Below are 72,089 nucleotides of genomic sequence, written 5' to 3' on the forward strand. Positions count from 1 at the left end.
AGTTTTGCTTGATTTTTTATCAACCTGCAGTACATTTATTGCCAACCGCTGAAGTTAAAATCATACAATTTATACCCGGTTTCACATGCGAAATTATATTAAGTATATACATTCTCTTAATGGCATTCCCATTGATATTATTGCAATATTTTTTTTAGTTTGTCAAAAAAAATAAAATTGTAGACACTGCAATAAATGTAATGAACTCCATTCTCCCTAAAAACAATTAGCGTTTAGTCAATTGCCTCAAATTTTTAACTCATTCTAGCGCTTAAACATGAAATTTTCTACAATGCACTTTTACTATAAGTTCCAAGGATGAATATATGTACGTACAATTACACAGTTAGAAGACGAATTGCGTTTATTCAATGGAAATGATTATACATTTATCGTACGTTATCTAGTCCTGCAGTTTGTGCCGAGTCTAAAAATGAAATCTATAATAACAAGTCTTAGTTTATGTAAAATTTTCACTTATATATATAAGGAAAGCTATGATCACATTCATCAACCCGTAGGTGATTGTGTATATATGTATTTTGTGTCTGTGTGTAAAAAATGTATACACATACGCACTCTGCCTTGATAAATGTGATTTGAACTGCGAAAATTCGGAGTACATACGAGTTTCTCTGTGTTTTTGTTCGCTAGCGCTCTGTCGCGTCTTCGTTTTCATCACATATTTATGTATAATGAAAACGAAGTATATTATGTATACTACGAATTAAACGATATATATATATATATATGTGTATATATATATATATATATATATATATATATATATATATATATATATATATATATATATGTGTGTATATATATATATATATATATATATATATATATATATATATATATATATATATATAATGTATAACACTTAGCACTAGTGGACACAGACAAAAACACACAGAAACACACAAAAACGTGACTCACTATTTTTCGAATTTTCGGTGGTCGTGACCACCTTTATCAAGGAAGAGAGGGACAGAACTTCTTTGTCTGTGTGTGTTTTTGTCTGTGTCCACTAGTGCTAAGTGTTATACATTATTATTCACGTCCGTGAGACTTTCAAAAAGTGTTATATATATATATATATATATATATATGCTTTCGTAGACGTAACACAGAAGTGCCGAATAGTACAATACACAGTTACACACAATATAGAAACACAAAAAAAGAAGAACACTCACACGTTATTTCTTGATATTTCGACGGAAACAATCCGTCTTCATCTGAAGATATAGAAGTAATGCTATATATATATATATATATATATATATATATATATATATATATATATATATATATATATATATATATATATGTGTGTGTGTGTGTGTGTGTGTGTGTGTGTATACGAGTGTATACGTGTGTATATACTCGTATATACTATATATATATATATATATATATATATATATATATATATATATATATATATAAACCTTCGTGGATTTATTATGTATTTAAAAAGCTGCAGATACAAAAGAACTCCATCCAGTTTCGCTGACTTAGTATCTTCGATTAATAACAACATTCTGCTCGCCTTCACTATTTTTATCAATGCTGACAATCTTTATCTTCGGGAAAGAAAAAACAATATAAATCTCGCAGTTATCTGCTTTTTATCCAAAAATAATTCATAAAATAGTTTTTTGCTTTCACACGATAAAACAATCTGACGTCGTATCAGTCCATAATCAGAAATTAAGATAGACGAATCTCTTCATCTGAGGAAAGATTGAAACATTTTAGTCAACTCTCCCACTAAAGCCCTCGTTAACTAACTTACGAGTTAGAGACTAACGTATCTACGCGTAGATGCCGTCGAACACCCCGCAGAAGCCAATCGCGGAGACGGTCGGCAAACATGTTTGAATGTCGAGTTTACAGCGAGAAATGTACTTGAAAGACGCTCGATAGTCGATTTCTAACGGTTGAAGGTTGTGGGCGCTAATTAGGCAACCAACCACATGCCGAGAGAGCACATGAATTCAAGCGCTCATGGCATTGACGTCTGGAGGAAAATCCTAAGATTTGTTCGACGTACTCTAAGCTACGCATTGGTTACGACAGAAATTTAACGACAACGCTGAAATCTGTTTCAAGATTTTATTGATGGTATATACGTTGACGATATTCATGACCACTTGAACTTTACATTAAAAATTAGGGAACGGTCGCTGAAAAAGTAATTAGACAATTCTGTTAACCATGGAGTCAAAACTATGCGTTCACTCGTACAAAAGCGATCGTAGCGACAAAAGAAGCGCGAAAAATGTAGATGTTTATTTACATACATTCGATGTGTCCGTGGATACGACGAAAAGTACATAACACTCATAATTTAAATAGTTACTTTAATTGTTTAATATATTTTGAAAAGTAAAAGTAAAAGATATGAGTTAAAGTAATAATTTCTCAGATGTAGAATTGTAATTGAAGTTACGGCCGTAAGAAGAATTTGACATCCGTGAAAACTTATGGGATGCGGTTTCAACAACGACATTTAATACTTGATCGTGGATATCTTGCGACCAAATCGGGAATCAAACAATATGGCGGATAATTTTTTGTCATCTGACGAAGAAAATAAAGTAGTACTTCATTAATTTAATTTAAGGTATAGCAAACGGGTTTATTAGAGTGTCTACAATTAATGCACTAGACGAAAATAAGTTAAAGCGAAGCATTCCACCGATGAATACGTCGTAAGAAGAAATGATCTTGTTATCTACTTGATGACTGGTTCTCTACAAAATTATCATTTTGAACGACCTGGAGTTTAATTGCGACGCAGTATCATCAGGTCATTAACATAAAACAATTCCACCAAGTGACGCCGCATACCGTTAATTTTATCACCGATGAGTCAAATTTTAGAGTCGTCTAAGAGTCGTCCGGCAACGAACCCTCGAAGAAATCTTGGTCACGGACAGGTCTTATTTTCCAGTGGTCAAAATGGACCCCTAAAGAAGCGTTCTCGGTATCCATGGAATCAATGCGCTGACTTTGCAAAATATATGTACATCTATGGAAAGTGTATACTAAGAAGTGACAGGCTTTTCAACTTTCTGGTGTCCGTAATCTGGCAGGAAAATATGAGGTGACTTTAGAACTTAAACGCACCTCTTACACGGTCGAAAACAATTTTGAATATCTACCATTATTCCTTTACAATTGGCCCGGTGGACTGTTGTCTCAGAGACACCTCAACCCTATCACCCTATCACTCTTAATTTCTTCCGCGAGTATGGGATAATTTAATAGAAAATGCGATCTACAGAAGTCAATACTTTTAAGTGGTTGCTCCAACTTGGGTGGGTCTGACTCAGATCAGCTAAATATGTTAGCATTTTTTATCGCGTTGCTTTTTATGCGCGTGGATTCTTTGTACCGTATGGTCAATCTCCACTTGTTACCTTCAGTATTTCTTGTCTCGAAAAGATCTGTTGAATAGACATCTAATGAAAGAAATAACTGATATTCAAATAAAATTTATATACCTGGATTAAAGGTGCTGGGCAATGTCTGTGGTTCATAAAACGATCCAAGAATAACCAGAAGATGGCATCAAGAAAAGGAAGTGGTGTGCTTAAGATGTGAATAAAAATAATCAATTCTCACATCAAAGATCACTTGGATAAGTTCAAAACGTCTTTATTTTTTTAAACAGTATTTAGAATTAACACAAGGAGAAACTGAAGAAATAATTCCAAATGAACAAATCGTCGACTCTGGTTAGATTAAAAAATTGACGATTTTTAAGGGACGAGCCATTTCATATTTGTTGAAAAATAAATAGTTACTAGTGAATAAAGGTATAAAAGTGTAGTTATTTCCATTTTGAATATTATTATATTGTTTAAGGAACAGTTATTTTGTATATTTGTGATAAAATTATCATAATAATGTTCATAACAGTTAAATGGCTCTTTTAGACCCATTTAACGGCAAACGGTGTTTCTAAATTCCACGCGCCTAAAGGGTTAATTAGTTTATATTTAATCAATGCGGACACAAATTTATTTGTGTGAAAAGTTAAAAAAAATTATTTTGTTTCACGTCCAAAAATGCCGTCTTTTCCCCTTAAGATGTTTTCTAGATCCGCTACTACACCCAAGACGTTGATCGCCGGTTCGTTTATGTGTACATCTCCGGCGACTACTTGCGTGGTACGATAAACACACTGAATGAAACTGATGTGGTCCAGGATCCCTAATACTTCTTTCTACATGACATCTAGAAATAAATTTCAACTGTGAAGACGAACTGATAAAAACTCCTCGCCACGTTACGCAAAACACGCTATTTTTCTTCCAAAATCTCTTCATCTCCACGCTACGCGAGTTTTAACATGCCGCATACGCACCAGACCCAATTTCTTACCCTAAGGGCACCTCTTCTTTAAGATAAAACCTCTACTACAAAATCCTTGGATAAGGTTTTCCAATTTTTACTCCAATTTTTACAATTTTGTAAATTATTTCTTCCTTCGCCGATGCAAGAAAATTAATGGATGGGAAGAGATCATCCATTTTACGAAGGTATTAATATTTCGAAATCGTTGCCCAACATGTAGATTAGCATCACCCTTCGACGAAAATGAGTAATTCAGTCGGATTCATGACCAGAAGAAGCCATAAGATAGGGCCGACAGCTCAAATTATCTGGAATGCGAATGTCCTTTAACGTGTCTTCTATGTATATTTTTGAGTTATATATATATAGAAAATATAAAGATATATATATATATATATTTATATATATATATATATATATATATTTATATATATATATATATATATATATATATATATATATATATATATATTGATGATTTACATTCATTTTTCCTGCCTCCTTATGATTCCTCCCAACAAAACCACGCTCCACAACAAATTTTTACCAGTCGTTTCTTAACATCCTTACTCAACGTACCCGTCATCAATTCCCGACTCTTTGTGAAAGCGTCTTTGCCTAACGCAACTATTCTTCTTAGACCTTTACTAGTGTGACCATCTTGGCCAAAAATACTGCCAAGATAGATGTACTGCTTCGCTTACTCTATTTTATGACCTATTTTGATTTTTCATCTTACCTTTACTCCCTCTCGAAAACCTCACAGTCTTTAATTTGATTACATTGATTCTCATGCCTATCATTAAGGCGTTCAGCAATGATTGTAACGCCATGGCTGATTGGTTAACTAAAGTTTGAAAATTTCCTAATATAGCCGTAGATCTAGATGTAGATATAACTGAAGATCAACAAAACTGATCTAGTCATCGGTTTGAGATAATACCGATTTTAACTAAGCCAAGTTTTAGTGCCAAGAAGGTGTTTCAGTGATTTCTCAACTGGAAGTTTACCTATCAATCATAAAGCTCAATTAACTATGGCGTTTCCTTGGTCAAGGTAATGTCTTCCTCCTGCGGAAGCCTTTCCTTAAAAGGAAGATGTTTATGTTATAGTCAATGAAGGAAGTTTGCTTGAGTGTTATTTCTTTATTTCGACATTCTGTGAAACAGGATGTCACGTCTTATGGCGAGGAAAAAAATGCTGACCTTGGACTATGGCAGGTGTGATTTGAGTCCAGAACCTCGAGAGGTTTCCGGAATACCAATACTTAATATATTTTCGCGAATTCTTTAAATTTTGAATACCTCATCATTCGTCAACAGAAAGTAGTGTAGCCCACTTTAAATAGACTCTTACACATATCTCTTGTCGTCATTATTATTTTATAAAAAATCTATATCTACACCATATTCAAGCCTTCGCAAGAGTGTGTGGAGGGGGGTGTTAAGGTACCAATTATGCATGCAAAACTATTAATTCATACGCACATTTTGATGTATATTTGCTAATATGTACAAACACACTCTTACATATACATGCCTAATGTACATCATGCAATAATCGGTGTTTGAATAAATCATTACATACTAGTCGTTAATTAAATATAAGCGGTCATTGTTGTTCGATTGTTTTATGACTTTGTCGGAAGAACGAGTGCTTGAATTTGTTTGTGACGGTTTCTGTCCCACTTATTTTATCCCCCGGTGTCCCAATCTATCAATATGATTTGAAGTCATAGTCATCCCCCTAATTGTTTTAAGGAAACTCTGGTGTTCTGTACATTTTCAAAATTCTTAAAGGCTGCCAATATAATTCTTACAACATACCCGATCATGCACACCTTTCTCTTAACAAAATATTTCTTTCAAAATGCAATAATATGCGTAAATATTGTAATATAAGTCATTTTCACAACACGTTAATCTAAGTAAATGTTTTACCTTAAAATCCTAGATTTTACTGTATGCATTCAGTCATGAAGAAGACTACGCCTGATGGAAATAGAAATGTATGTCCTGAGGCCCGGCACATAATTCACGGTGCTCACGGAAACCATTAGATTTTCAAGAAAAAAATTTCAAACTAAAAAAAATCAAGCATAAATCCCGAAAACAAGCTTTGGTAAAATTGTACACAATGTAACTCCCAATGGAGACGATTTGGAATGGAATTAGCGAATCTGAGACCTGATACATTAACTGGTTTGATAATGCAACATATTAAAAAACACAATTGGCTTCCAAGTTTTCTCTGACTCAAGGAAGACATTTCGAAAATTTTTAAAGTTTCATTCAAAATATGTAGAAGAGGACAAATGTAAAGAGGGCAAATGATTTTATAAAACGATTAGGGTTATTTTATATATATTCCAGTTTTTGATTTGGGTTAAATGATAAATGGAACCATCCATTCATGCAGAAAATCGTTCTGAGGTCACCACAACACCGAGTTGAAGGTGGCCATGCGAAAGAAAGAACGAGCTTCGTAGTAGATTTCAGAAATTTAGCCGAAATGGTTTCGCCACGCTGCGCATCATCTCCCTTAAGATGGTTCCCAGATGGATCCAAGGTCTATATCGAGAATGACTCTTATGAACCCACTTGAGCCATTCGCTTTGAAAAATAAATCCAAAGTCTTTGGCCAGCTGCCTTATCATAGCGTCTATTTTTCACGCAGTTCCTGACATGGCCTCCATCATGGGTGGGTTGGAAAAATCAGTGCGGGCGAAGAATTTTTTCGCGTGCGACCACCCAGGCAGGGGGGCCTATTCTGTATGGTCTCGGAACCGCCGTTACTCGATTGTTGCGTCAAAGCATCAACAATTGTCCAATTCTTGCGCATTAAATTCGGGATTCATATTTAAGTACGTGCGAGCAATAAAATCGATTGGAAAGAGTGGATGTTGTTGGAGAAATCAGTAGAAAGCAGTAAAAGTGAACGGGAGAGATATGAGATGGATGTATCGGGTACCTGAAGACTGTGAGTGATACTATATTAGTTTCGCGTAAGGAGGGAATGGTGATGAGAAAATACTATAAGTCAAGAAAGTTGTTCGCGAGTGCTAAGTATGGAGTTCCAAGGCTCAAACAGTACGGATCTCCAACAACAGACCCTTAATATGTGAAAAACTGATGATTATTTGTCATAAATATATACTTACAATCTCTGGCATTTTGCTCCCGATTGATATACTTAGGAACATTTGGACAATACATGACGAAGTTCGCTCAATTACTGATCTAAGTTTGCTTGGAAGATATTTAGATGCAAAACACCAGCATAATGTTCCTATAGATTACACGTATCTATTATTTGGCTCTTCAATCGAACGGGATGAAAATTTTCTCATTACCTCAATCGTTTCTCACAATTCTTTTTCATTTTATTGAATAGACTGCGCAGCTAGTATAAAGCGTGGATGAGTGACGAGAAAAATATAATTTTATTTATCTGTATTCCCTACAAACTACCGCTGGGGTGGTAATTAACTCTTCAAAAATGAACAATATGATGGTGAACTCATTACGCGCTCGTGCATTAACATTCCATCTTGAGCATGCCTGTTCTCTTCTGAATTCTCGATTTCCATGTACCCGAACAACATTTTAATAAATATTTATGCTAATATTTTTAAAATATGCATATTTTAAAAATGTGTGCGATATAGTTGGGGGGTGTAAACTGTACCACTTTAAACAATTTCCTTGCATGGTAAATAACCTTAACTTGGGAAAGCAGTTAGTATGGACATCATGATGCAATTCTAGTTGGCAAAAGATACACTTATAAATATTGGGAAGTTTATAATCAGGATTAATGAGTTGAGACGCACAGAAGATTAGCTATGATTTTAAAGAAAAGCGTGGAACACCATGGTTAAGGAATATGGTCTTGGCGAAAAAGGGAATGATATATATATATATATATATATATATATATATATATATATATATATATATATATATATATATATATTAAATTGGCAGTCTTTAATAAGTGTGTGTGATGAAGTATGGCATTGATAAGCAGGACAGTGACGAAGAAATCGAAGAGTTTTCGGATGGATCAGAGGGAATGGAAGTCACTTAAGAAATTTCGAAGAAGAGGGAATACGTAGATGGCTGCTGCGCGGAGGAACGAGAAAGGGGTGGAAATATAAGGAGGAAGTGGGATAGATATGGAATATATTATGTATTTTGGACATTATATAAGAATGAACGCATTTAAAATTAATGCTCTTTAGTCGATTTCATCATGTTGCTTCTTATTTCGGACGCATGAATAAGTACATTTCCTTTGAACAGAAAGTTTCGAATGAAATAGTTTTTGATGGCAAATATTGTGTGTACTTGTGACGATACCTCAAATAAATGCGTATCTCTTGGGGTATGTTAAATACAAAAACCAAATATTTTAAGTTACACCTTAGCAATACCATTAACCTTTCAGAAAAAATGCTGCATTTGCAGATTGAAATAAAATTATTGAAATATTGTTATAAAAATGTTGACAAGGAAGTACTGGCTTCTGATCAGAGGACTCCTGATGATCAATGAAGATATTTACACATAACAATAGATGCGATAATAATACTTTTGCATTAAATAATCAATTGTTTTCCCCGAAAAACAATTGATTATATTTTTGACAATTGACATCGCACAATTTGCCAAACATTTCATTTACCAACAATGGATCCCAAACATACCATCCCACAATGTGAATCAGAGGGAATGATTCATATTAGATTACAAACTTGTAATCACATCACCCACTCCCTATAGACGCTATCTCCTTCAGGGGATTAAAAAAACTATTCTTTTCCTTCTGCCAGTGAGCGCATCCTTCGAGAAGAGGAACCTGCAGAGCCCTTACACTAAGACGAAGAGGTATACGCTGAAGCACGCCGTGTCGATGCCTCTGCCGGAAAGGCGACGCACGGAGGAGCTGCTGGTGCCAGCGGACGGCGGGACTGCATTCCCCTTCCCCAGCAAGGGGCCCATCGGTGACGGGACCGCGAGCAACAACAACGAGAAAGATGAGAGCGACAGGACGACTCCCGGGGGCAGCGCGCCGCCGCCATCATCCGTCACCGCCAAGGCCTCATCAACAGGCGTAGAGGAATGAGCGGACGAGGCTGCCGTCGTTGAGGTCATCGGCCACGACGTGCAGAAAACTAATTTTGCTATCACCTAGTCGCGCTGCTTTTGTTTCCAACTGCATTAACTTCAACGGTGCCACGGGACCCTTTCCCCACATGCGGAAATGTCAAGGTCAGCCTCGAAAGCGGCGGCACCACCACGACCACCAATAGGCAGAAGAAAAAAAAACGTATCCCAGCCGGTGCCCACTTAAAATTATTTTAATGCATTTATAGAAGAATGTTTTGTGACGTTCGCGCAGAAATTCAAACTCAGGAGACCGTTCTATCGTTTTCAGAATTTAACTTCTGAAGTATTATTAATCAATTCTCCAATCACCTCAACGCTGTGCTCCCTAGCTTGAACACAATTTCCCACAAGCCATATGACAATGCTCTTGATTACAGTATTACACTCGATTCATCATGTTTGTACATATATCATTTGTGACAGAATCCAATGTCCAGCATTCATCGGAAAGTGAGATGTCATAAATCAAGATACAAATATCCTGGTGGCTAGAAGGTGGAGTAGGTATATTTAAAATTCAAAATATTACATTTTAGCAAGTGCACTCCTCCAACTATGGCAAGATTTAGTGTACATTTGTGTGAGGTGCCAGTTCAGAATGAATGAAAATGTAGCCATCCCAAGATGATTAATGGAAATGCATTGCTTCATTGTTCATCCCTGATTATGTAAAATATGAGTCTATGCATATATTAGAACTAAAATCCTAAAGAAAAGTGAGCATCAAAGTTCTGGTGTTCAAGACAGTGATGTGCAATTTCCTTTCAATGCACACCCAATTTTAATGCGTTAGCTCCAACATTGTGGATTGCAGCATGCCTCCCTTAAAACAATACAGTTGAATGCACATGCCATTAAGTAATACTTACACAAATAATTATAAAATTGTAAATATTTTCTTGAAGTAGTTTTAGCCATATAGTGCCAATTTGATTTTTAATCATTAAATTGTTTATAGTGAAAATATTACTCATGACTTTACAAGTAAAATAATTTTGTAATGTAAAAAAATACTGAAAGTAAATATGTACATAAATCCTCAAATCCTGCAAATATATGTATTATGTAACTTCATTAAAGGAAAATGTATGTATATATTTCATGAACTAAAAGTTGCTATCATAAACATTTTCAGAATAAAAACCAATTATAAATGCCATTCAGCTTCTTAATCAAAAGATGCATAAATTAATTAAAAATAGCAAGTGGAAAATTGCTATTTTTAATTAATCATGATATTCCACCATATCACGCCTGAAATGTCTCTTTTTATCAGATGCATAGATGGAAAAAAACATTAAAATGTTTATGTTGTTATTTCCCAAAATTATTTCACTAACATAGTCATTGACTTTTGATTCAGAGCATAAAAATGGGCTTTAGTCCATATAAAGATACTTGTCCTTAGAAGAATATGTGAATTAAATTAAGAAAAATAATTTTTAGATAATTGTGAGGCTTTCCGGCTATATTATGGTGAAAGAATGAGAAGGTGGACTTCAATAATAATATTTATTGGTCCCAGAACTTTACCAAGTAAAAGATAGGACTAGTCAGATAATGAAATGTATGTCTTCAGCCAGGTTGTACGTAGGGAGCAAGACTAATGATTGAAATCTGAAGTGAGAACTGAAAATTGTGGGACAACACATGGGCAGTAGGAATTAGTAAATACATTGCATATACACATTAAACATTATGGCAACCTGGATAATCTCAAAATTTTGCCACGCTAAGCAACCAATATCTTTTCTAATATAAGATTCAATTAAGAAAAAGGTTTTATGCAGCCCTCAGTATAATGAAACTGCTATCAAGAATAATTAAGAACAGTGAAGTTAAACATGGAAATGGAGAGGCAGAAAACAGGAGTAGGAGTCATGGATGATTGTCATACGAGAGTACCAATATGCACCTCAGCTGTATCATGCAAAAAGCCTTATCCTTTTCCTTAACCACAGTTATCAACCATAAGGTTGGTTTGATAGGCGGGGATGAAGCTCAGCTAATACTGAGCCCAACTGCTCATGAAATTCAAACATTAACAGGGTAATATGGGGGACCAGTTCCTTTCCCTATAACGTCTGCAGTTTCCTAGGTAGATCTACCACCAGAAAAATCGCACATTTCAGTGAAGCTGTGCGTGACCAGAGGCATCACTGGGATCCAAACCAAGGCTATATGGTCATTATCCCAGCACTCTACCCACTAGACTACCGTCCCATCCCAACATTTTCCTTGCTGCTAGCAACATTAAAGTCCCTTCGAAAATCCAGTGTTAACCTTTCCATCATAGTATTAAAGGGCATCCGCCACAGCATGTATGTACAAACAGTGGCCCATCAGCAGTCAATAACATTTTTGCTCATAACCCATCGTCGTCATAGTATATCAACTCTTAAGACTGCCTTTTCTTTCTGATTAACTCTTTTATCCATTCTAAATGTTTCCTCACATTGACATTTGTCATTATTTGTTCCGTGCATCTCATTCCAGGTCTTTAGCTATAGCATTAATTTTCACTCTTCCTCTGAAAACTGCCTTTATCAGGCTATTGTGTCTCAATCCTAGTGGTCATTAATATCTACTGGATATTCAAAAGGTTTACCAACATCCAATTATCATTATATTTAGCGTCAATACTGTATGGATGCCATAATTAAATATATAAAAAACAACCACATTTACTCAACCCAAAGGTCCATTTCATTGGTACGGAAGGCTTTGATAGGTGATGGGGGCCCACCTAAAACTAAACCCAATGAAATGAGAAATTCACATATTAGGGTCAGTGGGTCAATTTCTTTCCCTAATGCCGCCAACAGTTTTCCTGGAAGATGTGGTTCCTGATAAATGACACCGCTTGGGTGAAGCTCTGCAGATGCCCAGAGACATGCCCGGGAATCGAACTGGGCCCTATGGTATGTAGTCCAGCACTCTACCCACAAAACTACCATGCCTAGTAACAACTCAGTATTCATAAGCTTAGGCCTATTGCCAAAACACATAAGCTAGGGGATTGGGATTGGTGCGGTGGCTATCGTACTGGCTTCCTACCCAGAGGGTTCGAATCCTGGCGGTGTTGAATATTTTTCAGTGGTATCTTGATCCCTACTAGAGGTGCTTTGTGGAGAGCACTTTGAGTGAGTACGCCGTCCGTCAGATGGGACGGTAAACTGCGGACCCCTTGGCACCTTTCGTAAAGAGTAGGCTAATGCCGACGCCGGGTTTCTCTCCACCCTTGATCCTTTCCTGTCCATTCGCTATGGTGCCAATGACCTCAGCCGTCGGTTGCCCCCCCCCCTTAATACTACTCCTACCACATAAGCTAGTAATGGGGAAAACAATCATTGGAAATGGTGATTTTAGGAAACAGTCCTTAAACTGAGGGAAACATACTTGTGCATAGAGACAGACAACTGCAGAAACTTTCTTATATCAGCTTGGCCATCTCTCACTCCAAGGGTCCAAAGTCTTATCCATCTTCATGGTATGAAAACTTTCTTTTCGAGATAGGTTCGAATCCCCCAAATCGGTTCCTTCCTGGCTTGCAGTCCACCATCATGGATTAAATCCAATTTTCCACTTTTTTCATCAGATATCTATGCTCACTTAGTAAATTATACATGGCTGAAAAATCAACAGATTTACATTTGGTATCAAATCAATCAGATTACTATGCCAAAAATGAATATCTTATGCATTTACTACAGATGAATGAAATTAAATTAATTTCTATCATTTAATCCTTCAGTAATTGGTCAATGAGATGCACTCAACAGTGGCCGTCTCTCAGGATGCAAAGAAAGAAAAGGTTACCAGGGGATTACAAGGGTTCTACACCTGTTTTGGCTTTAAATGGGGTATAGGGAGATGCAGACCATCACATTTCTTTTGCATAGAGGCATAAGAAAATTATCGGGCTGCCACAGCCGAGTAGTTATATACCATAAACCTTATGCTTAAATTGTTCCTACAGAATGACTTTTTTCCTTTAAATAAATTTGGAACTTATTGCACTAGACACATGCAAAACACCCCTTAAGTGGCTATAGTTGTCTGTTTCAGTCATAAAAGTACTTATTATTTTAAATTTTGAGTAAAAAATGTTCACAAAGGAACATGGCAATGGAAAATTGATTTGTCCCTACTCAGTACACTAGGGAAAATGTGCCCAATTAGGTTTTCCATCTTATCTTAACAGTTTTCTTCCATTTCTCTCATTCTTGTTAGATCCAATACATTAGGTATTCTATACATGCATTTGATTTACATAATTATCCAGCTACATCACATTTCCGATCTTCTCCATTCTGCTTTCTTTCTTTTTGCATTAATTATCCTAGAGAAGAATCCTCAAGATATAATTATTAGATTGTTTTCTTGCTTACTTCCAGGCTTCTACTTTATTATTAGACCAAATGCCAATCCTTTGGCATATACACAAAACAATGCCTACAAAAAGTAAAGTGTTTTTTAAAACTATTTCTTCATAAGCAGTTGCAGAACTATCAAAGTTCACGCTAACTTTAAAAGGGACGATGTGAGCTTTTTGTGAGAAGAAATATTTTTGAAAAAATTGGGTTTAATTCACCAAAATGCCCAATGGTTGGATTCTTGTTATTGTAATTAAAGAACAAGCTGAAAGAGTCCAAGAGACTCATGGACCTGACTTAGAGAGCATTTATACTAAAACTGGAGTTGTGGAACTCTTAAAAGAAAATAATAATAATGGCTTCAAAAATGAGGCTATGAAACAGCCCTCCATCCTTGTTCTCTCCTATTAACTCCTGCGCTCACCCCAAGACTGCAATCCCTTCGCCCCGCCTCTTGGAATACATTTTGATAAAAAATAACCATAGGGGGTAAAACCAGGCAGAATCTTCCTTTATCTCCAGTCAGAATGCTTCTTTTTGTTAGGATATTATTCCAAATACATAGTTCCTTCATCTTTATTTATATTTCATCTTGTTGCTTATTTCACCACTGTTGATTTTTCTTCATAAATAACAGAGGTTGTCCTTTTCTTACTTGCTTTTGTTTCTCTATTTGAATATGTGTCACCTTCTGCTCTTCAAATAATTCTTTCTTTAGTTTTTAATCATCAGACAATAGCTCTTGATCATCTTCTCTAAGTGGACATTTCATCATTAGACAGAATATAAGTACACACTGAATATTCCTCTGTTGTAAACATTTCTTCTTAGTCCATTCTTTACACATATGCATCAATCTTCTTTCATTTTAAGAAGCCCCTCCAGAATATGAAGCATTTTATTCCAGTCAGAATTTATTAACTTTTGATTTTGACCACTCCGATGAGATTTGAAAAAAATATATTGTGTATGGTTACATTACCATAGGTTAGACCTTAAATGGGCCTAAGACAAAATAGAAATACACATAATCCTGAATACAAAAATACTATCACAAATATTGCAGAAACTGTTCTCCTTTAACTCCCCAATGCCCACACCTGGCACTTCATTATGAGATATATGGAATCCTTTGGAAGAGAAGAGCCCAGGAATAACAAGAATAAAATACAGAGCTAGAGGTCACCAGTTCAATTCTCTGAAGTACCAAAAGTTTTAAACTTTGGAAAAATTGTACTCCTGGTTTAAAGAGGAACCAGGAAAAGTGACCCCTAGACCAAACATATCCCTGCACCAATGGTGAAAGGCAGCAGTTTCACCATAAGGTACTGCTGGCACAGATCAACATGATCAATCTGGGGTTAAGTACCACAGCTGTGGTCATGAGGGTAAGTCAAAGAATCAGTTGCTGTACCACAAAATGGAAGGTAATGGAAAACAACCACAATAATCACTTTAGAACGTGCAGCCCTGAATTTAGTAGAATTGAACTCTGCAGTAAACCAATCTTAGGCTTTAAATACTGATAATGGTAAAATCGTTATGGATAAACATTCAGAATTCCACTTAATACTAATGTTCTAAAGAATTCTTAAAGCCCTTCAACATCAGGGTAATTTACATTATAATTCTGGGAAATTGAAGATATTACTTCAATGCAGCTTATTCAACATAGTCAAAGGTGTGATAAACTAGAAACTTAGAAATACGAAATTATGTCGGTGAATGATTTTCACACAGGATGCCCACTAGCCATTTTTTTTAAATCACTACGTTTTCCAAATTTCATTTTGATTTTTCTACATAATTTTATGTTGAAACAACTAGTATTCAGGATCAGGTGTGGGAAGAATGGTATTATGCAGTCATAGTAGGAATTTTATAAGTAATACTAATAAATTTAAAGTCTAAAGTTCACTCACAAGTATTAAAATGCATTTACAGATAGATAATTAGTGTGCTGAGTAATGAATATAATAAAATTGTAGAACATACTACTGCTAGTAAGACTACGTAGTATACCAGTCAAGATCATTCATGATGGATCAAATGCCAACTAACTTCTGCATACTATGATTTTAAGATCTTAAACTTGGATCACAACAAACCCCTAAGCAACTCGACATACATACATACTTCCCCCCTGCCTCCCTTAAATTCATCCAGCACTCATGATAATGGCACTTTACGTCAGAAGAAAACACTTGAAGGTGTAACACTGTGTGGTCCAACAATGGCAAGATTGGAAAAAGTATGGGCCACTCCTATAGCGATACCATACCCTTGGATATAATAAACTCCAACTAAAAAAAGGTATACTTGGGGATGAATGATACACATTTGCATAATTCATCTCCAAGGATATACATTTGGGTGAATTTGAAAAATAACCCAAGTCTATGAGAGGTACACACGCTACAATATAAAGTTGTCCATATTCCAAAAACATTTTATGAACATACTACCTTGATCAAAAAGTTCCCGGAATAACCACCGTGTGGCGCTCCCATCGTTCCGATTTGAGTTCTGTTTTTTTTGTTAAATTGGTACTTCTGTTGTTGATATTCCCTTTAAATCTTAGTGTCATAACTTGACATTTGCAAAAGTTACGTAGCCAAGAGTACATCTATCTCTGTGTGTGTTGGCGATTTTTTACAATTTCAGAAATGGATTTAAATTTGCAACAACGAACTTGTATTAAATTTTGCGTAAAAAACGGATTTAGTGGCGCACGGACGTTGGAAATGTTGGAAAAGTGTTTCGGCAACGATTCTCTAAAAAAAACGGTCGTTTACCAGTGGCACGAGCGGTTCAGAAGTGGTCGTGAGTCAATCGAAGATGATGAACGCAGTGGCAGACCATCGACATCGAAAGTCGGTGAAAAAATTGATAAAGTAAAAGAAATGTTGGTCAATAACCGCAAATTAACCATCAGAGAAATAGCGGAGGACTTGAACATTGCCTATGGATCCGCCCAAGACATTGTGGTTAATGATTTGGGTTTCCGTCGTGTAGCAGTAAAGTTGGTGCCAAAAGACCTCAATTTCATGCAAAAAAGAGACCGTGTTGACGTCGCAAAAGACATGATTTGCGAGGCTGAATCCGATCCCACATTCATCAAAAGGATCATTACTGGAGACGAGACGTGGGTTTGTGAGTACGACACGCAATCCAGACATCAGGCAAGTGAATGGCGTTCACCAAATGAGCCGAGACCAAAAAAACCACGTCGTTTTCAGTCAAAAAAGAAGGCAATGCTGACGGTTTTCATGGATTACAACGGTGTAGTGCATCATGAATTTTTGCCAGAAGGCCAGACAGTAAACAAAGAGTATTATTTGGGCGTTATGACACGTTTGCGTGAAGCAATTCGCCGAAAGAGACCAGAAATGTGGGCAGAAAACTCGTGGATTTTGCACCATGATAACGCACCGTCGCACAGTGCTATCATTATTCGTAATTTTTTGACGAAAAATGCAACAAATACCATCCAACAGCCACCGAATTCACCTGCTTTGGCTCCCTGTGACTTCTTTCTGTTCAATCGAGTTAAAAAACCATTACGGGGAACGCGTTTTAGCAGCCGAGAGGAAGTAATGGAAAAATCGCAGGAAGCACTGATGGACATACCGAAAACCGAATATAAAAAATGTTTCGAGGATTGTATCAAGCGCTGGCATAAGTGTGGTGCAGTCGATGGGGATTACTTTGAAGGGGACAATATAGATTTAGATGAATAAACTTGTATTTTTAATTTTCTGAATAAATTCCGGGAAATTTTTGATCAAGGTAGTACTTTCATAAAATATGGCTTTATATGCCTAAAAACAGAATAGTTATTTGAATAAATAATTAACGAAAAATATCTCATGAAATGAAAAACTTGCTCATACAAAATGGTTAGTATGAAAAAATTAATCTCTCTTTCCATTAACCTTACAACACCACACAGCTGGCAACTTGTGTCTTTCTCGTCAGAACTAGATGATAATAAATGATTCCTCTAAAAGAGTCTACAAGTTCATGAAACCTTCCAAACCACATCTAAGGACTACACATTATTGTACTTTAAAATCAGACAAAAGCAAAGCAAAATATCCTTAAACCCCATACTGTTACAATAACTCATTCTTTAGCAATGCATATCTTTTATTTTCCCCCTTAATTCCATCCAAAATTCCTATTCTTTTCCTCCCTCTCCAACAATTCTCCCCTCTATTACAGTCTTCAGCAACCCCTTCTCTCTCAGCATCTTATGCATCCACTTGTCCTGCCTCTCAAATTTCTTCCAGCAGCCATCTCTCCTCCCCTACCATTTCTAGAACTTCATTATTTGTTTTCTTTTTCATCCATTTCATTTTTTTTTCACTCTTCACTATATCCACGTCTCAAAAGCCTTCACTTCATGCCATAAAGAGTGGGATGTTATGAAAGACCCATTGAAACTTTGAAATGAGCAAAGTTTTATAGAGCAAAGAAACATGATAATTGAAACAAGATGTTAGGCATAGATTGGTAGCTTTTAAGATATGGGTATGGAAAAGGACGGAAAAGGTGAAATGGAAGAGAAGGAAAACAAATAAGGTGAAAGACATGGCGGGTGAATAGAGAGGATTGTAAGGAGATATCCAAAGAGGCAGGATAAATAGACAGAGGACATTTTGATTCGTGATGAACTGTTTCAAGACATAAATGGGAGAATGTTGGGCAAGAAGGGAGGAAGGGGGAGAAAAAGGGCAGGGATGTTTGAAGGGATGAAGGGAGATAGAATGTGTGCACCACTGAGGAAGAGTTTATTGTATTGTGGAATGCCAGACCAGGTCCCTGGGTTATCCCGATATACATCAAAGTCTACTACTCTGTTTAAACTTACTGGCCTAATCAACCCATATAGATCCCTGATTAATATAAGGTGCATGATACTAAATTCATAAAAACCTTATGCACACATTTCTATTCCAGTTAGAAGTAAAAAATTAACCATCTGCAATTTCTAAAATGCCTATTAACATAGGCACATTAAAACATGAACAATTCCAACTAGACCCACTTAATGCCCATGAATGGTGATAAACAAAAAAATGTAAACTGAAGAATAAATAAAAACATCAACATAATCAAGATTATTTATTTACAGTAATGAACACTAAATGTTTTGTAACATATATACCCTTACTTGTTGACCTCCTGTAAGTTGACCAAGGGCACAATATTTCTACAATGACAGTGAGAAGAATCAGTTTCTCACGCAAGGATGACAACAAAAACAAGATTGTATTTGCGTGCCACCACTGCCATAAAAGATAACGTTTCTGAAAAATATCTTTCCAGGTGGCGTCACCTTCAGATTCCATTCAATTGCCCATCCAAGCAAAATAAGGGCAAATTACATTTGGCTCTACACGAAAACATCCTTCTCTAATGGCCAGCAGTTTCATCTCTCTTCTCCATGCCTGGCTGCTCTTCTGGAGTGTGAGGCCAAAAGGTGGGCCTCTTCTCAGAGTCCAAAGCCTGAAAAAAATTGGACATGATATCTTCAAACAATTCAATATTGAGTAATAATGAGCAAAAAAAACCATGCTATTCCTCTACAACTGTAGGATATGCTGCAGGAATTAGTCTCTCATCATCTTGTTCTGGACAAGAAGGATATTTAAACTAGCAGCTATAGCAGTAGTAATATGGGAAGGTAATAAACAGCCGTGATCATTTATGCATTTAGGGAAAAGTTGGTACAATTTGGCAGCGGTTGAATTTTCACGGAATGAGGGAAGAATGGGTGGAGAGAAACCCAATTTCAGCATTATTCCACTCTTAATGAAAGATGCCACGGGGTCATTCAGTTTAACATCACATCCAACAGATTAGATGCTCCACTTGAAGTGCTCTCCACATACGTAGAAACCCAAGTAGTCATCAGGATGTATCTGCAAAATTAACTAGGCTTCTCACAACTTGCAACTGATGATAACGTACAACACATCCTGTTGACCTCCTCCAATTTGAATAATTCCAACAGTGAAGATGTCTTGGGACTTCAAATAGTTGAAAGAAGACTAAGAGGGCACAGGTTCAACGCTGATAGACTTGTATAGATTGATGCTGAAATCTATCCTAAACTATTATACTTTAATGTAACAATCAATCATTCTGTAATTAGTGTTAACATTTATTTCTTATCCCAAAACTCCCGGTTTTCTAGTCCATGAACCATGATTTCCCATACCTTTCCTTAAAATATAAGCAGAAACCATCATGAACGAAATGCACCTACATACTATCACAGACATTGCTCAAATATTCAGGCTTGATATGTTTATGAAGAAGGCATGTTTGATTTCTCACAAATAATGTAGTTTTGGACAGGCTGAACAATAATATATTTTTCTTTTAAGACTAACAACATACAACTTGATACCAGACACTTACATGCAGATATCCTTCTTCAATGACACACATTTCCTTCCCCCCTTCATTCTATTCAACATTCCTATCCTTTTTTGAGAAAAGTCAAACAACTGTGGTAGATGCTGAGACAGTAACTTTAATGAAGCTGTCTTCTAATAAGCATTAAAATGTATCAATTTCAAAATCATTTAATTGACTGGGAAATCAAAGTATCCACATCTGAATCCTGATTAGGGGAAATGATATTTACACTTTGAAATCGATGCATTTTAAGGCCCATTAGCTCAAATTGACTTGCCTCTCCTTAAAAAAAAAAACCTGACATTAGGCACCACAGTAAACCGCTCCAATTCTGCACACTTCTTACTCCCCTTTATTCCATCCAACATTCATATTCTATTCCATCCCCTTCCTCGTTTGGCTAATGTTCTCCCCTCTTACAGTCTTCAATTACCCAACGCCAATGAAAATGCTCAGCATCCATCTTTATAGTCTCTTTTTGATTTCTCCCAACATTCTCCCCTTCCCTCTTACCATGCCTAGCATTTTATTTTCCTTTCTTTCAATTTTACCTTTTCCATCTCTCTCCAAACCTACATTTCAAAAGCCTCAAAATATCTATGCCTATTATCTTGTTTGAATGATTATTTTTCCCCTCTATACAAAACGATGCTCAGTGTCTAAGTTTTGCTAACTAATATTTTCTTAACATCCTTCACTTCCCTGTCATCCATTTCCTTCTCCTTGTAAAAGGTTCTTTACCTGACACAATTCTCCTCCTTACAGTCCTTCAGACTTTCTCCATTTTAGTACAAAACACTTCCAGGATAGGCAAACTTTTCTACCTGCTTTAGAATAGGACCTACAATTTTAACTTCTAGCTGCCTCCCCCTCATTCTTAAAGACCTCATAACCTTTGTTTTACTTTAACTGATTCTCATCTCCTGCCTATCACACAATGATTTTCTAAAGCACTTGGCAAACTCCTGGATAAGTAAACCTTGATCATCCAAAGATTCAACTGATTTTAAGAATTCCATGCCAACTTTCATTCCGATGACCAATTCTTTCCATGCCATTTTTAACACTTCCTTTAAATTTTTAGTAAAAAGCACATGTTGTAAAGGATACCACTGTCTTACACCTCTTACTAACACCACCTATTTGAACTCTCCATTTGCCACTCAAACCTGAACAGTCGCAGACATGTACTTGTAGCAGATATCACCTATTAGTAGAATCTATTCCTATTTCCTACATTATATTGATTGATTCCACCCAGTTTACTCCTGGAAAAAAATTGTCCTAAATTTTGTACATTTCCATTAAATATTTTATGATGCAAATTTCACCTGAGTCAGATCAGGTACAAGGCAGAGGAAGGTAAAACACATCCGATAAGTAAAGGGTAAAGGCTTGAAGGCAGGCCTCATACCTTCATCTGATAGAGCTGAAAATGAGTATCAAAAGAATTTTTTTAATTAGAGGGAAAGTGCAATATTCTTAAATTTTCATTACTGACTTATCTACACGATTATACAACATAGTATATGTTTGTCCAGTACATTAAATGAAAATCTAAAGGTTTATTTCAGCCAATTTGTTTAAACACCTTATTTAACAACCATTTAATAAGAACTTCAAAAAAGAGAGCAAAATTTCCTCCTCTCCTATTTTAAGAAGGGGTTCATATTATTACCATTCGATGGATCAACAACTAAGGTATCTTTAAAATGATAATCATTCTATTGGAATACTTCCAAGAGAAATCAATGAACACTTTGCTGTTGGTGAGAGTAAAACTTTCAGTTTTTGGCAGTTAGCATCTCTTTTATAATAATTGACCTTTTTCTTGCACACTCTTCGCCTTACAGGAAATAAGGTTATCTTTCCATACCCAATAAATGTATTTACATGAAAATGCCTAGGCGATACTTTCAAAAAAGAAAATACAATGCAAAATAAAATTACATTGAGAAGTGTTCGCGAAATATTCTGAACAAGCTAAAAATATAACTATTTTCAAAATGGCATGACACCACTACGAGTCCTTGACATTTTTAAATTCTTGAATAGAAATAGATTGAGCAACTTTTCATGTATTTTAATAGAAATAAGCAAAAGGAACCCAAATACATGACAAAAAAATTACTCAAATCAGTCATTCTTTTGCTCCACACCAGACAAGTTTTGAAGTATGTACTGTAATAGGGGATGAAAAAGATGAGCTTAGAGCAATTTCTTTCCGAGTTTTTCGTATGACTCCGATCCGACTTTCACCAATATTTCACACCCAAATAAAAATCCCCAAATCTTACAGTTTTCCAAAAACGAGGCGGCAACTCTTACAATTTAAAACTGTCATTTTTGACACCATGAACCAAAACTTTCACGATGATACTGTCACAATGTTTTGGTCAAAGAATACATAAAAATTTAGCTAATACCCAACAAAATAATCACAAAGAGGAACTGAAAAAATACATATAATGATGGCTGTTAAATCCATTTTAAATTCAAAAATCTCAAACTCACTGTTCTATTAACATGAATGGCTGAAGGTATTTTCAAAGAAAAAAAGTCTCATATTTACCATATTTCCCAACCCATAAGAGACATCATGATTGTCCAGGCAAGAATTAACGAAAAATACTCAGATGAGTATTTTTTAGGAGATTTTTCTTTCCTAGGAGATATATCCTATAAAATCTTAAATCGCCTTCCAACAAAACTCAAAAACGGCCTTTAACACACCCATTACTCTCTCCTATACTCTTTGCTAATGGCAAAGAAAAACAGGATACATTTAATAAATCAGGCATCTACAAACTTAAACGCGATAATTGCAACACACATTATGCCATCCAAACTGAGAGGAATTACAAAACGTGAGCCCAAGAACACGCCATGTGTCACAAAAATCAAAACCCCCAATTCCCTCTTTGCAAAACACCTCTTAGATTGTAAACAAAATAGTAATTTTGTCCCAAAAATACTACATATCCTCCCTTAAGGATTAAAATTGGATGCTCTGGGGCTAATCGAGATTCAAAGGCACTTGGCAATGACAATGAGCAATTATATGCCCATCCCCCACCCCCTCCTTTCCGAAAATTTGACCTTAAGGGTTAACAAATATATTGGTCCAAAGCATTCAGGTGCATCTACGCCTTGACCGGACCCTATGAAACACACCCTCGACCACAGACTTTCACTTCCAAAATTCCCCTGACCCTACACAGCTTACGGCAACCATTGGATTTGCTTAACTTCGAGGAGATGGTAAGCAAATCCAATGGTTTTAAGTAGCCGTTCATCCCCCCCCCTCCCATAAACCCAGGCTAGACCCAAGCCATATTAATAAGCAAGGCACCACCACCTCTTCTTCCTTTAACCGACGAAGCCACGACTGCCGACTGTGAAATTCCAGAACCCTCCCCCTGCCCTGACCTTCAACTTCCCCCCTCTCCTCTATCCAATGGGTATATATTAAACAGCTGTGCACGTAAATTGTATCTGATGATGCAGCAATTTTGGGAAACTCGTTGTACTGTGAAAAAAAGTCTGTGGAATATTAAACACTCATTTAATATGAGCATTAAACAATACTGCAAAGTGAAGCCAGAAAGTGTTAGGTATGAATTCACAAATTCAATTATTATTATTATTATGTAATCTACCGGTTAAGGCAGGTTTTTGGATGGACATCATTACTAATTAAATAATTTGTGACCCCTAGCAAAACACAACATCCTACTCTACATCAGGTCCCTCTTCATCTCCGAGTACTTTCTTCCTCCCTTCATCCCTTTCCAACATCCCTATCCTGTTCCTTCCCTTTCCTCATTTGCCTAACATTCTCCCCTCTATCACAGTCTTCAACATCCCACTGCCGGTCAATACCCCCTTCATCCACTTTTCCTGCCTCCATAGGATTTCTCCCAATAAACCCCTCTCTTCGCCCACCATACCAAGTACTTCCTCGTTTGTTTTCTTCTCTGTCCATTTCACCTTCTCCATTCTTCTCCACACCCACATTTCAAAAGCCTCCAATCTACGTCTATCGTCCTGCTTTAATGACCACGTTTCCGCGCCATACATAGCTACGCTCCATATCAAAGTTTTTATGACTCTTTTCAAAACATCCTTACTCTATGTCCCCGTCATCAACTCCCTCCTCCTTGTGAAAGCCTCTTTGCCTAGCGCAATTCTTCTCCTTACGTCCCTACTACTTTGACCGTGTTGCTCCAAAACACTACCGAGATACTGTGAGGTTATTATCATTTTAACTTTTTATGCAAAGCTTAGTTCCTGTTATTATTTTGATATTATTCAAATTTTCTAATAAATGCAACTATCTTCTACGCCTTTACTTTCATTCTTATACTATTAAATAAGTCTCAATGCCTTTAGGTTCAGAGTTAATCGGGAGGGATACAATGTGGGTATTTGCAGAGGCGCGACCCAATTTTGCCGTTAGCCCAATGCATATTAAGTTTTACAGCAGGATCACATGTGAGAAGAAACTAAATGCACTACATTTACAAATTATTTGGAAAACTTTTTAGGAGGCACATTCTTAAAAAAATCTCTCAATTAATACTGACTCAAAACAATGATATTATCGAAATTTTTAATAAGGCAACCCCATTTTCTATGACTGACACAGGGAAAAATACTTAAAAAGTTAACATTTTTCCCATGAATCAACAGAAGTTTATAGGTTGAAGTTACACCCGTGCAACCCCCCCCGCCCATTTGATTCAGCCTGATTTTAGAGCACACTTTGGAGTAAAAAAAATGGCCTAGGGTGGGGAGGGAAATTGGTTTCAATAAATATTTGCTTTTAATTAAAATTCATTTGGTTCAAAATAATTTCCTGAGCAGGTAGTGGGCCCAATTTTTTAGCACTATAATGAATAGTACATGTAACCATAGTATGCTTGCACACACATATTTCACAATTAATTAAAAAATTATAATCGATGACAAGATTATTGCTGGGGGCGGTTCAGTATTTCTAAACTTTTCAGTTGACAGTACAATTACACCTTTTGGACGGATTTAATAGAGGTGGAAAGTATACAAGGTTAAAGAATGATATTTTATTAAAACATTCATACAATATGGAGTTTATGCATTTTTTGTCACATTAGTTAGGGCTTAGGAGTAGTCTGTAGTAGTAACAGGGTGTATCAAAAAACTACCTTGAGTAGGTAGACTACACCTAATAATAGGTATAAATATGCTTAAATATCACACCACACCAGATAATTAATCAAATATATGAAAAAAAAAGTTTTTAAAAATGCCCTTGAACATGTAGCAAACAGTGTACTTCCTTGAGGAATGCTGCATTTTGGTGAGGTAATACGTAAAAAAGAACTAAAATTGTTGATAGGAAGATTTTGGGTTCGCACATGGACGAAGGCACAAATTTGTATACTGCGGTGTAACGGTTACCAGATTAATCTCGGAAATGTTAGTCAGGTCTTAGATGGCCCAATTCCCAAAGCAAAGCATCTGCTTGGACATGAAATCGTGAACTTGGGCTATTACCGTATCTATCAGTCTAATCTCAGGGATATTCACATGATTTTTTGTTGGTACAAACAATTTAAATGGTACATCATTTAATTATTCAAGATAACTCAATATTTTTTTAATAATTTACACAAGCTCGATAATTTTTAATAGGTCCTGTCATTTGACATATTGGCTGTCCAGTTTTAAGTATTTCTAGACCTTCTCCAAATCTCCATCATCTCTGAGACAATTTATTCAAGTATCTAACAGCATAGTACTGCCCTCATCTTTATGTACCAAATTCAACAAGTTTTCGCTACAACCAAATTTAACTGTTAATTCATTGCAATCTAAGAAACCAATTACAGAACTTCATAAAGTTCTCCAAGTTATTTATCTTTTTAAATTAAGTTAAAATATGGTTACCTTTTTTGGATAACCCTTTGAACATAATCCATTTCGTTTTTGCTCAACACTCTTAAAGAGTTTTTCTTAATGACATCTTCATTAGATTTCTATCATTACTTTTTAAACTGTTCCTAAAATGTGGGTGAATTTTACTTTGTCTCCTTAATGCAGCTCTGACATATCTATTGTACCATCATGGTTCCTTATTGTTACATTACAATTTGCGTGGAATTAAGTTCCCTATCCCATCATCTAAAATAGCTCCTCTAATTAAAAATTCTGAAACACAAGAGCGCTTTCCAACAGTTCTAGTCGCATTCATAACGAATACAATTGAGTTTTAAGTTTACTGCGATGAACATTCCTCCACCTAAACTATTAGGCCAGTCTTATTTACAGGTAATGAAACATTTCGGAAATACTCCAGTCTGCATTATCCTCTGTGAGCCAACTTTCAGTATTCATGAAGTCAGTACCTTCAAGTATATTATTTATCTGATCTTTAATTTTTTTATACTTCGGCAATTTAATGCGATAACATTTATATTGTTTAACAATGCACGCATTCGGAGCGGGGCTGAAATCACACGTCTCACAAATATCATTATTACCTTTCCGAAAGCACAGTTCTGATAAAACATTAACTTGGGAAATCTTTGAGGCTTTTAAAATATCCTGATAAATATTTTGCTTCATCCGACACAACAAATGAGAAAATATAATAAAAGAGTCGGTAAAAATGGACTATATTGAAAAAATAACTCACCAGTTCAGGATATGAATCCTTGTAATCCTCCATGGTCATTTGATCAATTGGAAGGAGCGAGTTGATGTGATCCAATTCTTTTTGGAAATCAGTAATTCTTGCATTAGAATCTTGGACAAATTTCTTCACTTCCTCCATCTAAAATATTAGATTTTATTAATATCTTTGTGACAAATGATATATTTCTTCTAAAATAACACTCCTTTCAATTAGTAGCTTACAACTTGCTTCTCTTGAGCCTCAACTAAAGCAGTTGCGGTATCTGGGGGATAAGGAATTTTCATTGATTCGTACTGCTTCTGGAAGGCATCAGCCATACCAGCTACTGGCACAGTTTTCTTGTAGAATGCCCAATCAATTTTTGGTAGAGACTCGGGGTTTGCTAACACTCTAAAATTAAAACAGGTTGTATTAAAGAACTTTAAGCACAAATTTGAGAGGTTAAAGCATAATGAGTACAAAATTTACTGCAAAATTATAATACAATATCACAAGGCAGACGGCAGTTACAAGGCTATAATTTACCTCCTCAAGTAAACATCGGACTTGGCCTTGAAAGCAATAAAGTTGCCCTGTTGTTTAGGATGGACTCTTTCGAGCATTGCTGCCCAATTTACGGCTGATTTGGTCACTCGTCTTCCAGCCATCTTCTATTATTTGAACAATATCACGACACCGGCCTGTTTCCCTATCCACCAAGATGGCAAAGACAACTTGTAACATGTCCAGTAGATGGCAGCAACTCGGTAACATAAAACGATCACCCTGCGACACAGCGGGAAGCTTAAAGCACAATATCGCTTTCGTGCAAAAATGTTTTCACCATTCCAACTTTTTACGCTGAAAGAGGATTATACTATTTTTCATTATATTACTAGAAATTCTTTGATTAATATCAAAGATGATTATAGCACACATTAAATAAATGTGTAAGAGCAGCTTATTGCAATTAATTTCCTTACTCATTCTGACAACTACTTGACCTACTTTCTACATGATTTTATAAAACATTCCATTAAATTTATATTTTAGATCTTTATCCCGTTTCTCACCGCGAACCTTTTCATAATGAAGTGCAAACCACCAGAAAAGTAAAGAAATTCAACCCATTAGAGTAGAGTACACTGTTTACCATAGGTACAATGTAGGTTATGTTATCTGTGAATGCACAGGTAACATTATGCTGTACATTCAACAACTACTCATTTCAATTCATTGATGCTAACATGCAAAAAATTATTTCTGAGGGCAAGTTTCAGTTTGAATGCTACAATATAAATGTACGGTATTATATTATTTTTCCTGTGAATTGATACTTTGCACAAACATTGACGACTTTTCTGGACACACTAGTGTAAAATTAAATCATTTAACTGATCTACCTAGACGAAGTATATGTTCTGAAACAATAGCATCCTAGCGATTATGTACATGGACACACATTTTATAATTCTTCTATCTTGAGTATTGATAAAAAATTATAGTGTGCAACTTGGCAGTATGTGTTGTTTTATTTCTTGTAACAAATGATTTGGCTCCATCGTGAGAATAATTCATCATAATTACAGGAATTCTAATAGGAAATTAGAAAGGCTAAAAAATATTAAATTGAGGTGAGAAACTAATATGGTAAAAGAAGCATGCCAGAGAATGCAGAGAAATGATATGGATTTTATACCGACAGGAAGAAATAGACACCCTTTAGGGAAAGGCGAAGGAACTGTCCCCATGTATTAAAGGAAATTTCATTTAGACTATTGAAAATGTGATGAGTAAAATATTAATTGACGGAGAAGAGGTTCTGGCATGATGGGAAGAATATATAGAAGAACCAAGTATATGATACATGTAATATACCAGTTAGTATAAATGTAGAGCAGGAATAGGATGTTGACCATGATAACTTAAAATCAGAAATACTTGACTGTGAGGTAGAGAAGGCATCAAAGAAAATTTAATTGAAGAACGTTGTGGAAATATTCTTACCAGACTGCTCATGTATTTAAGAAAATGGGGAGGGAAGAATTTTTATGAGCTCATTCATAGTATTAATAAGGGAGAAATTTGGCCAAAAGACTTTGTTAATTAAATATAGATGCCATCCCAAAAAGGGAAAAACAGAAAATATTAGAGGACTTGCCTGATTTTAAATATGGAAATGATATTACTTTGGGACATCAAGGAAAGGAACATAAGGATGTAAAAAAGGAAATGAGTATTCAGGGGGAGATTAGTTTAGATTTAGAAAGAGGATTAGCATGTGTAATACCATAGCAATCATGCGGTCATTAGTAGGAAGGAAGTACTAGTACTTAGTTACAAGGATGTATAGGTATGTTTAATGGTTTTTGAGAAGGGATTTAACAGATTAAACTGGAAACAAATGATGAATATTTTGCAGAATATATTATCAAAATGGGGATATTTTGAAAACTTATTTGGTACTTGTAAATGCCTCAGACTACAAGATTAATACAGTCAGAATTAATGAGCCCATTAAAACCAAGGGGATAGAAGATGATCCACAAATCAGATTTGTGTATCTGATGATGAATTATTATATAACTAATCAGTCAGTCATAGGGACACAAAAAACTAAGGGAATTCATCACATTAAAGAAACTGTGTTATGGGTATTGAATGAGATCCAATCATAGGAAAATGAAGGTAATAAGGTTCATAATAAATAGAAAAAAGGCTAAGATAAAAATTAAAGCTTGAGATGATGATGAACTATAGCAGTTCATGTATTTAGAAAGTGCTTTAGGGGAAGTTGGTCAGAGTGTAAATGGTGTTAAAATACAAAGAGAATTAGATAAAGGTTTTTCAAAGAGAAGTGAATGGAAGGCAGAAACCATATTCAAAGAAAGGATTTGTTAGTACTTTGGTGCAGAGAACACTTTGTATAGCTTTGAATTTAGTCCTTGAGATAAGAGGTTGTGCATTACTTTGAAGGCCTTTGAGATGTGGGCATGGAGAATTATGACAAACTAAAATGGACACAAAGAAAAACAATGGAATTCTAGACAAGATGGAGGAGGATAGAGAGAGCTGGGGGGAGAAATATGGATGCAGGAGATACTGAGATGCAAAGGGAGGAAAAGAATAGGCATTCAGGATGGAATTGAGGGATGTAGAAAGGATTCAAAACGAAAGAACGAGTAATTGTAATATGTTGTGTGGTTTGGGGATATTTTTCATTATATTAGTCAAAGCTAAGAGGTACAGTTAAGTTCTGTTTTTGGATTTATTGAATTTATGCATAACCCACCGGACCACTGATAGAAATAAATTATCTTTCCATGTACTTTTCCATGGTATTTCAACTTTATAATGCATTCACTAACAAATTCCTCCCTTCATCAAAGCTTAAATATTTTCCCCAGAAAGAAAAGCAGGACTCCTTTTTCCCCGAGTGAATGTTTGCTCATGCATCAAGACTCACTAAAAAGCAGTGCTGTAAGTTTAGACATTAGCTTTTCCAGTTTATTTTGCCAACGGATGCTGGGCAACTTTTGAATTTTTCGAACTTATTAATCTTCCTTGCTAATAATTCACTCTGAAGATAATGAAAACCAGTCCTGAAAACTATCCGTTCTGAAATCCTTCTACCGCGGCGAACGGTGTGAATCTCTACTGACCAACTTCCCTAAGCCCCGACCCATATGCCATTACTAAGCATATTTCTGGCATTACATTTGTGAATAAAGGTACTACTTTCGAAGAATTATGTTAAAACTAAGAAAACATTTAATAGTGATTATCATTTCAGCCAAAATAAATACTTGAACTTTGGGAATCTGAGTATAGAATGTGTTCTTCCTCTGGGAAAACAATTACACGTTCCAATGACAACAGTTAGGGAAAAAGGAAGCCATAAAAAACCATAAGACAGTTTGACATAAAGTCTACGGGAAACAGGCAGGAAATTAATCTTAACTTTTAGATAGCAAGAGAGAATATTTTCTGAAATTAATTTTTCATCTAAATATTTGCTCTTGCGCCAGCGACATTGCAGGCGCGATATTCTACCGCGTACAATACCACGAAATGTGTACCCGTACGCTAGCGACGTCACAGGCGGGTTATCCTATCAAGTGCAGCAAAAATGTCTTATGAAAATAACGGCGCCACAGTAGACGATCATTTCTTTTTAACGCGAACGTTGAACCATCCACGGGTTAAGATGTAGACACCCCTTGTAAAATTCTGTAGCGACACTAAAATGTAGGATATGCCATTTATCTTTTCTAATCGCACCTTTATCAGAGAGAATGACTTGGGATTCCAATTGGAAATGGAAGAACAAGTTTCTTTTGATTCTGTGAAGTAGTTATTCGCATTTGCTTCAGTCACCTGCGGAGTTTATAGCGAGTCACTCGCTATAAACTCCGCAGGTGACTGAAGCAAATGCGAAAAAAATGCGCAGTCGCAGGAAACTTCCTTTTCAGGCTTTATGGATGTCTAACCCCTATCGTTCGCCCGCTGATCCGATTCTTAATGACTCAAGGTGGTGATCCGATCAATTGAACGATTCCTTACTGATCGACCCAACTTTTCTCTGATCTAGTATTCTTGTTATGAAATCCACGGCCTTCACGTACTGGCAATGCCAAATTGCTTCCACATATACATTAACTAATTATAAATGGTTAACTAACCTACTTAGGAAGCTGTGAAAGACACAATGGAATAGATTATTATGCTTCCGTAGAAGCGTCCAAAAATTGCCGGATCCGACGATATTTCACGTCGAATCGGCGGGGTATTGGTATAAGTTTTCAACTAGCAATAATCGCACCTCGGTAGAACCTCATTGGTTACGATATCGCCACTGCGCAAAGTTAACTTGGGGAAGGGAGCTCAAAAGTACGGTTTACTATATGCCTTATAGTCAGCAGTGAGTTTTAAAGTTTATGAAACTATTAATATGCAAAATACACTAAATAAAACAATTAACGTTAACTTTAACTCTGGTTTACAGTTATATACTTTAAACGGTTACATGATTTTATGAAAATCTAAACAAATGTAACCATTACGGTAAGTTTGCAATATTTTACCTACCCTTCATAAACTGACCACCTAAAAAATCAATCCATTTTTAGCTTTATCCTTTTATCGATCTTTTTTTTGCGAAATCAGGAATTTTCAGGAAATCATTTGCAAAAAATTGACATATTACCATTTGCATGCATAGAGAAAAACATTTCAGCCATCAATTAAAACATTATACGGTCAATTGGACTAGTGTGCATCTATCATATACGCATGTGCTTTACGACGGGTCGTGTTTCGCGAGAATGATGCGGATTCTATTTCCAATATTTTTTTCATGTTGATGTTTGATTTTCCCATTTCCGAAATGTTTTGTTATTAGCTCAAAGGCAGAATATGTCAGTTATTAAGATGTAATGTTTCTAATTATGAATTATGCAGACACAAACGGGCGATTCAATCGATTTGAAGGCACGTTGGTGCTGCTATTTCCTCTCTTCCGGATTTTTGTGAAATCTAATACCAGCGTATAGTATTACTACAAAGTATTAGTACTACAAACTATTAGTGCAGTTGTATAAGCGTACATGGTACCTTACAGGCCACCCCTAGGGTGTATGGCAGTGAGTAAATGCACTACAGGCATGCAGCATCAAAAACTTAATGTTTTCTTGATGTGTACCCGAAAATATGTGAACTTGTACATATATATATATATAATGTATATATGTATATATGTATATATGTATATATATACATATATACATTTATATATATATATATATATATATATATATATATATATATATATATATATATATATATATATATCCTATGGAGGCAGGAAAAGTGGCTGAAGGGCGTATTGACCGGCAGCGGGATGTTGAAGATTGTAATTGAGGGGAGAATGTTAGGCAAACGAGGTAAGGGAAGGAACAGGATAGGGATGTTGGACGGGATTAAGGGAGGAAGAAAGTACTCAGAGCTGAAGAGGGACTTGGTGTAAAGTAGGATGTTGTGTTTTGCTAGGGGTCACAAACTATTAAATTAGTAATTATGTCCATCCAAAAACCTACCTTAAATGGTAGATTACCTAATAATATATATATATATATATATATATATATATATATATATATATATATATATATATATATATATCAATTATTCAATATTGTTCGCCTGAAATTGGGGGGGAGGGCTTTGATGTGAGAAAGCTAATCCACCTGTTAGCCACCGCCAAGGTGAGTGGTTGGTGTGTATGGGGTTAAGTTTTGACGGTCTTTGAACCCACTGCATTTTCAATCTAACAGTAGACCATGAAAAACGACCACCAGCCATCGTTGCCATGAGATCGAACACGCGAAACCATATTGAATGTCGTCAACGCCGACGTAGATTAAAGTGCGCTTCCCCCGATCGATAGAACAGTTTGACGTCACAATCACGAAGTCCCCGACTGCTTAATTAACACACTGAACGCGCGCGGGTGCCGTCTATCTGACAAGCTCTTTTTGTCGTTGAAAAACAGAGGATGAGATGAATAGCAGAGTGGGGGACATGTCTCAAACCCCACGTATACACACTGCTCAAGAATCATGCAGAAATTATCTAGCTCACACTTTAATTTCATATATCTCACGGTAATGGTTGCCACGTTTACTGTGACGTTTGATTATTTAAACTCCTGTTTGCTTCCACTCGCACGAATTTCAGAAGAAAAATGTGGGCACGTGAATACGATGAGTTTTCAAGCGAAAAAATTTGCCATGATGCTTGTAATTCCGAGAAAAACATTAAATAGGCGTATTGTTATTTAAATACACTTTAACATATTCGTAGAGCAATACATATTTGTATATATTGACCAATTTAAATGAAATTCGATAAACTGAACGACGAAAACGGACTGTATATATTTATATTATGTAATGTAAATGTACAAAGAATTAAATTAGGGACAGAGCTGGGATGGAGATACTTAGAGAAGATCGACATTCAAACGATTCACCGCAAATCGGCACAAGGACGTGTGGTGGGGGTTGTTAAGTCATCTTCCCGGAGGGTCGTTTGACATTAATACGCGCGTGTACATTAGTATGATTTGCTCAGAGATATACATTCATTCACACAGTGACATGGCCATCAACATCGTACAAAAAGAAATAGTCCTAACAAAGCTTTGAATTTAACTTTTTAATTTAAAAATTAAGGAGTGTTTTACGTTTGACTATGCATCGTGAGGGAGAATAATTACAAATTCGCTTCACTAATCGGCGGTTTATTTTTTCAAAAAGTGTATATTTTACGGGGGAAGGTTGACGAACGTTTAGAGTTCCAAAGACATCGGCAACTCATGTGTTGAAGTGACATTCTATTTTATATAAAAGATAATCCCTTTCTTTTCCTTTGATTTCGGTGTATGTTTGGAAGTGAATTTTCTTGGATGGGTAGTGTAACAGGTTCATATTGATATGATACACTCGACTTGCAACCAATTTGTATGCAAATAGTGAGAATAGGGGGTTGGGGTGGGGTAGGATGAGACAGAGGGAGAGAAAACTTAACTCTAGGTTACTACTCTTGTATCCACCGCTAGGGTGTGTGGCAGGGGGCAACACAACAGACTAATTTTTCAGAATTTCTAAGAGTCTTAAAGGCTCTCAAAATGATTCCCCACCAAACCAATCAATTGGACATATACTGAGGTATGACAGCTTTGCAGTCACAGCATGTCGTCAGTGGAATAAGTTTTCTACGATCGACACACGTGAATACAAAGTAACACGCAAAGTAAACTCTCCTTGCCACCAACCAGCTAATATTTCGCACACGTGAATAATAAACGGTGGGTATGTACTTAACTCTGTAAATTAATAATATATTTATACAATAAAATAACAGTCGGTACTCGATCACAGCCACTAGACAACTGGATCGTTGGTAAAGGGAAGGTGGGTGGTGAAGATTCAAGCCAGGGCTCGCTCAGGCACGTCCGTTCACATCAACAGCCAAGAGAAGAATGATAAATAAATTATATATTTATGTACATTTTCTGTAATTTATCTGTAAGTTTAATATTGTAAATTTGTGAGGAGGGAATAGGTGGCAGAAGAGAATCCATAGTCTCAATCTCACCCCAAAATAAAGACGAATTTTTTATCTTATTCAGTTTGCTGAAATACAATAGAATTTACTTCAGGTGTTACGTTCAGTTACTCAAGGTATATGCATCAACTGAGGTTCTTATTTTTATATATTTCCAAAAATTTACAAAATACATTAGCGACATTAAAGATGCACTAACTAACGTGAACTATAAACTGAGGTTAATTGTCGCCGTAAAACTGGTTCTCCGAAATAGGAATACTAAGAGCAAGGCCAAATCCACGTCCTTGCCTTTCCCCAAAAACTGAACTGACGACATTTTTTGCTTTCAGCGTCAAAATCGGCCAAACATTTGCCTATTGGCTCAAGAATGTTAACTCATTTTTCGACCAAGCATGCAAGAGAAAAGTTGAATCTGAATGCTTGCTCATTTTTTTTCTACCCGACGTCCTAAACAACTTATAAAAAAAGTTTCGAAACTCCCGGTTTACCTGGTTTTTCCGGACCTGAAGTCCCATCCTCCAAAAATGTTTATAGCAACATTAAAGAGCATGCATTCCCTGCAATATTAGTTCAATTTAATCTAAAATGGTATCAAATTAATAAACACACGATACACGCGTTCAATAATGATATGCAATTTATCATTTGTTTTCTTCTTAACACCGAGGTTCTGTCTCTTGTTGGAGTAATATTTGTCTCATGAACATAAAAAAAGAAGAACATTTACTTGCCAATTGCGTAGACGTTCGCCAGAAGCTAAATACATTAACGAAAAATACGAGAAAACGCCACAGTAACATTTAATTTCCGCGCTCTTATCGATGGCTTAGGCAACCACGCCACAACTTTTTCCCCATTTTCGTCGGGCATGGGCTAAAATCACAGCTGTTGCCAACAGTATGGGCCTTGTAACATGAACTTCTGAAACGCAAATATGTTTACATGCTTTCATGTGACCCTGGATGATAAAAATGTAATATATTTTAACACAATCCTAAACAACTTTACAATTAGAAATGAAATATTTCCTGAGCTCGATTTGAGATGCGATTGCTCAATATTCTAATAGTCATCGACCAATATTTTATTCAAGTAATTTCTATGGCGCACAAAAATAACACACTCAAACGATACAATACAGAAATGATATTCTCGCATACTATTTAAACTAAAAACGGAATTTAAAAAACATTAGATGATGCTATGGCGATTGCCGTAGGGGAATGTTCGTCATGTATACATGTGGAGCTTCTTCACATGTTTCACAATTCAGTAATTGCAGCAAAGAGTTGGTAATGTAAAACATTCCCTCTATTCTAATCAGTGTTCTGGGCAAAAAAGCTGTGAACATCATACATACGGTATTCTGCCTCTTGTGATTTTTGCCTTTGAATTAATATCCTGTAGCATTAAACGAAATCGTGGATATACAACAGTATTTAACAACCAATTGCTCTTACTTCAACCGGAAATATGAATCAGTGCTCCTAACAGGTAGATTTCTTGACACTGTTACAACTTGCCCCTGTGGTTATATATTTTGTAGCTATTGAAACCAATGAACCATGTTTAACCTGGGTCTAGGCTAAGCATTCTTTATTCTCAGACAGGAAAAATTTGAGTAACTTAATATCAAACCCAAAATACATGTGGCTTCTACTGCACTACATGGCATGTAAAGTTTTCAATTGTTGTTGTAATTTGTTATTTAAAATTACTTTCTTGATTATGTACCTACTGAAGCAAGGTTTTGCCTTTACAAACACAAATGCAATTCCTAGCATGCCTACGACCTGAAACGTAGTAAATGCGTTTTATAACCTGTTGAACTATCATCAGCGGCATTTAAAACGCAAAACTGGTCACCCATGGGATACGTTGGGATATCTTCTGCCGAAAAAAAATAAACTTTCATATTTTTTAAAATTTCCCCTTCATGAATTCACCTGTATATGTAAATCCTTAATGCCTAATAAAAGTAATTTCTGGTTGATACTTTTTCTTTAAGGCGTAGCGACTTCAGCTGAAGTCCTTGAGGTTGCTATGGTGGATGCCCAAGATTATCCTGTTCCTCCATTGGTTACTTCCCAGGCTACAAATGATAATGAAATACATTTCATTTTCAATTTGTAAACTATATTTCTATGCATAACTGGCTAAAATTATTCCTCTGCATTTTATACATCTTGAATGTTTGCCTTTAATGGACAGAATTTCATTTTTGGTCACATTTTCTGCAATCTTAATTATTACTGATTCCAATATTGAATTCCTAAGATTTTCCAGAAGCAGGCCAATACCTAGGCCATCATGAAGAATTGGGCAATATAAAAAAAACTAGTCCCTGAATGTGTAAAACTGAGTATATTTTAATAATAAATTCATTATAGTGCCACTCATTTGTATGCATAGATCAAATCATCGTGTATCTCATGATTAATTTGTTGTGAAAGTTATACTCATTCAGTGATCATGAATGCTGACAAAGGTTAGGCCACAACATTTGATTCATAGAAAAAATATTACTGACCTCCTGCACTCTAATTTATTTAGGCTTGGTTTCATGGTCTAATGGCTTGTTAAATCCAACCTTTAGCTAGTGTGAACATTAACTTAAACTAGAGACTACCTCAAAAGCTGATTTTGTGAACAGATAATATTGCGCATCTCATTCAAAAAACAGAGTTTTTGCCTTAACCAAAGGTCAAAGTCACATTTTAATGAGACAATATTAAACGTTGATTATGGGTTAAAGCTAAGCCAGTGGCAGGAAACCACAAAATGAAAAGCAAAAATGTGGTAGAATTAAGTAAAAAATATTTGCCAAATGCTTGGAACCTGCAGCTCCACCCAAGCTAAAGTGATTTTTCGGGTACCAGGTCTTCCTGGGAAACCATAACCAGCACAGGGAAAGGAACTGGCCCCCCTACCCTGATGTGTGAATTTCACATGCCGTATAGGGCTTAGTACTGGGTGAACCCAACCAAACCGACCTTCAGGTTGATTACTGTGTTTATGGTTTCTTATGGCTCACTTATGATATTTATGATCTTGTTAAAGTTGAGTAATGAAAGTGAATTTGATCATCTTTGGTTTCCCTACATGTAAGATTTCACTTTGGCACTGTAATATCATGAACCTAAATCTTAAAGGTTCCAAAAGAGAACACTTATATTCCATCAGTAAGCATGTTAATCAAGTGGAGGAGGGAGGTTGTTGTGAACAATTTGATTGCATGATCAGTGATTGATATAGCAGCAGTTATTAGGGAAAGTTTGAATGATGATTCAAGTGTAGATAGCATTTTAGCTAGTTGTAATTATAATGATAATACTGAAACTGCAATTGGGAAGCAGTGATTAGTTGGTATGATTAAATGGGTTATTATGAAACAGTGTTTAGACTACTGGGTAACCCAATACAGGACAAATGCAGATAGTTTTAGATTACATTGATATTGCTGGTTCAGCAGGCCTCAGAGTTGGGGTATTAATTTGTGACATAATAATTTGATATTAAGTCAATATCTGGACAAAAACTCTGAAGTCCTATCGTTCATGTTTGGTGAGGAGGAAGTCTACTTATTGGTTGAACCTCTTCACCTTCTGATATCCATTAGATGTCATTTATCTAGATATGAGTTTAGAATCAATGATAGCCTGGTTGAATGGTCTTATTTAAGAAGTTCATTTGTGTTGACTTAACTCAAGCTGACCAAAAATGATGCCAAATATTCCACAAAAAATCAACATTGATTTTAAAACTTTTAAGAAATTGAGAGATAAGCTGGCAACTCAGGATTTCAGTAATTTTGTTAATGTAGCTCTTTAGCTTATGGGGAAGCTCAGTAATGTTGCAAAGAACATCCTTCTATTCTTTGAATTTGGATTTTATAGATATATTATTTGATTATTCTAACAGCAGTCAAGTAGAACAGCATCGATTTTCGGAAAAGTATGCCATAGGAGAATGATATGGAGTATTTGAAAGATTCTTTTTCAAAGCTAAAGACCAGCCACATCAAGGGATGGAGGAGGAAGGGGTATACTTATGCTCCATGCTTAAGGATAAAAGCAATTACTGCTCACTTCCCTATCCAAATTGTCATCTGAAAGTAATTGGGAGTTATATTAGAATTTCGTTTTGTTTATTTCAGACACTTAATGGCTAAAGATGAAACTGCACTGACTATCGGACAGAGGTGACAATTAATGTTAGAAATCTTATTTTAAATGAATCGTTAGATGCAAGTGATTTAGAAAGCAACTGAGAGTGTGTCTGGTTTACTCTGTGGGGTGTCCATGAGGTGACATAACTGCCCATCTTACATAGAAGCAATAACATCAGAAAACCCTTCATCATAGGTACCACAAGTGACACTGCAAACTATCATTTTGGGTCATGAAAAACCTGAGGAGCCTTTAGGCCAGCACTTTGAAAATGTAAAGCTATTTAGAGCTATAGAAGAATGAGAAAATGTTAATGAATCTGTTTTCATTAAGCATTCCCAAAAATATTGTGAAGGTACATCAAACAATTATTGTTTGAGACCCCTGGCCATGATTTTTCCATGAGAAAATTCAATTTTTAGAGCTATACATGAAGATAAAAGTTAACCAGGTAATGTGCTCTCTCATTGAAAAATAGTCAAGTGCAAAACTTTACCTGTATTTTTATTTGTTTTTGCATGTTTGTCCATTTCTTTCATATCACTATTTAGCTAATTTTAGACTGTGCACTGACAATGTTTTTTGCTTACAACTGTGTATGAGAAATATTCCACATTGTCAGCCCAGCTGATTGATTAAAATTTTGCTATTAGTCTTTGATATTAATATAATCAAATTAATATGAGTACAAAAATAAAGTTCCATACTCAACAATCACCAATTATATTCCTAAGAATATTTTTCCTCTGTTTAAATTAAAGCTCGCCAGTTTTTTGACTAAAAATAAATGAGAAATTCTCATATATTTTCTAGGTATCCATCGATTTTTTGTTATTTATGCACCTGACAACATTTTTGTAAAGTGTACAGGCACTCATTGCACAAATAGTTGCTAATAACTACATTTGAAGGCTGCACCACAAATCAGACTAAAAGAGAATCGGCCACCAGAGCGCAGCACAGCGTTATGTATTGAAATGGGCGTTGTGGCAGCTTAACGCCGATGAAAAACAATCTTTGTTTCAAAAAAGGGACGCAGGGCTATATGAAGGTTAATGTGATCATTTAAAGTAACATTAATCAAACTTTACTTTATTAAGATCTATATTACCTAGATGATATAAGATAAAATACGAGGAGTTTATAGTGTCACTATATTATTTACTCTTGGCTATACTGCAAATAACACTTGCGAATCGTTTGCAAGCTACGACGTTTGAGCTGTGGTGACGCTGTTATCCTAATAATTTGCTGAGAACCTGGGCAGTCTCTACGACGGTGTTGTTTTCAATTTTTAGCAGGCGATAATGTGAAATTTTCAAACAGGCACGTAGTCATTTAAAAATGAACTAATTATTATTTAGGTACTATACTCATTTTTGTGTCGCATATAACTGACGGGTCACCGCGAAATACAAGAATGTCAGCGTTAACTGGATGATCATTCTTTTCAGTATGGCTGGAAAAAAATTCTATGTCTCTCCTGAAACATTTGCCGATTTCCTTCTTGGAAGAGATGTAAGCATACGCAGTATTGATTCCAAAGGTGCTGATCATCCTGTTTTCAAGGAAGCAGCCGGGGTGTTTCTAGGGGTGGATGATGAACAAAGTTGTAAAGCAGTTCATAGTTATTGGATACGCAGGGGGCAGGAGATAGTGAAAATACTTAACCATGGATCTAACGCGGAACGAAAAAAGGAAGCAAGACTGAGGTATTTCCTTGAAATGACTGGCTTAAAGTTAATCAAGAGGGAGGAAATTCTGAGTGGAGGCGCTAAGGAAACTGGTGCGACTGATTCCATACCTGAGGTGGAGCATATGGGAAATGTTGAAGGTTTTTCTCACAGCAAGTGTAGTTATTCAGTGCCTTCTCCATGTTGCGAATCAGAAATCATCCCACAAGTTGTAGCGATGGAGGTAGAAGTCCCTCAGTGTAACGTTCTAAGTTCTTGCACCTCTAGTTCCGATGACTCTGATGGAGAGAAAGAGGATTATCTTGTGCAGGACTACCAGTGGCAAAAGGAAGGTGAATTTACTGTGTCTTTTGCGGAGTGGCTTAGCATTTGCGAGAAGGGGTTGAAATTGAGTCGAAAGTGGACTTCGTTGATTAGCCAAAAGTTTTATATTGTCAATTCGGCGTGTGTCATTCAGTTCCAGGGTTATCATTTTAATAAACAAAGCAGGTCTGACACTCCGTTTTTGATGGTTCGTGGTTACTGTGCTCATGTGTCTTGTAAAAGATTTCGTTTGACCATGAAATCACCTCCAACTGCGAACGAGGACGCTCCGATGATTGTATGGGGTAGAGGTTCAGAGAAGCATGGTGATAAGAAGAAAACGAGACAATTGAAGGGGTGGGATCGGCTGCATGCTAAGAAGGCTTTAATGATGAAGAAAGCCCACTTGTACAGGGAAGAAAAAGTGAGAGAGGCTGACAAATCCGCCCTCATGAAGGGTAACCTTCAAGGAATCAAGAGCCTGAACGTGCTGCGAAGGGCACGCGCTGAAGCATTAAGGGAAGAGGGTCTGATTTAATTATTTCCACGACGTGTCCTATCTGCCACTAATCATTGAGAGCTATTGAGTTGTAAAAAAGGGTATTGTAGATGGCCGCGTTGTTTAATTGGAGGCACAAACAAAGTTAATAAAATATTGTCATTTTTGCAGCTGTTTTTATTCGTGGTACCTGTGATGTTTGTAGTCATCCTTTTATGATAACTGCGTTTATATTTTTCCATCCTATTCAATCCTTCCAGATTGATTCTCTCGTCTTTCCATGACTTGTGTCCCAAGTGAAAGCAGTTTATGCTATGCTTTCATTCCAGCGAAGAATACCGCACACCTCCCCATGCACCATGAGGTAAGGGAAATAAATTAATTATGTGACCTCAAGGAGCCGAGGAGCTGGTCCCTTAACAGGGAAAGGGCATACGATTTCTCATATGCCTACGGGGGATCTCTTTTTCGTACTGCTCTTCTCCAAGCACAAAGAGAAACGCATCCGGCTGGTAACCTCACTGGGTGATGTGGAATGACCAGCAACTGCATCGGTAAGGAGGGTAATTCTATATTCAAGAGGGATGAAATTAAACACCTTTTTAAATTTCATTCTATGTTCAAATCGATCAATGATGGCTGGATAAACCAATATCTAGCTCTGCACACTTAAAAGTTAACGTTCGACGGACTAGGCTCGTACCATTCGACACAAAATTACTTATCATGTAATGGGAAACTAATGAAATTGCACAAAGATATCTTATATTTTCCGACGAATACTGATTGTTTAAAGATCGCAATGAAATTCATTTCGGAACAGTCAAAAACTGAAGGGAGCTAGTGGGCAAAGTTCAGCATATAAAATTTGCTTTTGATTTACAAATCAATGCATCACAGCAGAACGTAATATTTACAATTAAAAGAACTATTTAAAAAGCTTTTAACGAGAGAAAATTTATAAGTATTCCTATCACACATTATTTGAATGCCAGTTTTCCAGAAAGAAAGGAATATTAGTAGGGTTTCTTCTATTTTAAATGTCGGGATGCAGAGTAGCAGATGTTTTTCTAACTTCCATTGTTTCACACGTGTTAATCAATCATGGCGTCTGCCACCGTAAGTATTATTACTTCTAGATAATTCATTGAATATTACGTATCGGCTGTCAGGTTATGTTGTTAAATGTTATCTAAAAGTTAACAATAAGCTTTTAGAGTTATTAATTTGTTGAAATGCATAACTTCAATGACGTTAAAGTTGCATATGCCGAAAAAAATGGTTTGAGCTAAAGATAAATGGATGATGTACTCTCTTTGTAGCTGTGTCATTTATTTATTTTAACTATAGGCCCCACTATTGGAAGATGATACTATAGAGTTTGGAGACGAAGAAGAAATAAATCCGAGGACGTACAAGTCAGTATTTGACATTGATGCATTACACGTATGTAGTGTAATTATTGTTTCGTTCCAATAACCCTAGCTGTTGTATTTCAGGCATCCGTATGTGACATTTTTCCATCTCTTTTTCCGAGTATCTGCGCTAATTACTTACCTATTTTGTGGTTGGTTCAGCAGTAGCTTTATAACTAGTTTTGTTGTTGTTGTACTACTGCTTTCTCTCGACTTCTGGACTGTTAAGAATATCACAGGTGATTCCTCAACACTTAGGTAATAAATATACGTTTACGAAAATAAATCAGTTTACTAATGCAGATTTCAATGTTTAGGTCGTCTAATGGTAGGCCTTAGATGGTGGAATTACGTCGATGATGACGGGAAAAGCCACTGGGTGTACGAATCAAGAAAGGTAAGATTTTCGATAAGATCTCTTACGAAGTTTAAAATTGCAAGTTTTTAAAATTTGAAAATGTGAATAGCTTTAACTTGTGTATTGTTTACTTTCAACTTTTTCTCCTGCTCAAGAATTTTGAGAAGTGGTTTTTAAGATTTTGAAAAACAAGCATTGCATTCTTTCAAAATTTTATCATGTAATAACCTGCCAAGAATTTCTTTGAAGGTTATATTCAATTTAAAGTTCACGGAATGGCATAAAGGCCTGTGTGACTATTGGGATGTAGTTTGTCATCTATGTATATTTTGTCAAGTGATGAATGATATTTATGTTTTTCATTTGTAAAAATTTAAGTTACCGTGAATAATTACGTAAAGAGAATGAAGTGTGTGTAAAATTGCACAGAAGCAGTTAAAAACATTGTTTTTAGCATGATTGGTGGATAAGTTTCTTTGGGAATGTTGGATAATGGTTTCTTCAATTTACATTTAAGTGAATGTCACATTACTTTCGACATGAGTTAATTATTTGAGTTATAGAAATAATTTCTGAAGGTCTGCATTTTTTGGTAAAGAGGTGCAGCGTTTGATAATTAACTTAAGAACTTAACTAATGGTATAATGTAATATATAATGCGTGTTATGCTGTTCTTTGTTCCTTTATGCTAATTAAGTGGCCTCTATCCTTACCCCCATCATTCCTTGTGTCATTATCACTCTTGCTTCACAAATTCCTGTGCATTGTCTCTGGCTCAACTTCCCTCCTGCGCCACCCTATTGATTTCTCCTTACCTTACCTCACCTATGCACCCCTCTCCATTCCATTGCCCCCCCCTGCCTGTCTTTGTCAGGGCATCCAACAGAACCGCATCCAGGCATCTGAGTCAAGGGTCTTCTGGCTTGGCCTCATCCTATGCCCCTTGCTCTGGTCGGTCTTTTTCCTGTTGGCCCTCTTTAGCCTCAAGTTCAAATGGCTGGTGAGTAGTTCTGCTTCCTTCAAAGTTTGTGGTGAATGGTGGAGACTTTATAGTAATAGTCAATCATAAAATGTTGAACGTCATGGAAAATTCTGTGAAATAATATCTTTGCCAAGAAATGTACTACTGTATTACTGAAGGAAATAATCAATGCCATGATACAATATGTATTGTTACAAATACAGAGAAAGTGTCTCTTTTCTGAAATTCCATTACATGAAGACCGACTGTTAACTCTGGCATTTTATTTCATCATGGCCTTTTAATTCTCCATTAAATGTTCATTTCATTTATTTCTATGTCTTTTATTTGGAAATAAGTATTTTTATTAATTTATTGTTTTTGCTACTGTTTTTATCTGGGAGAATCTGTGAGAACAATCACTTGGAAGATGCATTCATATGTTTTACACCAAACTCACATTTTGAGGAATGAGTTTGAGTTCATCTCCAAACTTGAGTTTCCATGACTGCGGATTGCTAACGTGTAATAATTGTGATTTTTCATTATTACTTTCATTGTGTGCCAAAAAAAATTGAAAGCTCTGAAAAGACCTTTAATAACAATGATGCGAAGGTGTTGGCCTTGCTGGATAATTCTACTCCATGTATATAATTGAAATAAAGACTAGTGAACTTGGTCCACTATGTCTGTTGCCAACATGTATATGCGTAAGTCAAAGGTCCAATACTAAACTTGCATTGCCATGCCCCCTTCAAGTTTTTGACATCTATGAGTGAATAACTTGATCAATGGATTTTACCTAACCACTGTGTATATCATCAACATGTTATTTTCCCAATTGTTAATGTGAACAAAGTTTAATCTTTGGCCATATGTAGCATTATTTCGATTAATATCATAAAAGCTTGATGCCATTTTTGATGTGTGGGTTCTATCATTAAATGAAGAAATCATATTTTACCACTATCAATGGTTTTAATCGCCCACCAAAAGGTCTCATAATGTGTCACTCCTAGACACGTGCATTGTACTGTTATTTTAAAGTGATTGCAATGGCATCAGTCAAGCATGAAATGACTTGGGTTCAATCTAGTGTCAAATTGTAATTTTAAATGTCAAAGGTGATTGGGTTGGGGTGGTGGCTAAGTGCACCGGTTTCCCACCTAGAAGGTCAGGGTTCGAATCTCATTTCTTTCCACCCTTCCTCCATTCCCTGAGTATCTTACCTATCGCAATTGTAATTTGTCGTCAACTATCTTGTTGCCTTTCCTGATGGCTGCTTCCACTATTGAATCTTAATATAACATCTTCAAGGAAAGCCATGTTTTTTTTTTACTTTCAAATATGAGTGATATGTGTTGGGAGGGGCAGGTGGTTTCCATCTGCAATAATATATCGACTACCATTGAATATGTTATCAGGATTTTAATGGAGATAATTTCAAAATCTCTTAATTTATATTTCACTGAATGTTTTCTTAAAATGGAGTATTTATCAAAGTTTTGAATATATTTCTCCCTTAACCAGATGTACAATGGTAATATGATGAATTCAGTACTTGTTGATACTAGGATAAGATGTATGTTGGTTTTAATGCTGGACAAATCAACAGCAGACCTCAATGATATTAAGTGCACATTAAATCTATCCATTTGAAATATGTATGTTTACACCCTGGTGCTCATTCTTTATTATTCTCTAAGTAAGTAAGATTCCGAGAGCAAATTTAATGACTGTTGTAATATTTTTGTTTCAGTTGCTGGTCTCAATTGCCTTAGCGCTAAATGGTGCCAATCTATATGGTTACATCCAATGTAAAGTTGGTCATAGCCAAAAGCTAACCACAACCCTTTCTTCAATGACATCTGATTTCTTTCGGAAGCAAGTTGCTAATAATGTAAGTGGTTCCTTTCATGTTAGTCGATTTAGTGTAGTTTGCTGGAGAAATATATTAATCGTAGATTATGTAAAGTTGGTCATAGCCAAAAGCTAACCACAACCCTTTCTTCAATGACATCTGATTTCTTTCGGAAGCAAGTTGCTAATAATGTAAGTGGTTCCTTTCATGTTGGTCGATTTAGTGTAGTTTGCTGGAGAAATATATTAATCGTAGATTTATAAATGTTCTTTTCCATATCACAGGTAGTATCCCAAAACAATATCATGTAAATATCAAGTGTGATGTAATGTGAGCACAATAATAATGTAAGAATAACCACATTTATATTGTTATAGTTTACATTCAAGTAATTAATAATTGTAATATATTTGTACCTACCATATATTCGCAAAAATATTCAGGTCAGTTTTTTATGGGTGAAAATAGGTATCAACAACATTTTAGAAATTGGTTGGCTAAAAGTTGGATTTATACTATTGGGAAATTGTAGTTGCAATTTGTTGAAACTCTATATGGAAAAACATTGTTACTTCTAGAACCGTAACTAGTTATTTTTACCTAGGTATATATAATAGATACCTTACCTAGATATATAATTCTTAGAAATGTATTTTGAATTGATACAATCGACTTTATAATGTTATAATAATGAGCCCTCCCCTTCAACCTTGATGCATTGAAAGGGCTTGTGTATTCTGATGACTCCAGAGCTGTGCTGTTGGGAGCAATAATATTGCTCCTAGTAGGGTCACCCATGCCAGTTATCTGGAGGGGTAGGATCCTAACAAAAGGTAGTCTGCACATGCATCTGTTCCTTAGTGAGGTGACTGCAAAGGTGCTTGACCTCAGAGGGATGGTCATTTAAGTGATGGTGTCACATTAAATGCTATATTGAGGAAGGTAATGATAAACCACCTCAATTACTTATCCCATGCTACGCTAATGGATATGTATTCATGAGTCCTAGCAACTACAGGACTCAACCCAATTGGCTTTGTGCCATGTCCTGAAGTGGGAGATGCAAGGCTTCCTAAGTCATCATCACACGAAATCCTTGTAAAGCTGAGCCACCACACCAGTAGAGAAGAAGACTCAGATGGGGACCAAACCAGTTAAAATAGTAATTGTGAATATTATAGAACTATGTTGAAAACAGGGAAACTCTAAAATATGAATCGATAGATAGAGAGAAGAAATCTGCATAATGTAGGGCTGTGCAAAGTGAGATGGTAGATCAGCAGGGATTATTGGAACAATAATTAATGACTAATATAAAGTGGGAGGGAAGAGAACCAGCAAGGGGTGGTAGTAGTATTTAGCATAGAGGAAGATGTATGGTAAACATTAGACAGGTGAGTGATTGAATATTACTAGTGGAAGTTACGAACGTACAAACTACTGAATTTGATGGTGTATAAGACGTACCCTAATTACAGTGGGGTACCTACAATAAAAAGTTGTAGCAATCTCTACAAAAGTGGCGGTAATGTATTAATAGGGTAATTTTTTAAAACAAAAGTAGTCCACTCAGTAAGTAGAGGTCATGCTGATTTGTTATAATCGGTTTTCATAAGATATGATTAATTTCATTTGATGCCTCGATCATATTGCTTTTGTCACTGCAGAAGCAAGGAACATGATATTCTCATCACATAGTAGCAATGAGCTAATTAAAATAACTTTCATAACTACAGCATTTCACTATTGAATAATCAATATTATATTAAGGTAAATATAATGTTTTAAATGGAACACTAATCTTATTGCCATGCACTCTCATTTTGTAGTACGATGGGACTATTAATAAATTTAAGATTAGGTTTCAGTCCACTTGGAGCATAAACTTAATATGTTTCTCTGCTACAGTAGAATAAATATCGCCGCTCTAATTCAGTGCCGCTATTTGTACTGCCCTGATAAATAAATATCTGATGCTTCGTTTGGGAAAAAAGTTGACTAATTCACTGCTGTGACATTTTAAGGTGGTGTCTCTGCTTTCGCGGTCAAGTAACCAGCCTCCAGCATCCAACCCCCCTGGACCCACAAATGTTGTTTGAATGAGTGCGGTGTACCCGTACTGAGATGCTGTGAAGAGTAACGTGGTGTTGGGGAGAGAGATTCCATTGATGTTGGTGGTGTCCCAAGGTTTTATTAACTTGCATCTCCGCATCACCACAGTAACCGTGATTATCAATGCCAAAGACATTCCGATGCTTGGTGCCATCAGAATGCCTGTGCTCAATCAGCTGTGACTGATTTCATTCCTAACCTTCCCTGGGAACCTCGAGAATCTGAGATGATTGACTTTGAATTGTGACATGCCAGAAGTGTTATTTATGTCTGAAGACTTACTTTGTGCCATTAATAAAAGAATGTGTGCAGTATAGAGTGTTGGGGCATGTGATGGAACGTGATTTGTTCATCCATGCCCACTTTCTCCTTAATGCCTTTCCAGTGGATCTGATGTTGGCCTTCGGGATGAGTCTTTGACCTGCCTATATCTATTGGATCCCAGAACTTTTCAAAAGTATTATAGCTTTCATCTCAGTTTATCACTATTCCACAAAGTGCACAGAAATAAAATATATGTAGTGTTTTTATTTAAAAATCATTTCAAAGGTGGAAACTGACTGAACTTCTTTCCTAATTTACTTCTAAGGAACAACGCACTTGCATCGGTATTTCTCTATTCTAAGGATTAGTATATTTCTCTTCTTTGTAAAATTATGATGTATTTTTAATGCACATTACTTGCTTGACTTAGCAATCGCATTTTTTTTTTTTGGAATTCTTGGTAGAAATTTGTTTTGGAGTCTTAACTTGTATGTACTTGTAAATATTTTTGTTTCACATTGTGATTAATCCTTCCAGGAGATGATTTTTTATAACAATAAAATGTTATCAAAACATTAATTTATTCGTTTGTTTAATAGACAGCAGAAAAGTAACCATTGGAATTTGAAGTATGAACTGGTGCTCTCCAGGTATAACAGCTTCATGAAGTTTTCTCAGTTCTTCCACCAGGTCAGGGGTTCCATATTGGACAACATGGAACCCCTGTTGAATCCAGTGAAAGGCCCGAGATAACTTCATGAAGTCACTGGAATTTCATACCACTACATTGCTATAGAGTTTAAAATTTGAGTGGTACCTGAAAACAGCTTTCCCAAACTACAATATTTACAATAATTTTGTCACAGAACCGTGAGTCATGTATTCAAACTATACATATATGATTTTAGAAGGCATTTTTAATTTTAGGGAGTTTCCTTACAGCCTGAAAAAGTCTTGAAATTTTAAAAACACAAAAAATTGTCATTCTTCACTTAATACCCCTTGTATACAATTATAATTTCAAATGTGCCCAGTGTTTAATTAAGGAAGGCTGTGGTCATGATTTTTTGACATATTTTTGTATTCATCTTGCTAAGTGTAGTGAAGTAAATGCTTAGTGGAATTCTTCAATTTTGGTGTCCTTTTAACCTTGAGTTACCATGCATATCTTGGCATGGCCACAACAAAAATGTGAATAAGGGTTGTTAGGTTGTGGTTTGATCTGTGGAAGAATTTTAGTTCACCCATCTACATCCGTAAAAGGCTCTTATTACTTTCACCTGAGAAGTAAATACCGTTTTCCTTGCTCATTAAACACACCCTGGTTTTTCATGTTAGAGTTTAGGAAAAATACTTGAATCAGACAGAAAAAGGTCAAAGTATTTTGATGTTAGCACTCAATACAAAGAAAATTGAATTTTTACATTAAAAAATAAGTAGCTACACATATATCTACATTTATTCATCGTAGAACTCCAAAAATTTGACATTGCTGGGCCAAAACACCTTTAAAGCTGTCTTGTCTGCTAGTTCTGAAGTCCAATTCATGAATTCAAGTTTAAATGCAGTACTGTATGACAATCTTATCTCTTTGAGATCCCATGAGGGTATTATCATTGTAACCTTATATGCTATGCTTAGTGTATGTTATTATTGTGATATTATGGAAATTTGTATTGAAACCCACCGTTTTTTATGCCTTTATTGCACTCTCATATTACTTAAGGTTGAATTCCAGTAGACTGGAGAGTTTATCGGGTGAGATACAATGTGTGAATGATGTAGCAGAAATAGCATAGGGGCAACATCCCCATTATCCCAATGCATATTGCTTGGTGGCAGCACCACATGTGACATGAAACTAAATGTGCTGTTTTGCACAAATTTAAAATTTATTGGGGAATTTATTTTGGAAAATAATTTCACCAAAATATTAAAACTCTGTTGCTCACTACTGACTCAAAACAGTGATATAATCGAAATTTGTTCTCAAGGCAACCCAATTTGCTAGGCCTGATGTAGGAAAAAAGACTTAATAGTAAGTATTTTTCTGGCTAATCAGCTTGCCCATGTGTGTCGAAGTTATACCCGTGTATGCTCGGCCCATAAGAGGCAGGCTGATTTTTGAGTAAAAAATTGCATTTCATGGACCGGGAAATATGGTTTGTATTAAATTTTTTAAGTTCCTGAAACAAAATATTTTATCAAATTAACCCCTTGACTTTCACATGATATCCTAGAAAATTAAATTGTATGTACTTTCGGATTATTTGAAGTATAATAATTGGAATAGGTTCATTTGTGGTGCCAGTAATTTTGATTTAAGGGTAAAAGAATGAAAAAAAATTGTTGGCATGGAGGAGTGAGGTGATTTTGAAATCAGAAATGTGGCCATCCTGTTTTATCAAAACAATCTTTTAACTTTGAGCAAGATGTAGAGTAATTTGCTCAAGCTGTGTTTTGCATGAGAATAAATGCATAATACCTTATATCCCTGAATTAAGTCCCTTACCATTTATTCAAAATACATATTTGCAAGAAAAGCTAAATGAGAAGGGACTTTAATATTGCTGAAAATATAGGTAATCCCATAATATTAATATCAGCAGCAAGTGCTGGTAAAAATAGACATTCTTAATTGATTTCAATATTTATGGACAGGACATGTGTTGAAATAACTATCACTTCTATTCATCTGTTGTGCTATTCCACAAGGCATGTTCAGTAAGTAAGTGTACTGTGAACTTCATGGGCTTTGGCTTTTTGTTTATTGAGGATTGTCAACACTGAGTGGCAGAAGGGATCTCCTGACCAGAGCGAGCATTACAGGAACATGGTAGTACGTAAACTCACGTATGAGTGTCCAGTTACATGAAAGATGTTGGTAAGAAATCCCACCAGGTGCGAGCCAAATACTATGATCCGCTTCATACTCTGGGAAGGAATAGCACCCACCAACATTTTTTTGTAAATCAAAACGGTTTATGGTGAAGTTGTTATGAGCAGCTTGAGTGTGTTTAAGTAGTTAAGGTAGTTTAGAGGCGGCAGAGCAAATGTTCATGATGAACAGAGGAGTGGAAGACCTTCCATCGTGACTGATGAGTTGGTGCAAAAAATTGAGGAAACTTCGCGAAGACTGCCAGAGATTGACAGTGGATGAAATTTCTGTGATGTTTCCTCAACTCTCCAGAACTCTCTTCTACGAGACACACACAGAAACTATTTGCAAGATGGGTCCCAAAACAGCTGACAGAGTAGCACTAGAAAAATGGGATAAATAATGCCTTGCAAGTTTCTTGAGCGACTTGCATTGGAATGTGAGGATTTTCTGAGTTCAATTGTGAGTGGAGATGAAACGTGGGTGGCTAATTACACACAGGAGACAAATAGACAGCCTTCACAGGGGCATCACACCTACTCCCCAACTGACAAAAAATTCAAAACCAAGGTTTCGGGCAAAAATATCATGGCCTCAAGTGTTTTGGCTGGAAACGACATAATTTCGGTTGAATCTATGCATCAGGGGGGGTTAATCAATGCTCAATGATATTTTAAGACCCTAAAAAAACTCATAAGGAGCATTCAAAACGAAAGGAGGGGAATGCTGACTAGAGGAGTGTGCTTTTTGCATGAATATGGCCCATCCTCACACAGCCTTAACCACCGAGATGCTCTTGGAATCATTTGGTTGGTAAATTTTGAATCAACCCCTGTATTCCCCTGACTTGGCGTATTCAGATTATCATCTTTTCACCTCCCTGAAGGCACACATTGGTGGAATTAAATTTTCAAGCGATGGGCATTTGCAGAAGAGTTCTGAAGTGAAGGAATAAGCTGGCAGAAGAGTTCTTTGAGGAGGGCATAAAGAAGCTTGTGCCACGGCTCACCTCATTCTTTGAACAGGATGGCCATTATGTGGAAAAATAGTCAACAAGCGTATTGACAGTATTCTGTAATTTTTTTCAAATATACTTTTCATAAAAAAAATATAAAAATTTGAACATGCCTTGTATACGTTATGTATATCGTAAGGGTAATAAATGTTTTTTTTAAGTATCCAAATAAAGCAGCAACAATTTTATTTATTTCATGCTGTCACAATTTGTTATCATCTAATGCGCTTATAATCAAACAGCTTCTTAAAGATGAGGGCATTTCTCATTAATGTTATGTATATAGTTATTAATAAGGGCTTAACAGCTCCTTGAGCAATTTCAATGGGACATTTTCGATCACCATCCATACAAGTCCTGACCTAGTGCCGAGTGACTTCCATCTCTTTCCTGAACTGAAAAAGTGGCTTGATGGGCAGTGCTTCCAAGCCAATGAGGACAACTCCAAGCTTCAGGACAATGTCAAGACTCATTTAAATTCATTGGTGGCAACATTTTATGAAGAGGGTGTTGTAAACCTTGTCTACAGGTACGAAAAATTCCTCAATCGTCAAGGTGATTATGTCAAAAGGTAAACATAAGTGTATTTAACTTTTAGTAATAAAATAATTTTTTGAATGTTTATTTGTCTTTTTTTTATGACCCATCAGAGGTTGAAAAAAACTGCCCTTGTATGTTGAATGGTGGCTGGAAGTTGCATCCTTGTCTAACTAATTTGATTACTTTGGTTTCTATTTTCCTTCCTTTTTTCAGTTGCCTGGTGGTCACCTGATTCTTGCAGAGGTGATGGATTAATATTCTGTTGTTGTAGTCCATTCCAAGTGCTTTTAGTATCTTAAACATCATGTCCATTCAATATTCCCCAAGGAGGCCATGTCCAAGTCCATGAATGCTGCATACAAGGGCTTGCTTATGTGTATCATTTTTTTGGTCCATACCCTCAAGCTGAATTTTGCCTTTCTTACTCCTCAGATTTTCCTGAATTGTATATACTGTTATTCAATATCTTGATCCTTGAAAGCTCCTGGAAATCCATGTTGTAGGAGGATTCCTTGATAGCTTAAATAGTTGAGGAAATCAGCCGGAAATTGAAAGATGCTGCTTAACAGTCCTTGTCAAAGTTAAAAAAATGTTACCCTAAGGAATTCCTGCAATTTGATGTGCATTGGCATATGGCTTTGTTAAAATAATTCTCACCGCATTACCTGCAGTTCTTGGAGTATGACAGTAATTTTTGTTTCCTCATTCTTTCAGTAGGTGAGGGAAGAGGGTGTGAAAATATACACTTGTTACAAAGATTCTGATTATGACCAAAAAATTCTGCTTTTTATGAAATCATTGTGTGATAAAACGTTCATTTCTGTAAAATTAATGAAAATAGCACCATCTGGACCTTTCAGGAGGTGGTTCAGATGAAAAATAAACATATCATCAAAAATATCCATCCATTGAATTATGGTGTGGGTCAAATCCATTGATAAATGTCAATAAATGGGCCATAGTGCATTAACTTGTGGGATAAGAGGTAACTATCAAATTTGTATCTTCCAAAGGATTTGGTTTTGCATTCACATATGAGATGCAATGGCATTCTTTCTGCTGCAGTATTCTTAAAGTAAAGTACCTAGTTACCCATTTGTATCTTCAGGTGGGGTCTGCATGGATGGGAATATTAAGCAAGTTGGAAAAATAAATTAATGGATTGCAGTTCCAGTATAAGGGAAACTACAATGGCATTTTTCTGTTGTGTCATATTTTTGTGTTCCAATGCTTTTACCCATCTTGGAAGTATTTTGGAGCAAGATGATCAAATGAGAAGGAACAAGAGAAGATTTGCATTAGGCAAATGAGATTTTACAAAGAGGAGAGGATAGATGATGAGGATGTTGAGTAAGGATATTTAGAAAAGATTAGGGAACACTTTGGTGTTGAGTGTAGTTTTATTAGGTATGGAAATATTGTCATTATAGCAAGAAGATGATCATGTGTGTATATTGGAGACTTTTGAAATCTGGGTGTAGAGAAGGATGGAAAAGGTAAAATGGCTTGAAAAGAGATCAGGCAAAGCACTAGGCATAGTAGGAGAAGGGAGAGGGGTGTTAGGAATTCCACAGGAGGCAGGGAAGGTGGATGATCAATTTTGATTAGTGATAGAATGTTGAAGAGTGTTTAAAGAGGAGAAAACATTAAGCAGGTGAGGAGGAGCTAGGAATAGGATTGGCATGCTGGATGCAATGAAGATAGATATCAAATATAGAGAATTGAAGAATAATTAAAATTGTTTACAGTGTTAGGTTGGGTCTGGTTAGCAAATCATTTAAAATGTAGATGGGAGAAATTTAGGAATCAGTTGGTTATTGACGGGGAAAATTCTTTCTGCGATATCTAACCTTAGTAAGAAAATATTTGAGCCAGCTGCTGATTGACATGCAAAGGGGTATATTTGGGGTAAAGCCAACATTTTGAACAATTTTCTTATTTAGCTTGGTTTGGTTTCAGACAGCATCCTACATCATGTGGGAAACATATTTTCAGTGTTACAGTGTTTTGCCTGATTATTTTCTTGAGTTATTCATTTTTAACTTCAATTTTTTTGCCATATTCTGTTTCCTTAAGGATTTCACATCTTAAATGAGGAAAAAGTGAGCATATTTGAAACTTTACTCTTCAAAATGAGAAAAACAGAACCCAAAGTTATAATAGTGAGGATAGCTCCATTCACCTATGTTCTGTGTCAACATTGCCATTTCCTGTTGATGTCAAATAATTGTACACCACTAAAATATCTGTAGTTTATGCTGTGAAATCCATTGTATGATACTGACATTTTATTGTATGTAGATACTGACTCTAATCACATCATTATATATTGCCGCTGCTGCTTTTCCATTTTTGGATCCTTTGTAAATTATTGTTGACCAACTACTCCTAATTTGAACTTTATAATGTTTCCTCTTTTTAAACATTTCATGGCAACTAGATATCTATGCCTCACTACTTTAATCTTCTTTTCTTCTGTGTGTTGACGTGATCTGAATTTCATCAATCCAATCCTTAATTCTTAATGCATTTGTCCACCATAGTCTCTTGTAACATGGGTAACATACTAATTTACCCCTGAAATATTTTGTAATTTTCATATTCCTCCAAATGTAATGTGGCTGAAAATAAAACACTTTTTCCCAAATAGGCAAAGCAAATTGCACTTTCCTTGATATAAAGTGGCCACAATGTTTGCCACTTAGACTCAAATTCAGTCAATTGAATTAAAAAAATAATATTTGGTAATTGTATGAACAATGAAATCTAGGCATGAAATATTTTACTCCAGAGGATTTTATCATTCATGTATTTTTTATGGGCTGTGAAAATGACAAGGAAAACTTGATGAATACGTGTATTTTTACTGGAAGGAGATGAAGATAATATCAATAAATGATAGATGGAATTGGTAATAATTAAGTCCAATGAATGCTTGTAATTGAAACCTAAAACACCTTGATAATCATCTCTGAGGAATGGCAAAAGAAGGAAGAATTTTATGAGCACATAAATAATTGTTGAAGACAAAATGAATTCTCACAAGGATGAAATACAGAAGAAGACCCTGGATGATATTTTACAAAGAAAACATGTGAGACCAGAGACATATAAACCATAAAAACTGATGATAAAGTAAATAAATAAAATGAAAAATCCTATAACAATAGTAAGTTAGCACCACTCAACCTGCAATGAAAACAAAATTTTGTTGTGATGGTTTGTGGGAAAAGAAATTCCACAACAGTGACCAATGACAACTTCGCAACTAGAACACACTTCTGCAGTAGTTTGCTGAAATGTTACTTCCTCTTCTGTGACCAACTACAGACCGAAACACTCAAACCCAATTGGGATTATTGACAGGGATAAAGGGACTCCATTAAGGAAACCTGATTTTACGAACAAATGTACACTATTAGCGACTGTTCACAGGAATAAATTCCACACCAGGGACAAACAAAGAGCTGACACTCTCAGAAGCACTCAGAAGAACAATCACTCACACATTCAAAAAGGGCCTAACTACTGGGAGAACATTACTCGAATTGAGCAAAGTTAGCAAAAAACTGGGAAAGACCAGAGTGAGCATCGGATATGTGTATTTTGGCTACAATTTAGCCCTCCTCAATGAACTGAAGGAAAAAAGGACTTGCAACAAATGGTTGTAAGTGAATCAGGAAACGGACAAACTTTCAATATACACCCTAAGCTAAAGAGTGGGGTTGTAAAGGCAAAAATTGAATGAACTAACAACCAAAAAGGGGGTAAAAACAGGGGAAAAGTGAGGTAAATTTGAATGGGGAAATTTAAAAGGGGGCAGTACAAGCAAAATTAAAGGAACCAATGACAGTAAAGGGGTGGGCATTGCAGTAGGTGTTTGGGGGGGAAATGAAAGGAAGTGAGGTGATTTAAGAGGGAACCTTCAAAAAATGACAGAGGATTTGAAATACTTATTGTAAAATATAAAAAAGGGATGAGTAAAGAATCGGTCCTTTGTCGCTATTAAAAACGTTTATTTTAAATTGAAAGACTGCGGTTGGTTGAGAGGTTTGGGTCAGTCACAGTCGGGGAATTTCTGTTCCCACAAACCATCACAACAAAATTTCATTTTTATTGCGGGATGAGTGGTGCTAACTTGTTGCAGCTATATTAGTTTTCATTTTATTTTATTAATTTACCAGGCCGTAGAGCTCAATTTCTTTTATTTTATCATAAACACAGTAATCAACCAGAAGGTTGGTTTGGTAGGTGATGGTAGAGTTCACCCTGTACTAAGCCGGATGGCATGTGAAAATCACACAACAGGATTGGGGGGCCAGTTCCTTTCCTTGTGCCGGTTTTGGTTTCCCAGGAAGACCTGGTACCCGAAAAATCACTTTAGCTTGGGTGGAGCTGCAGAGTGCCTTGCCCGGGAATCAAACTCAGGACCCTCTGGTCAGTAGCCCAACGCTCTACCCCCTGGACTACCGCGACCCACCATAGATATATATGAAGATATAAATAAGATACTCTGATCTATTCTCTCTTCTCTAGATAGATACAGATCTAGGAGATGGCTGCTAATTTTAAGTTTGATTGCCAGTGATAATGATAATTAGCAATGGACTCAGTAGGAAATCATATGCAGTAAAAATGGGATCCTGAATAGTGTCTGGGCTTTCAGTGTCCACCTGGCTTGCAAATGCATGAAACATGAACCTAATTATCATAATTGATTTAAATGAAATTACGTTACTACCAAATAATTTGGTGATGGATTATGAGGAATCATTGGTTACTTGCGTGATGCAGGGATCTGGATTATGCAGTGGCTAACATACTGGCTTCCCACACCCAGGCCTCATTTTTAAATCCCTATGCTGGCTGGATTTTCAATGGCATCCTGATCCTCACTTGGGGTTTTATATTTGGAGGGCATTTCAAGTGGATTATGCCATCCATTGGATGGAACATTAAACAGTGTGACCCCTTGGTGTCTTTCTTTAAGAGTATAAGATAATGCCGATATCAGTTAGATCTCTCCAACCTTCCTTTGTTCCCTGAATGTCTACCCCTGCCAAATTACCCACCTATCCCTAATGGTGCAAATGAACTTTACTGTTAATTACCTCCCCTAATAACTACAAGTACTCTTTGAATGATATTAGATATTGATAAGAGTTGGCAAGAAAACTGCAATTGCACAAAGTGCTTTATTGACACCACAGTTTTGATGTTGTACTTCATTATGAGGTGTGTATAATAATGGCATGTCTAATTCAAATCATGGCTGAATGTCAACAAATCATTTTTTGGAATTGCAGAATGTTTGTTTGCCTTATCTGGATGGTATTCCACCTGCTAAACCGAGAAATTATTATTTTTTTGCTAGAGGTTATTGAAGTATAATAGTTCAAAGGCATTGAATCTGTTGGCAATCATGCCAATTTTCAGAGGCAGAAAAAAATGTGCAAAGCTGTTACAGATGACCTTTGGCAGAAACCACACTGGAATGGTTAAGGAATGAAAAATCTGTCTAAAAAATTCACAGGAATATTTTTATCACCTTGAATCATGATTCAGCATTCCAATGTCATCATCATGAGTTTCAAAACTCATTGTGTGCTCTAAAATCGAGGAATGAGGGTAGAGGTTACTTATTCTTGAGAAAGAAGCTTGTGTTGTGTCCGTATCCACATGCTTTAAACCACTTCAAAAAAGTGTTGAATTCAAGAATTTTAAGGTATCCCAATTATAAATTTCAAATGAAGTGTCACGAATTTGGAAGTGAGTTGCCAAGTAAGCATTTAGAGAACTGTTTATTTATTTAAAGACACTTATGGTACAACAGGCATCCGCCAGCTTCTTCAAGCTAAAGGTTTAAGTGTCTCGACATTTCCCTTCATATAGCTTAGAAATTGAGCAATAGGTTTATGAGTAGACATGAAAGGATATTTCTTTTCTCCATGAAAACTGCAATAAAAATAGTTACCAATAACCCATCTTCTTTTAGTGAGGGGAGAGATCCACCAACATAAAAAAACATCACGGAAGATATCGGTCATAGCTGGGCCAAATTCAAATTGATTTTAGTGATGTCAGACCCATGAGAGGTGCATGAGGAAGAGAGTGAGGCCCGTTTTCATTTATTTCGGGTAGACTTGAAAATTGAACGAGTGTTAAAGTTACGAAAGTGACGGAAATGTTTTTTTTTTTTGGTGACTCAAACCTTGCTGTTGTTTCTATCGATTCTTCCTGACCTTCTTTTGATTTTATTAATTTTTTTAAAGGAGGGGCAGATGGGTCATGATGCTGGGTTGCTGTGGAAACGTCCCCGATCCATGCCCCCATTCCACATGCCAACGGCGCGAGATCATTCTGAACCGCGACAAGGGGAGACAGATCGTTCGTTGTCCTCAAAGACATTTTCCACGCATCCCCCTCCACGGCCGCAGCTTGCGGCGGCGGCGGCTGGATTAAGGAGGAGGTTGGATCGTGACTGAACATGAGTCACAATGTGCCACCATAGTTCATGAATTAATGATCAACGATGAAAAATATGGTCACACTTAATCATGCGTATTTCGTCATCAGATATGATGTGAATATTCAATATTTAAGCTCACGTAAGTCCAAATTGATTTATAATACGTTAAGTAAAATTTATTTTGGATTAGTTGTGAGGCGCCAGCATTTTAAACTAAGACATTTCCGCTATTTTTCTCACAAATTAATGAATATTAATTACGCAAATGTGAATATGCGCAATCGTACTAACTCTATAAAAACTCATAAATTATCGCGCACATAATATCAGTTTTTCGTGAGAAAAATAGGTATTTCTTCAGCATTAATCGATAATTCTTCTTCTGGCAGTCCCCCACTGCCATGAGTAATTGTATTAAGTATTAGTCTTTAGAAATCAATTTCCATGAAAACTAACACTGAAAAGACCCTGTTCAATCATCGTCATTAGCGGAGTCCACCTAAGACTAAAAATACAGGATATTTTATGAAAATGACAAATCCTCGGCGTCTCGATGCAACCTCCTTAAGGGAGAGGAGCATGTGAGGGTTGAGGAAGGGGGTTAGGGGAGGGAAGTCGCGGGGGTCACCACGCCCTCCCCGGGAGGTCCCGAGGCCCACTCTCCCCAGAGGAGGGCGTTGCCGAATGCCGCCCGTGCGCCATGACATGGATTTCGTCTACCTCCCGGCCGCGCCCAAGGACGGGCTCCGTTTCCTGGTAATGGACCAAGGAAACTGCGATCGGGAAAGGTTCCAATCGTCGGACCTAATGGACGGGAATATCTTCCGGCCTGGGGACGTGAGGGAAGAAGGTGGTCGCAACGTCCGATAATCCAAGAGGACTATCCTCTAGTGTCCCAATCTCTAATTAGGTGGCCATGTGGAGGGCACTTCAAGTGGAGAACACCATCCATCGGATGGAAAGTTATAAACTGACTGATCCCTTGGCATCTATCGTTAATAGGGTAGACTTAGGCCAATGGCGACTCTGGGTTTCTCTTCGCCCATTCTTACCCATCGTTCCGTGAAAATCCTACCCCTCAACCAAATAACCCACCTATCTCTATTGGCGCAGATGACCTCAGCTATCGATCTCCTAGCCTCGTTATCGCCACCACTGCTATTATTTTGATAGAAATGAAATCCTGGGAGACTGATACAGGGGCAGGGAACCGTTTAGTTCGGGGAGGTTAGGCTCTAAGCATTGCAAAGCCGCAGATTTGGAGAAATCCTTATAAACGTTCATACCTTATGTACATACTCTCCGTTAATCGTCGGTTATTTCTTAAATTAATCTTTTCTTTTCCTCTTTTTTGTTTAAAATACGCCTTTTCCTCTTTTTTGTTTATAATATTAATCTCCATATAGTATACCACATATAATGCTTGAATCTATCTCTCGGGTCTTATTTAAGATAAACAGCATGTTTCTTCTTCTTTCTTATCGCTACATTTTCCGACTATTCGTTTGACGAATGCCATCTACTTTAGGGTCTCTCCGCAAATGATACGTATATGTTTTTCCCATGTAAAATAATGCAAGAAGAAAAAAAGCAGACAAATTAAGGGAAAAGGAAAGGCATTCAAAAAGGACATCACTTAATAGCTTTTAACTTAAATAAATTCATCATTTAAGACGTAAAATTAAAATTTTGCTCAATAAATGAAAGGAATAAACATTTTTTAACCAATATTTGTTGTGTTAACCCCGTAAATTGCATATGCAAAGGACATATTTGTTCCGTGTTGGGGTTGATGATTTTTTATGCGAATTGATTTGCTTTTGATACCAACTAAACGAATTGACGGTATTATATCATTCTTCTGCATTGGGAAGAAGCATCTTCTTGCATTCAGTTAATGCAGAGGACCGGTTTTCTCGCTCCTATAGTGATGCTGGGCTCCGAGGGAGTCAAGCGGGGGGGGGGGGGGGGTTCTCCGAGACGGTGAATAGTACCCCCGAGGTCCCTGCGCACGGTGTTGCCCTTCCGCCGCGGCGACTACGCCGTTACACTTCCCCCGCGGCAAGTGATGCCCTCCGGACTACATTTGAGAGGAAGGACGGCCCTTGACCCAGATTCCATCCTATTCCTCAAATTCCTTCCTCCCTCAGCCTCCTTCCATCGATGCTCCGACTTCGAGTCTCCTTCCGATCGCTCCGCAACTGTCTTTCCATCGAAGATCGTTTCCTTTATGCAACTCGCGCTATGCAGCAGCAAGCATAAGGGCAGTGAAGAAAGCCACCAAAGCCTAAAATTTGAACCGATTCAACATCCTCCTTATTCCCCCGATCTTGCGCCTTGCGATTTTTATTTTTTTCCTCAACTCGCGAGCAATCATTACACCTCGGACGACGATACGATGGCAGCTGTCAAGTCCTGGATTCGAGAAAAGTCGGAAGAGTTTTACAGTGACGGAATGAAAAACTTGTTACACGTTGGGAGAGATATGTAGGCTTTAACGGTGACTATGTTGAAAAATAAATATATGAATTCGAAACTTAAGAATTGTAACTAAATGTACTTTTCACTCGATCTTGATATTTGTTTTTGTTCGCACTCTACACGCATGTGTGCATTACTCTTCAGCCTACCCTCGTAAATTACCTTCGTCGTGAAATTTATCTATGAAATACACATATACCCTTGAAAAACAACGATAGCGATAGATGCAGACCTTAGCATGAAATCGATAGATTTTCTGCCATTGTAACGCCTTTTAAAATTTCATTACAATTTTTAAAATAATTTATTAGACTGTGTGACACTATCTAGAGAGGAATCGCCGCCAGGCTCTTATAATGGTGTCGCTCCTGGTGAAGAGTTCTCGAGGTGATTTTTAATAACTTGGAAATTGGTAGCGAATTGACTTGTCCCCGGAGAAGTTCAATTAAAAAAATACTTTGAAATTCATGGACGGTGACCTTCGAAAGCGGAGGCGAAACGGATCAACCGACGGTCTCGGAGAGGACTGAGGTGATTTTTAATGGTCAGCAAAGTGTGAAAAATGCTCAATTTTTAGGAAATTCATTTATTTATCCCTCTAGCATTGATTTCTAAGTGCGATTCTCCGTTGATTAACCGCTCGTCCTAAGCACTAACTCGCTTCCATCTGCTGTATTCAAAACATCTGACTAATTCATAATTCAACAATCCTCGGGGTTGTCTTATTGATGGCTATTCCTTTCAAGACACTCCCTTCTCAGCTTCATAGAACTGAAATTTGTAGTGAACTAAAATTTAATTATTGAATCAACAGATAGAACTAAATGAATAATTTTAATTTTGCAAAATCTAAAATTTAATGGGTTCGCTCAGACCAGATTATCTGAGGAAATTTGGTTCTTCTACTTTTCTCACTGCGAGCTGTTGAAATTTTCTCAGCAATAGAAAATCCCACGAGTTTTGAAGTGCGATCTGTGATTAGATTTTTATTGACAAAAAAACAACAACCCAATTGAAATGTATAGGCAACTTTGTGAAATGTACGGAGACGGAATAATAAGTGAAGGCGGAGTGAGGCAGTGGTGCACTCAGTTTAAAAATGGCCGCACCACTGCTCACGACGAGGACCGCAGTGGTCAGCCTAGCCTTGTGACAGATGAACTGAAATTAGGCGAAAATCAACGAAAAAATTCGTGAAAATCGCCTTTCTAGGATAATAAATCTCTCGCTAGACGTGGCTTGTAACCCAGCGCTTTGATATTCGACGCAGAATTGCTTGCTGGTGTAAACAAGTGGTTAAAAAGTAAAGCGAAAGATTTCTTCAGCAATGGAATAGAGAATAATGTGTATCGTTATGTTAAAATGCTTTAATTTGAATGGCGACTGTGTATAAGTATAGTTTTAAAATGTGCTTTTCAAGTGAATACAGTAAAATTTTGTCTTGTTACCGAGTTCATATTTTATTTCAAAACGTAAGTTACTTTCTGTAAAATTTCTGCTGACAACTCACGGGATTTTCTATTGCAGCGCAGATTTTAACAGTGCGCAGTGAGCAAAGTGGAAGAACAACAGTCTGCACATTACCACAGAAGGATGCGCCCTGGGTGTTCGGACGTTTAGACACCAAGATGGTGGCTCTAGCCCTACCCACCGCCACGCTAGGCCGAAACGTAAGTTACTGTCTTGACAGCCCTCTTACTTGTTTGGCATGGCGATTAATCGGAATTAAACTTTACAATGTCGATGTTCATTTTATAAATATGAATCGTGTGTTTTAGTAACAGTTTAATGGACATATCTCATTCCTTATCACAGTAACTTGTTTTTTAAGACAATTCCCTCCCGCAATCCTTAAGGTAATGATAATACATGTGTAAAGTGCATATTGTTCTTGATTTGTAAGAAATATTGGAAAATAGCCGCATGCACTTGAAAAATAACGGAGAGGAGTACAATAAGTTTCACATTAACACAAAAGGCATTTATTTAAATGTTTCCTGTCTAGAGATTATGATATTTTAATATTAAGTCTTAAAGAGCCTAATCTAAAGTGAAAATGCAGATTTTTGAAACCTTCCCTTCCCCATTGAATTACTGGAAAATACGTATTCGGCAGCAAATATGTAGTTACAAAAACACTCCAGACTTGCTACTCGTTAGAAGTTCCATTGTCAATGTGGCGTACAGTGTTTAGTCAAACGACGCAGCTCTTTTGTTTATTCAACTCGTAGGCGCAGCTATACGGAGGAATATTTTCAGTATTTTACTTACTTATGTATTAAATTATTATGAAGTCAAGTGTATCGGCGCGATTATAATGATCTCTAATCATTTTGTAATTAAAAATAAGAGTGAGATTTCAAACCAGCTTACATTTCGAACTCTTTCGAAAATTACTTGAGTTGATTCTTCAAAATCAAGTTTTTCTAACAAATATTAAAAATCCAATGACGCCCACGAAGTGATTTTATTTTAGAAAATTTAAATTAGCACAGTCAGTCGTTTTCTACAGACAATCAATCGGTTGTATAGTCAGGAATTTTGAAGTTGCCCTCCTACTTGAGCGTTCGGGTCCGTGGCATTTGTGATCTGCTCACCTGTTACTTTGTCATTGCCCTGTGCGCCAAAGTGCCAACTTACCCGCAAGTCGAATACATTTTTCTTCAATTCGAAAACCAATCTGTCCAACCTAACATGAACCAGATTTATTTCTGTAATCCCTGCCTGCTGGACACTGAGATAACACATTCTCTGCGACAGTTTTGAGTTAGTTGGGATGTTTTAGTGCGTGCCCCGGAAAAAAACCCCGGTACGTTGTGTGCCCGGCAACGACCAAAATGCTATTTCTTTTTGTCCAACGCTTTCTCGCGATTGCTCATCCTTCGCTCTGGTTCGTGCGTGCCGCTTCATTTATCGATGCCATGTTTAGAAGTTCAATTCACATTAGTCGAATGGTACAAATTCCTACTTTCGCGCGTGAAATTTCCTCTCCGGGAGATAATCACCCGAGCGCACCGAAGCAATTATAAAGATCGCCCTGACAGAATCATCGAAAAAATAGCTTTTTATTATTGTAAACATCTCGCGGATTTTTTCACACTCCTTTTCCTCTCTGAAAGTATCCATTACTCACAAAGACGTGAAATAAAATACAAATAATGATGTGATTTTTTTATTTCGGACGGTTTATAGCTAGCGATTTGAAGAATATATGTAGTTCAGACTGACTTTCAATGCTAAACTCAGTGTTCTTTCCCAGAATACATTATTGATACCAGCGTTTAAAGAATTTATTTTCCATAACTGTTTACAATTCTTCGAAGCTATCGCATTTCATTCGTTTCATATTTTAAAATATCTTTTCGTAGGAAAAATAAAAGAGGTAGGTAATGTATTTTTGCTAATCAGGATTGTTTCCTTAGAAATACAAGTCTCCATCAATGTACTTGTCAAAATGTGTATATTATTAGTCTAACGGAAAGTATGTTCAATCGTAGCATTGTATGAAAAAAAACAATGCTAAGAATCAATTGATACGGAATTCCGACCAATCGATTAACCTAGAAATCGTTGGTCATTTGCAAGGAGCCCATTGCCCTAACCGTTGCATGAAGATAATGACTATCGTGCGTACTAACTAAAAAATAAATTTCCTTTCAGTAATTGCTTCAGACACATTTCGTGGCTAATGACATAACAGTGACTCTTAACGGTCAACCGCTAGGCTAGCCAAGCATGAAGGTTAATGTGCTTTCAGTCGCTCTTAAAGTTGTGGGTGATCTAATACTACTTTGGATTAGGAGGACATGTAGCTAATATTCGATGATTTTCTAAAGACAGAAATATCTCATTGCGGGATGACCTAATCTCATCTCCCAAAGAGAAAGCACAAAAGCCTATTTAATACCACATTCTTTTGTCATCAAGAAACATTTAAAGAAAAATGCTACTGTGATCATTTCGTCACATAAGGATGAGGACTATGTCATCGCAGCTGGCAAACTGTTGAGCAGAAGAGATATTTAAGGGGATTTCATAAATTTTATGTTTTCTCGTCTGTTGTTGGCGCCAAGTCCTTACATACGTACAGTCAAAATTTCCATCAGCAAACACCTGCTCCCTCGGTGAAAAGCAGATTCTTAGTGGCCGTCGTGGTGAGTCTGGCTCATTGTCGTTACAAAACTTAACAGTACCCTGAGCGCACATATTTCCCCACAATCTTCTTCTTTCCCCTCCTTTCTCTCCGCATTTCTCTCTCTCGCTCTCTCTCCCTCCCCAAAAATACCTTTCAGAGCTCACAAGAGAACTTTTCACTCCGCGAGTTTTCAGACCGTTCAAAAAGGAAAGTTTTCAAAAACCGTTAGTTTTGGGGAGGTATCTTACGTCCTTGGCGCATCTCATGCTCCCCCGCGTTTGGTGGTCACTGAATAAGATAAAAAAAATCCAACTACACAGGCGAAGGCATAATTTATGCTTCTGTTGCCTTCGACGTGCATCAGTCATCAGGGTTTCATTTCCCTGCTTCGCCACGAAATTAAACAGAGGGAATACTAAATTGTGTGATTCCAATATTTATTTATCTAAAGAGTTTTTTATTGGGGCGAGATTGAGGCTTAATAGTCCCTTCGTCCACCAAACCCTTAAACTACATTGCAATAAAGGCAATCAAAATCGGCCATTCATGATATTACCAGCATTCGCTGGAAATATCATGAAATTAGGGGACCGTGATGTTTCGGTGGCTAATTTATTGACTTCCCATACCTAGAACCCGAGTTCGAACCACCGATGGAGGGAGGACTTTTCAGTGGTATCCCGATCCTCAATAGGGTGCCATGTGGAGAGCAATTGGAATTGGAGCACGTCTTACGGGCCCGTCATAAAATGACTCCTTGGCGCCTTTCGTTAGAGATTATGCTAATGCCGACACCGGGTTTCTCTCCGTACACTTCGCGCCTCCATTCCCCATAGGGACTGCGCATGGTTGTACAATTATATTTATATATTTTTTTTTTTTTACCTTTCCCCATCCATTTGAAAAACCCTAACCCCCTCATCCCTTACCCTTTCCTCCTGGTGCTGCACCCCCTGCCACACACCTTTTTGGTGGCTTGCAGGGTATTGATGTAGATGTAGATGTAGCAGATTCCTTGAACTTCCTTTCCATACCAAATCACCGACCTATCCCCTGATGTATGGCGCAAATTACCTTATCTGTCGGTCGCCTCCTCATTCATAACTATTACTACCTGCAATTTATTCGTCTTGGCGAAATCAATTCACAAACTTGGAAGACGTAAACGAAAATTTTCCTTATAACACATTAAGAAAATGTCTTAGATAGCTATATAAATCAACTGGTGAACTTAAAACGGCAGATGTCTATAAATGCGTTTCTGGATGAAATAGATTCAAATCGTTGTTCTAAACATCAACTCAGCAGATAGCGGTCAGGTGTGCCACACCTACAAATACACATTACTTAAACACGATTTATATTAGTGAATAAATATACCAATAGAAATACAGCGTACCGAAAACAATTTTCTTTATCTCGCTGCCCTAATAGTACCGCAGCACCACTCCGTTATTTACCGCGCACACAAGCACGCTAGTATCGGTGTTAATGAGGAAAATTGGAGTCTGCACTTAAATTAAAGCAAATGAAAAATCAATCTCTCCCATGATTGCTGAACACAAACATGTCATGTGTTTATTCGTTTCAATTGAGTTATACGCCTCCAAAATACGTGGCTATAAATTTGTACGAAGGATGTCTTATAACTTCTAGCGATGTACTGATGTCAAAATGGTTTTCAAATTGTTCCTAGCGTCGATTATGGCTGGACGATGGTTTTGCTGGCGTTGCATCTTTGGGTCCCAGGTGAGTTCACTTCGGACACAAATGAGGCCAATTTGGATCTGAAGGTTAATCAATTGCTGCAATGCTAGCAGAAACGTCTTCTAGCAAAATGGGTCGAAGCTGTGGCAATTTGAAAACCTTAATCTCATAAATTCCATGGTTTTTGACCCAACTTGATGGAACTTCATGATAAAATGACAAACTTCATGAATAATAATAACTTTGTAAGTTCCTCTCATTTTCATGATAATAACTTTGTTATAACAAGTTCCACTCATTTTTATTTTAAAAACGACTGGTTTCGTCGAATAGTCATCAGGCCTGATAATTGCGAATATTCGACGAAACCGGTCGTTTTTAAGATAAAAATGAGTGGAAATTCCAAATCTATTATCATTCACTTTTAATCTCATAACATGTGCCAATCTATGTATTATAGATAAATTTCATTGCATTCTATCACCCATGTTTCATGATTAGAAATATTCCTTCGAAGAAATATTCCTTTGCAATATTCCTCCTGGATTTGGTGGCGTGCCTTTTTGTTAATTGAGGAAAAAGACAACAAGAATTTTTAGTGCTTTCATAGAGACTCAGTAATTGGGATTTTAGACGGACAATTGATGTTTAGGGATAAAAAATAGGAGAATTTAACACACATTTGTTTAAAAAGAGACGTTTCAGGCGTGATATGGTAGAATATAATGATTAATTAAAAATTGGCAATTTTCCACAAAATAAATGGATATTTTATGGAAAATTGCCAATTTTCAATCAAACATATTCGTTTCGCTTTCATTGGTATGAATCTTCCCTCTAACGTTAATAAGGTGAAAAACTCAAAATATAATAAAACTTTCTCAATCTGACAGCTTCCATATTTAATACTATCGAAATGTTTATTGGAATATTTTGATACGACTTAATCATTTTCTCTTTCGCCAAGTCTAGTAATCCGTTCTGTTATCGCTGATTCGAGTTCCTTTGTTAAGTTTGCCATCAACGCAAGTCTCATGAGTTGACAAGGGTGAAACAATATGGTGATACATTGAAATTATGGGCGTAGTGACCACTGAGTGGCGTGCTTTGCTACTGACTGGAGGATCATTGGATCGATTCCCATTCGACGCCTCTAGGCACTCTCAGCTTCACCCAAGCAAGCTATGATTTTTAGGGATCCTAGATACTCCTGGGAAAACCACGGATGACTCAGGGAATAACCTTTTTTTCAACCCTGTTAATACGTGGATTCCACACCCTGTCGGGTATAGCAATGGGTGAGCTTTAACCTCACCTATCAAACCAACCTTCGGGTTGATTACTGTAGTCATTGAACTCAGCAATGCATGGATATTTTGGCTTTGGAGTCTTTGAATGAGATTAGATATTATAGGATTGCTCTCCGTAGACTGAAGAATTCCGTTCCCGCGGTTGTACCTGAATTGAACACGAAATCCGTCATCTGCACTCATTCGAAATCACGTGATCCAGTCGACGGTTTCATGCTTGCATGTTCTCACTCTCTCGTGACGTGCAAGGTCTTTCACGTAGACGCATAAAAAAGTCGCCCTAAGAAGAAGGCAAACCCCTCCCCCCTATCATGAGGAGAGAATTAAAACGAGATATATCGGAAGAACCCATAGCCCCTATTCCTGGGATGACCTTCGTCTTATCGTTCAACCATTCCGGCATGAAACGTACGCCTTCCGAACACCGTCGTTTCATTTCCCTTGAAATTTCATACAAGCACTTTCCGCAGATTGTCGGAATTTCCTTTCCCTTTTTTCCAGACGTGTTCACTTCTCGATTTACCGCTCATGGCCTGGACATATGCCACGTTTTCTGTCGAAATCAAACTTTTCCCGATCGCACACACTCAGCGTATGTGGTCTCGGGTCTGACTTTCCCACTGCAGCATGCAGCAGTCTGAAAATCCAATTGGCAAGTCATCTGGTCCAGACTAGTAAAGGTCCGTGAGAGTTCAGCTCTTGGTCGGCAACCAATCCTATTCCTCTCGCTGAACTGATCGCTTATGTGCCTTGCGCTATCTGCAATCAAATCGTGTAGGATGTCTTTTGAAAAGTCGAGCTAAATTAAAAATCTAAGAAAAGGAAGCAGCAACTTTCTGTCAGCCACCTTCATACTAGTATACATGACAGGAAGAAGGTATGACCGGGAAATATTTTGACACTCTTAGAAATGATATCTATATGCTCTCCCTTCCTAAAATAAGCAAATATGAACGCATTTGATGTAATTCAAGGGATTTTTTTAGTATTGATATTGAAAGCAAAACAGTTTACCGAGTCCTAACCGAGCTATGTGAAATATTCAATCGTCACTGGCACTAAATTAGTTGGGATTGTAATGGACAGCATTGAAATTATCATAAAAAGTTATGTCAGAAAATTATTCCAAGAGACATTCAATCCCAAGTGATATTCCGTTAGACGTAGCTGTTGAAAATTCGTATCTATTAAAGTCTTTGATCTTTTTCACTAACTTTTTTGGTGCCCTTTATGGCTCAGTGGAGTACCAGACACTGTCAGGTGGCATTACCTACATGAAGGGCCTGTGTAGTAGTTCGTATCTAAGTGGTGATTAAATAAGTTGGCTCACCCCTATTTTCCCGCAATTCAAAAAATGTTAAAGGAACACAAATTTAAATTAACATATATCTTTTAAGGTTTTCAATATAATCCATGCATTTTCACATGTTAAATATTTTATGGAAGTTTGGATATGTTTTTGGATTTCCGAATAATATATAAATTATATTTCAAGGGATTCCTCTTTATAAATTGAAATTTTCCATTCGTTACTTGCTACGATATATACGACAGTAATCACGAATAATAATGATAGTGAACGGGAGATCAATTTCCAACCATTATCGAAAAACATCAAACTTTAGGTAATACAGGTTTCCTGAGCCTAATTACTTGTAGATTGATTGCAGTTTCCGGTGTACACCACCCGCTCACATTCTCCCACCTCCATATCCAACAATCTTCACCCAAGTGCGATGGCCAGGCCCCGAAGCCTTCCGAGGAGCATGCTAGCTTGCCTGTACCACCTGCAATGATGCCGGTCAGTCAGGGCCACAGCAGGAGGTGGATTGAGACTGATATTCTGAAAATGTGACGAGTGGCATCAAACTGTGCAAATATTGAAGGATGAAAATTATAGTCGATGCGATCGGAACGAAATGAATAATTTTATTGAATGGATATTTTGTTATTTTCTCGTTTTATCGCATGCAATTTCAAAGGTCGTCTTCCTGAACTCATTCGTTGGATCGGATATCTAGTTGTGTCCACCCTCGGATGAAAATTTACTTTTTCTTATCTTTGAAGGAGTTAAATTTCACAGGATTGCCGGAAATATATGTGAAACTTTTATGTGCAGCTAATTTCGCATTCTTTATGTGAAAAGTTTTTGTTGGCGGGGATAAAATCGTATGCTTGATCATCTCGCTTTGATTCCTTGGTTAAAAATAACGTCCAGATGACCTCACCCTCTTGATTTCCTTGGTGTTTTCAGTTGCAAGCTTACCAATCCTGATAAGTTTTCACTCTGCACGCATACCTTCACATGAGAGCGTTCATCTCTTCCTCCTGGCCCGGTCTCTGTTTTCCACTCCGCGAATAGACGACAATCCTACTTCGCGAGGTGCGTCTATCATCCAGCGGTGGAAGCAGTGCATTTAAATTTACGAGTGATTCTTCCCTATTCACTCCCATATCCTTTCGAACGCCGTTGCCCTCAGCCGTTTTGCAGAAGTCCAAACTGGGGCACTGCAGTGTCGAGTTTCACCATGGGTTCCTGAGTGGGCTAGTGTCCAGGCACCCGCGGTTATTTTTATAGACAATATACATTTATGCACGTAGAGCGCATACGTTCCTATAACTCCCCTTGTCTTACAATACTTCTCACTTCCATCCTCTTCTTTCAATGTGTTATATTTATCTCTATTCAGCTCAGTCCCCACTCTCAGACATTGTATGGCAAAAGGTAATAAGCAGGTAATTTATCGGCAACAGCGAAGTATCATGACTGCCAAGTTGGT

General features: G+C 36.7%; 4 protein-coding genes, 1 long non-coding RNA gene and 1 other non-coding gene across 7 annotated transcripts in view; 4 read left to right on the top strand and 2 right to left on the bottom strand.

Moving 5' to 3' along the window:
• The window catches only part of LOC139700506 (17-beta-hydroxysteroid dehydrogenase type 6-like), a 127,347-nt gene extending 116,691 nt beyond the window's left edge, over positions 1-10,656 (top strand). The window contains exon 8 of the mRNA XM_071599065.1: positions 9,209-10,656. Within this exon, the coding sequence (XP_071455166.1) occupies positions 9,209-9,501 (293 nt within the window). The 3' untranslated portion in view covers positions 9,502-10,656. The remainder of the gene's footprint in view (positions 1-9,208) is intronic.
• An 8,379-nt stretch (positions 10,657-19,035) lies between these two features.
• Positions 19,036-27,749, bottom strand: LOC139689066 (ATP synthase subunit d, mitochondrial-like). Its single transcript, XM_071586284.1, has 4 exons — positions 27,555-27,749; positions 27,251-27,419; positions 27,030-27,167; positions 19,036-19,432 (listed from the first exon to the last, which is right to left on the bottom strand). The coding sequence occupies exons 1-4, from the start codon at positions 27,674-27,676 to the stop codon at positions 19,340-19,342; spliced, it is 522 nt and encodes a 173-aa protein (XP_071442385.1). The 5' UTR covers positions 27,677-27,749; the 3' UTR covers positions 19,036-19,339.
• A 3,985-nt stretch (positions 27,750-31,734) lies between these two features.
• On the bottom strand, positions 31,735-31,875 carry LOC139697574 (U4 spliceosomal RNA). The gene has a single exon (XR_011702792.1). It is a non-coding gene; the product is annotated as a U4 spliceosomal RNA (small nuclear RNA).
• Positions 31,876-40,539: 8,664 nt separating this feature from the next.
• Positions 40,540-41,946, top strand: LOC139700511 (uncharacterized). Of its 2 annotated transcripts, none has more exons than XM_071599073.1 (2): positions 40,540-40,633; positions 40,762-41,946. In XM_071599073.1, exon 2 carries the CDS (start codon positions 40,763-40,765, stop codon positions 41,840-41,842), a length of 1,080 nt encoding a protein of 359 aa, XP_071455174.1. In that variant the 5' UTR covers positions 40,540-40,633; position 40,762; the 3' UTR covers positions 41,843-41,946. The 2 variants fall into 2 exon arrangements, with proteins under 2 accessions (XP_071455174.1, XP_071455176.1); XM_071599075.1 differs by having other exon boundaries at positions 40,544-40,671.
• Positions 41,947-42,890: 944 nt separating this feature from the next.
• LOC139697029 (uncharacterized Golgi apparatus membrane protein-like protein CG5021) lies at positions 42,891-46,495 on the top strand. The gene is made up of 7 exons (XM_071595881.1): positions 42,891-42,922; positions 43,154-43,221; positions 43,303-43,457; positions 43,536-43,615; positions 44,451-44,576; positions 46,297-46,437; positions 46,475-46,495. The coding sequence occupies exons 1-7, from the start codon at positions 42,908-42,910 to the stop codon at positions 46,493-46,495; spliced, it is 606 nt and encodes a 201-aa protein (XP_071451982.1). The 5' UTR covers positions 42,891-42,907.
• A 9-nt stretch (positions 46,496-46,504) lies between these two features.
• LOC139700531 (uncharacterized) lies at positions 46,505-49,353 on the top strand. The gene is made up of 2 exons (XR_011703728.1): positions 46,505-46,589; positions 48,423-49,353. It is a non-coding gene; the product is annotated as an uncharacterized lncRNA (long non-coding RNA).
• Positions 49,354-72,089: the final 22,736 nt, after the last annotated feature.

The sequence above is a fragment of the Hetaerina americana genome, unplaced genomic scaffold (genome assembly GCF_022747635.1).
Source record: "Hetaerina americana unplaced genomic scaffold, ioHetAmer1.1.p SCAF_1, whole genome shotgun sequence".
NCBI classification, from domain to species: domain Eukaryota; kingdom Metazoa; phylum Arthropoda; class Insecta; order Odonata; family Calopterygidae; genus Hetaerina; species Hetaerina americana.

Coding starts and splice junctions, on each gene's coding strand:
- LOC139689066 (XM_071586284.1), bottom strand. CDS start 27,676: ATGGCTGGAAGACGAGTGACCAAATCAGCCGTAAATTGGGCAGCAATG. Junction 27,420..27,554: donor TCCGATGTTTACTTGAGGAG/GTAAATTATAGC, acceptor TTTTAATTTTAG/AGTGTTAGCAAACCCCGAGT. Junction 19,433..27,029: donor AGGATTCATATCCTGAACTG/GTGAGTTATTTT, acceptor AATTTTTTTCAG/GCTTTGGACTCTGAGAAGAG.
- LOC139700511 (XM_071599073.1), top strand. CDS start 40,763: ATGGCTGGAAAAAAATTCTATGTCTCTCCTGAAACATTTGCCGATTTC.
- LOC139697029 (XM_071595881.1), top strand. Junction 43,616..44,450: donor GGGTGTACGAATCAAGAAAG/GTAAGATTTTCG, acceptor TGTCTTTGTCAG/GGCATCCAACAGAACCGCAT. Junction 44,577..46,296: donor GCCTCAAGTTCAAATGGCTG/GTGAGTAGTTCT, acceptor TTTTTGTTTCAG/TTGCTGGTCTCAATTGCCTT.